Genomic DNA, 72089 nt, shown 5'->3' with positions numbered 1-72089 from the left:
CGGTTCCTGCTGCTTCAATACTTCTGATGTGAAGATAAGTTGATGTATAGGGATGTGATTCCCTAGACAATGGGAATAGTGCTCCCGGGAGTTATTCAGCTGGTAACCTTGGCCTTGGAAAGGGATTTTTGAAATTATAATTCTTCCTGGTTGTGCTGTTCAGGGTAATCTGTGGAACAGAGATGTGCTGTCTCCTGAAACTCTCACACGCGCAGCAGTTCTTTCCTGTATCACATCGACTCCCTGCTGTTGCCACGCCCCCCAGGCCTGGCTTCACCTCCACTCCGCATGCTCCCTGCTTTTCTGAAAAAATTGCTGCAGTCTGATGGCTGGGAAGCTCTCAGGCCAGGACTCACACACCCCTCCCCAGTGAATTCTGCTCCTTTCTGCCCAGGGACCCAGCCCATGCCTTAATCCCTTCCAGCCTTGGTTTATTCCTATGAAGTGGGGATGATAATTCTCACTGGCCCATCGTGAGGAGGTGTCAAAGAAAGAACGGCAATTGTGAAGTATATTATTGTCTGGCATGTAGAAAATACACAAATAGATGTTAGCAAAACAAAAAACAAACAAACAAACAAACAAACAAACAAACAATAACTTCAGATTTCTCTAGCATGTTTCTGCATCTTCACCTTCTGGTCTCAGAAGGAGGAGGGCACATATTCTTTTCCTGAGGCTATCATGGTTCCATTTGTATTCATTCCTGCCTTAGAACGATGAAGAGGGACTACAGGTTCCTGAAGGTGGAAGTCCAGAGTGGGGAAAGACTCCAGCAGTGAACAGTGCCGTGAGCCCAGTCCTGCCTCTCTCCTGTGCCCTTGCCGACAGCAACTCCAGGTTAAGGTGGGGCCCCTCAGGATCTCAGGATACCTGGTGCTTCATTTTTCACATTCAAGCAGAGAAGGAGAGTTGCTTCCAGAACTTTTCTCAGAAGAGCAAAGCAGCATCTTTTTCAAAAGCCCAAAGACAGTCCCTCTCATACCTTACTGGTCTCAAGTAGATGAGATGCCTTCCCAAGAGGAGTTAGTTGATAAGCTCATTGCATACAAGGCTTGGGGTACCCTGCAGCACTGTTCAATCGCACAGTTTCAGGACGCATGTTTCCTAAAGATTTCTCTCCTGGAACTGTGTTCTATGCCATTCACAAAAAGGCGGTGGGAATAGTACTCCCTGGAGTTACTCAGCTTGTGACAGTGGACTTGGAAAGAGGCATTTGAAATTCAAAGTATTTCCCACAAGGGCACTAGATGTTGGATAGTTCATTGCAAAGTCCACACCAGGTGTTTCTGAGTCCATTGCTTCCTCCTTCCAACTCCCCATTGTTTGTATATCCTTTTCCTTGAAGGGATAAATTGGAAGTCTGTATTTGCAGATACTAGCTACTATATATAAAACAGATAAACAGCAAGGTCCTCTGTGTATCTCAGGGAACTATATTCAGTATGTTGTAATAAACTACAGTGGAAAAGAATCTGAAAAAGAATATATATATAGTTATACATAAATGTATATATATATATTTATGTATAACTGAATCACTATGCTGTACACCAGAGACTAACACAACATTGTAAATCAACTATACTTCAATTTAAAATATTAAGTTAATATTTAAAAATCAACGCTTCCCCAAACCTCCTACTCCACCAGGCTATCTTAGCTTCCATATCACAGTTATTGAAAGCACAGTCTATATTCACAGCCCCAGCTCAGAAATCTTACTTCTACCTCAACCACTCTACTGAATCCATGCTCTCAGAATCATTTCTCTGTAAACTAATCCAAACATCAGGCTAGTTCCAACTACTCCGATCACCACATCGTCCTCCTTGAAACTCTCTCTTCCTTTTTATCCATTTATTGGATCAATATTTATCATGCACCTGCCACATGGTGAACACTGGGGGAGATGCTGAGAATGCAAGCACTGAAAGAATTCAGCCCTTGCCCTCAAGGAGGCTGCAGAGGCAGTGGGAAGACAGCCAGTGAAACAACAGGTGAGAGCCACAGTGGAGGGAACTTCTAAATCTACTAGGAATAAGAGAAGCTTCCAAGACAAAGGCGATTCTTGGACTATTTTTAAAAAGTAAGGAGTCTGTTGATTGGAAAGTGTCAAAGGCACAGGGAACACCATGGTGCAATCAAGAAAGTGCAGGTGGCTTGGTAGGGTGGATGGATGAAAGAGATGTGGGGGGAGGGTGGTGAGGGAGATAGAGTTGTTCAAGAAGATAGAAGCCAGGTCGGTTAAGGATTTGGACAGTGTGACATGGATTGTGGGTAGCTGCTGAAGAATTCTGAGCCATTTAATGGCAAGATCAATTTTATATTTTAAAAAGGCCATTCCAGTGGAGGATGCAATAGGCAGGCAGGTGCCCAGAAGCTGGTGGACCACTAAGGAAGGTGCTAAAGAATTTGGATAAAGATGATAATGTTTCTGAACTACAACTATGGTGGTGGGCGTAAAGAAGGTAGAATAAATTCAGAAGATATTTACAAAATAACCTACTGTACGGCACAGGGAGCTATTCAGTTTCTTGTAATAACATATAACAGAAAAGAATCTGAAAAGAAAATACACATGTGCATATATGGATAATTGAATCACTTTGCTATACACTGAAACTAACATTGTTAGATCAACTACACCTCCATAAAATTTTTTAAAAGAACACTAAAAAAAAGACATTAAGGAAACAAAAATATGCAGCATTTAGTTGGGATAGGAAGGAAGTACCAGTAAAAAATGGTGAAACCCAGTGGGGGGAGAAGTTCATTAATGTCAAATATAGCAGAGTTCAGTCAAGAAAAGAACATAGAATATCCTTGGTTTTTTCCTTATTTCTGTAACCAGGTCTCACTCATGCTTGGGCTCTTAGCCCTGCCACTCAGCAGAGGTGTTTCCCAGTGACAAAGCCGGAGCAGATCTCCCATGTTCTCCCCTTTATGACACCATCTAATCTCATAACTTCAACAATCACAATGATGTCATAAACTCCAAATCTGGGTCTGACTTGTTTCTCAGATTCCAATGTCAACTTTCAGTTGCTTCCTTGGCGTCTTTCCTTGGATGTCCATCTATGCATTATAGCTAAACTGAATCATCCTCTTCTCTCCAAACTTATTCCTTCTCCAGTCTCCTAATTTGTTGATGCAACTGCTAGCTTTTTAGCAAGACGATTTGCTGTCCCCTTTGCGTCCTTATTTGTTCATTCATTCACCCATCAAGTATTATCGAGCATCTAAAATGTCTCTTGAACTCTTCTAAGTGCTGCAGATACAGTAATGACCTAAACAAAGTTCCATAGAGAGCTTCATTCTAGTAAGGGAATACATATCGTATTAAAGTGTGATGATTTAAAATAAGACAGGATTAAGAGCATATGAGGGACAGAGTGCTTGCTTTCGACCTTCAGTCGGTTGGTAAGAACTTTTACTTTAATGTCTCTAGCATTTATTCTCATCCCTTTTTCCAACACTGACCAAGTTCTGCCTTCAATGTCCCTTATTAGACAAATGGCAATAGTGTCTCAGTTTAATCCAATTCATTTGAAAAAATATGTAGTGAGCCCTTATCCCATGCTGGACACCAGACTTGATACAGATCCCGAAATAATTTAGCAATTTAGAAACAGTGATGAACACCCAAGCCACTTGGATTCAAAAACTGATCAATTCCACATGGAAATTATACCTAACTAGCCAGGGAAATTCACAGGGTGGGTGGATCACTTCTGAAGGGGACTCAGTTGAATTAGTGGTATTCGAAATGCCACTTGAAGGGTAGATTGGACTTTTGTTGGATCTGGGGTAGCAGTTGGGGAGGAAAATGTACTCCAGGTGGAAGACACTAGGTGAATAAAGGAAGGAATATGGAAAAGCACAAACGTCCAGATAATAGTGGGTGAGGCCATTTGCTGGGAGCTTGGTACTAGCAGAGGGAGCTGAGGCTAGGGAAATAGACTAGAACCATTCTGTGAAGTCTTAAAGGCTGGTCTGATAAATTTATATTTAAACCATTAGACAGTGAAAATCCATCATTTTTTCTCTTATTTTTGTTACATATATAAGCTTTTTATTTGTTAACTTGTTTATTTATAAAACACTTGTAGAATTACTACCCACTACTATCCAAGAGCGTATTGGTAATTTAGTAAAAAAATTTACTATACAAGGCCCATGTGTTGAAACAATATTCTTACGGTATTAAAGCTAAGTGAACTCTGGTAGATGGTGCCATGAATTGTATGTACATCTGAAAAAGTATGTTTCTGAGCTTTGAAATATTTGGGGTCTCCCATTATTTTGAAATTGGATAAAGACTGCAATGGGCTAGCTTATAAACTTCTATTTCTGCTAACTTTGGAGACTAAAAGAAAAGAAAATTTCTCCCCTATAGACTTTATTAAAATTCTATGAGTTGGCAGAGGCTATGAAACATAAGAAATTTGAAGAATAAATTTTAGTAGACTATCTCCAGACTTTCATAAATGTCTTAATGAAAATATCTTAAATATGGTTTCTGCCAAAAATGTTAGTAATTATCCATTTCTAGAATGAGAGATCAGTTTCCAAAGAGGTGCTAATTTGTCTTTCTAAACAAAAGGCTGAATTGTTTCAAAGTTTTGCATCACCTTATACAAGAGAATTCCCATTTAGAGAATTTTTTTCAAAAGTAAATAAACCAGGTGAAGTGTCCAAATATAGAACAATATGTGTTATATTGATGACTTCTGGCAACCAGCTTTCTGGTTTAGCTTCTGAATTGTTCTATACATGGACAATCTCTTCCAAGAACCAAGTTGGTAATGAGTATAGTACTACCATTCTCCTATATGAGTAGATTTGAAACCCATTATGATTTCAAAATTGGCCAACTTCACCAAGGAAACATGAAGAAAGGTTTCCATAGTTCCAGAGAATCAATAGTGCCCTCTAAAGGAAATCCATGTGAGGCACATTCAATATCCACGTTTAATTCAGCAGTTATCTGCCAAAATGTTACTCCCTTGTAAATCAAAAAATGGACTTAAAATTATAAAAAGAATGCCCTCCTTGTAAGACTTCTAGGTAGCTGCCCACACCGATTCTGGACTGTCGGAGCAGAAAGACTATCCTTCAGCTCTGGTTGCTTCTGCTCACTGTGAACTATTATCACCATCCTTCTGGAAAGTTCTCAGGCAGGGAAAAGGTGATAGTTTATGAGTTGAGAGCTGGACATCCTGGACTCTGAGGGATGGGAAAGTCAGAAGGGAATCCAGGTATGTGTCTGGGGAAGTGTGTGGGATTGAGTTCTGAGGAAGCCTTGTCAGCTTTTTGCTCTGGGAACTTGGAAAATCCGTGCATCTGGAAGACAGTCAAATCAGCTGAATTAGAAGAGGACAGGCACTTCTGTAGAGCACAGGGGACTATATTCAATATCTCGTGGTGACCTATAATGGAAAAGCGTATAAAAACAAATGTATATATGTATATGGATGACTGAAACAGGATGCTGTACACCATAAATTGACACAACATGGTAAACTGACTATAATTCAATTCAAAACTAAAAAAAAAGAGGACAGGCAATGTGGTCTAGAGGAAACACACAGAAATTGAGTGAAATAAGTGATATGAAACATTGGTGGATTTTTATCTGTCCATCTAATTTTGTGGTTCATTCTTACATTTTTTTCCTGTATCCTTCTTACATGATACACAGAGAATTCTTCACAAATTACTTGATAATGTTACAAGAAATATTGGGGAAATTTTTATATTGTGATTAACGATTAGCAGCAGGATAAGCCTTGGAGATTAATATCTTCCTGAGAGGCATAAAAAGTCAGTAAGTACAGATGTTAATCCCAGATGTAAATTGCTGCAGCAGGTTATTATTGTCATAATGCGATGTTTGCAATGGAGTTCAAAATCCTTCATTTCTTATGTTACCAAACTACACATACAGAGCATTGTGTAGGTTTTTAAAACTTTTCCTTCAGAGTTCAGGTCCAGTTGTGTCAGACATTAAAGGTCATGGTTTGGCTGGCACTCAGCACCCAGAGCAGGTGAACCAGGAACCTGGCACATCCAAATGTACTATTTCGCCTTGAGCCTCACACTGGCCTTGTGGGGTTGACAGGTCAACTATTAACAGCAGGGCTGGAAAGAAATCGCATGAGTAGGATTATGTGGAAAAATTAATTTTTCAATATCCTTTTTTCTACTTATTGATTAGAATATTAAAACACTTTGAAGACAGATGAGGTAAAATAGAAATGGAAATTAAAAATCTGGTAAGGCAATCCATCAGCCACAGCAAGCTGTCCCCCACCTTTTGGAGCAACCCAGATGAACTATGTAGCCAAGTTGTTGGCTCACCCACTACAGCGGTCCTGCCAAAGCCATGCCTCCTACAGCCTTACTGGAGGATGACAATGAAGCCACTGAGGTTGAGGCCACTGTCTGAACCATCCCTGTACACCCAACCTTCTTGTGCAATGAAACCCTTGGCCTAAAATACTGGTTCTCAAACTAGGCTCAGTGGGACCCCAGGATAGGTTCCAAGAGGCACCCCAGGCACCTGGGGAGCCCTGGAAGGAAACCCAGGATTCCAGGAAGCACCCCTGGGACTCTGGGCACCCATTCCCCATGTTTCCCAGCCCACATCCCACCCCCAGTTTTTCAGATGTAATTTTTGTTGTTCCCTGTGTGATTTTTGTCCTCAAAATAAAAATCTGAGAATCCTTTAAAAAAAAAAAGCTGAAAGAATTTCAATACTGCAATGAAGCACATTTCAGCAGAGCTGGCTGCAGCACCACTTTAATTAGACATGACCCATTCGTCTGAAGAAATCTGAGAATTACAGCAAATAGAGTCATTTTTAGCAGATCCCTCCAACTAGGACCAAAGCTAAAAGGTGCATCATCAGAGTGGCAGCTGTATAGGAGCTGCTGGAGGCAGCTGGCTCACTGATAGCATCACACGGACTCACAGGCCTCCTGGGATGCATCGTGAACTTCACGGGCGAGAGTTAAAAGGGGTTTTAAATGTTCATTTAGGTTCCCCTTCAAATGGCTCTTGGATAAGACAGACCCTGGAAACTATTGATTCCTTTAAATGTCCAGGCAGGAGGTTACACAAAAACCCTTCTCCTATGACTTATTCTTTTTAGCTAAGAGGCTATTTTAAAGTAGATGCCAAAGATGTACTTGTAAGGGTTTATCACCACCCCGGCATGGCAAGTGGCTGGCGGGGCAGGGATCGCGGTGTTCCTGGGTCTGACTGCCCGTCTCGTTGTGGCGTGGGACGTGGGCAGCCTTCTCCCAGCAATTTCAGAATTCTCTTCTAAAATCAAGACTGTGCCTCGGGGGAAACAAAGAATGGCTCTTGATGGAGTTTCTGCTCATGGGGCCTTCTGGATGGGTGAGCAAGAAAGTTTCTGGCCTGGGAACAGAGAAGCAGCCTGAGGACAACTGAAGCTGAGTCAGAAGCTGTGTGATTGCAGTGCCTTGGCCACTGAACAGAAACTTTTCTTTCTGTCTTATGCACTAAACTCTGTCTCAGGTTGGAGCCTATGACCTTGAGGAAGGGCCTGTTAATTCCTGCTGACTCCATAACCACTGTGTCTGCTCACTGTCACAAACCAGTCCCACCTGGTCCTGTTGATTACAATTATCATGCTCTCTCTGTAGTCACCACACTTAGACATGAACACACAGCATGGACAGCAGCTCTATGAAGTAGGAGGACATGGATGACGGTTCCCACCTGGCTGCCAGGAAACCAAGGGAGGAATGAAATTATTGAGCCTGGGGACACACTTCTAGCTGACAGCCCTTGGCTCCCACCCTGTAAGCAATGCTCTTTGCTTCCCAGCATGTACCCACTCTTGTTCCACTCCCGTGTCACGTGTCCAGGAGACCATCTGACAAAATAACACCAGTGGGAGGAGATCAAAAGTCATGCCCCTTGGTCTCTCCTCTCTAAGATCTTTCTGGAGACAATACCTTAAAATGTTCACTGTCTTGGTTAGAATTTTAGGCTGGGAAGGACAGCATTTTCTCATGGCTCTTAGGGGTGGTGAAAAGCAGTGAGTAAATGTGCACCTCTTAAAGTCTCATATAAGACTTCAGGGACACACCACAGATCTTTTGGCTGTTCAAGAACACTGGCCCCGATCATAGGCTTTTGCTCTGTTGGGTCGGGGGGACCAGGTGACAGGGAGTGGGCCCTACATCATTTGGACAAAGGACTGTGATCTGTGCATGGAAACCTTCTGCCAGATGACTGTCGTTGTTCACTTATAGAGTTATTCGGGATGTTTCTCATGAACAAAGGGGCAATTATTCTCACAAATTTTATTTCTACTTTACTGGCTTTGAGCACTACTTTGGTGATCAGAACAGCAGGAAGAGTTTGGGGGAACTGTTTGGAAGTGCAGTGAGACGGAATAAGGAAAGAAAAGCCGGCAGGAGTCAGTGGGAGCCTTGGTTCAGAATATTCATGGCAAACAGAATTGCTTTCTAAGTCTTCTGATAAAGAGGAGGAAAATAAATCCTGAGGACTATTTCTGAAGTCTTCTCCATTTACAGGGTCCGTCCCTGGAGGCTTTTAGCCTCCATTAGACTAGATCATCCCAATAGTCCAAGATTCTCTCAACCAGGAAACCATCATTTCTCTGAGCTCCAAAGACCGGAAAGCAAAAAATGATGTTCCCTGGATTTGTGCATACCTAGGGTTCTGCAGGCAGTGGGGTGAAGGATATCTTCTTTCAGTTTGGGTTTTTTTCCTGCTGGCAACCACGACTGTGGAGACCACTGTACACCATCTCCAGCTGCTGGAGAGGCAGCAGGAACTAGACTCTGGGCTCCAGCATCCAGCAATTGTGGTGACCTGGCTTTCCGATACTGGCTTTGAATTCCCTGAACTTCAGCAGTGAGCATGCATGCCTGGAGTCAGGCAGCCCCCTGACTGTGGTGGAGGATGTGGTGCCCTGGGTGACGAGTCAGGTAGAGTTCTGGGAGTCAGTGACAGAGCCCAAGCTAGAGGTGGCTCCTCCAGTTCTTCTATTCTCATAAGCATCTCATTCCCGGTATTAAATCCTTTCTGTTCAAAATATCTAGACTGGTTTCTGATTCGTTCTAAACTGTCTGATACACAGAGTACCAGGAAAAAGAGGAGAGACCTTTGGTACACATGGCCCGTTGACATTTTTATTTCAGTAATAAAGAAAATTGAGGCCAACAAAGAATTTACCAAGGGGAGGAAATTTGAATTAGAATAATTGTTCTTTTCTGTAATACTAAATAGCAAGACAATTGGAGTGGTGTCAGATTGAGGAAATGAGGTGTGCTCCACTTAAAGATTCATGATGTGTAATTGCATAGTCTGGGCTCAGAAGCTTGCAACAAAGAGACATGCTTAATTTTATTTACCCTTGTATTTCCCAGACTCAGTCAGAATGACAACCATTATTTGGAAAATGCTAATTTACTTCAATTTGGGGTAAAAAATATATATAATCTTAGTAGCTATTCTTAAAGTAACTTAGGACTTTATGGTCACTTACTAAGGAAATACTGGAGACACACAAAAAAATCAAAATTTAAAAAGCAAAGACAGGACATAGAAGAAAAGTCAGCAAACAGGAAAATCAATAAAATAGTTAACATCTAAATAATTGTTAATATGGCTATGAAACTCAAAATGCATAGTAAGCATAAGTCTTGAACGAAAGATAAATGAAAATGATGATAATAACAATATAATGTAAAATCTTATAATATTTCAACAAAAAACTAAAAAAATGGGAAAGGAAGAATGAAGAAAGAATGCTCATTTTTATTTTCTACACTGAGGGGGTCAACAGATTTGGATTCATTCTTGATGCTGATAGGAAAATTTAGGAAATAAGTAAATACATACTTACATAAATACAGATATACATACACATGTATGTATTTAATGCTACAGTAACATAAAATTATTGAGGTTAATAGCTTTCAAATTAATAGAAAAAGAAAGAAAATCTGAGAAAAAACATCCAGAAATCCTAATGTTAGATGACAAATGTAAAATAAAACCCAATAGTGACAACTCTAAGTGTAAGAAGCAAAAACACACTGGCTTTGAAAGAAATCCAGCTATATGCTCTTTATAAGCAACCTCTCAAAAACAAAATCATAGAATAAATCAAGGGTTAAAAAAAGGTATCACAAGAAATGCAAACCAAAAGGAAGCAGGAAGCCTTGATACCTACTTGATATAAAACTCAAACTTAAAAAAAATCAATTGGGGAAAAAAGGAGATTTTAATGTTGTTAAAAATTACAGTGCAGGGGAAGGGTATAGCCCAGTGGTTGAATGTGGGCTTAGCATGCACAAGGTCCTGGTACCTCCATTAAAATAAATAAATAAATCTAATTACTCCCCCCAAATTATAGTGATGACAAAAGGGAGAGATAGCATTTTCTCTGTCTCTGAAATAGGAATTCCCCTTACCTCCAAAGTGTTCAGGCCCAAGGATCCAGCAGTGCTTACCCGTTGGCTCTCTTAGGCCCCTTCCAAGGGATGACTTATCTGATCTGTGAAATCAGAAAAGGATCATTGTGTAGATGCTGGAGAGAATGTGGAGAAAAGAGAACCCCCCTACACCGTTGTTGGACTATAATTTGGGAAACAGCATAGACATTCCTTAAAAAACTAAAAATAGACTTATTCTATGATCCAGCAATCCCATTCCTGGGCATATATCTAGGGGGAATTCTAATTGGAAAAGTTACATACACCCCAATGTTCATAGCAGCACTATTGACAATGGAAGCAACCTAAATATCCATGGACAGATGACTAGATAAAGAAGTTGTGATATATTTATACAATGGAATACTACTCAGCCACAAAAAAGAATGAAATAATGCCATTTGCAGCAACATAGATGGAGCTGGAGATCGTCATTCTCAGTGAAGAAAGCCAGACAGAAAAAGAAAAATACCATATGATATCACATATATGTGGTATATTAAAGATACAAATGAACTTATTTATAAAACAGAGACAGACCCACACACGTAGAAAACAAAATAAACTTATAGTTACCAGGGGAGAAAGGGGTTGGGAAGGGATAAATTGGGAGTTCAGGATCTGCAAATACTAACTACTATATGTAAAAGAGATAAGCAACAAGGTCCTACTGTAGAGCACAGGGAACTATATTCAATATTCTGTAATAGGCTATAATGGAAAAGAATATGAAAAGGAATATATATATAAATATATAATTATAAATATAATTGTAAGACATATATGATTTATAATATATAAACATATTATATATGTATAAATGAATCACTATGCTGTACACCAGAAAAAATAAACACACATTAAAAAAAAGAAAAAAAATCATTGTGCACTCATGGACTTCTCTCTTGGCACAATTTCTTAGAGCCACCTACCTAAAAAAAGAATGAGCTCCATGTGGAAATCTCCCCGGAATGTACACTGATACTGTTGGCATGCAGCTTTGGGGAAATTCAGTCCCTCCCTGCTGAAGCCTCTAGAGTGAACAGTGAAATAGTTTGGTTGCTCTGGAGACACGGCTTCATGATCTACTCCCTGGCCTGCTCTTCCAACCTCACTGTTGCCCTGACCCCCAGTAGACAGAAATCTTGGGGCTACTGCCTTTTCCCATCCTGGCTACTCCATCTATGACTAAATAAATTCAGGGAATAGTAGAAAGACTATTTTGCCTAGAAATCCAAGCTAAATCCTCCAAATCAGTTGAGTATACAACAAAGCTAATATTTCATCCCAATCTGATTTCTGAGTATCTTTCCCAATTCATTTATAGGCTAGAAAGGAGAGATCTCTGGGTAATTATACCCTCCAAACCTGCAAAATGGGGGCCATTAATGAAAATACATTAAAGCAATATAAGAAGAAATGGACAAAACTACATTCTAGAACGGATACTTAAATACTCTTTCAATCCTTAACTAAACAAAAGGACAAAGAATAGAACAGGAGATAGAGAATTTGAACAAATGGTAAGAATATAATTGAGAAGATACGTTGAAATTTATGCTCTACAAACAGAGAAGATACACATTCTTTCCATGTATTCATAGAAAAATTTACAAAATTTGGTTATGTACTAAGCCCCGAATAGAAACTCAATAAAATCTAAAAAGTGACAATTCTATCTGCTATATTCTGACTGTAAAATTAAAACTGAAGATGAACAATACAAACAACAATACAAACAATACAATATTCATTAATCCTAACCTTATCAAAGAGACAATTCAAATCAGAGTTTCAAAAAGTTAAAATAAACGATATCATATGCCTCTTGTGTACCTCACATCCATCCTTCTTGGTTTCACCTCTGATTTCCTCTCTATCTGTGGCAAATATTTCTACACACGTTTTAACCTGTTTTGGGAAGACAGCAGTGAACCTCAACAGTAGGTCACACTCAGTTGACGGATGCTCAACCAGGACCTACGAGGAAGTTAAGGCTTTTAACCAACAGGGATGGGAGTCAGTGGAGAAATACCTCTTCCCATTGTCCTTTAGGGAGACAATTCTAAGATACATTCAGTACAGTCCTCAGAATGTCCTATGGGACCAATGGCCATTCTCACATAATGATCATCAAATCAATAAGGCATACGTGTGTTAAATGTCCTTCCTTCCCCTGTTCCACTCTCCCTGGTCTCTCCCTTCTGCTCCTGGATGACTTCCCAATAAACTACTTGTACACAAGCTCTTGTCTCAGGCTCTTTTCCCTTTCCTGGGAATACCGGGTAGGTCAAGCATGGCCCTGGAAAGCTCGCCCACAGGGTGGTGTCTGGAACTCAATTCACCAGTCAGATGGCAGGAAGAACCCCACGGTGGTGGAATGAACTTCTGGTAACTGGGAACATTACCAAGAAAGGCTTGCTGCCTGTGAGAGCTGAGTATATTTAACTACAGAATTGAGACTAAAATCAATGCAGAATAGGGCATCAGAAGAGAGTGCAAACGTTTTATGTCCTGCTGTTCTAGAAATTATAAAACTTATAAAACATGCGGACAGAGGGGGAAAAGAATTAGGAACTATCGTAAGAATGTTAATTTCTTCATCTGTAATAGTTTAGAGTTAAAATATTTCATTTAAAGCTGATGACCCAAGAAATAGAAATATAATATAACAATACAAAAAAAAGATAATACTATAAGCCAAAATTTGTTGTTGGGAAAAAAGGGGACAGGAGAAAGAAACATGCTAATTTTTAACACTGCTGGATAGTAAATCAGTAGATATTGTACAAAGTAGTAGAAGACTAAGTTAGGGTATTAGGCTGTAGGGAAAAAAAAACCCACAAACCTTTCTTATTACCAAAAAAAAAAAAAAATGCACACACAGAGGCATATGCAAGCACAAAGAAAACAAACCAAATAATGAAAGACATTTAAAAAACTGCTAAAACAGAGTACATAAAATAATACAACGGAATAAAGATCAAGTTTATCTGAGTATCAATACATGTAAATTTACTTAATTTATATATTGAAAGAAAGGTTTTCAGACTAGATCACAAAATAATACCCAACTCTGTGCTTTGTACAAGAGACATATCTAAAACAAAACGATCTAGAAAGTTTCAGAATGAATACTAAGCAAACACTTCCCAAAATAAAAATAGGGTCAGGATATTAATATCACAAAACGTGGAATTCATACCCAAAAGCAGTAAACAAAAAAAGGGCTTTCTTAAAACTAACAGACACAATTCACAGTGAGTGTATAATTGGAATCATTCATGCACCAAATAATGCTCTTGCAAACTCTATAAAGCAAGAATTACAGAACCTATAAGGAAAAATGGAAACACATTCTACTTATATAATTCACCACATTATTAGACCTAAAGAGACAATCATATAATCCTATCTATTGTCACAAAAAAGCAATTGGAAAATAACTGAACAATCATTCTTGATTACAAATACTCAAGTAAAATGGGAAAATATGACTATTTGCCCAGCGTGATAAAACAAATCTATTTCAGCCCAAAAGTCAGCATCGTGCTTAAAGGGAAAACAATAGAAGCATTCCTACCAAAAATTATGTACAAAACAAGAATGACCACTGTCACAATTATTACATGAAACTGCGCAGGAGGAAGGGGCCAATGCAATCATCCAAGAGAAAGAAATTAGAGACGTGGAATGAAAACAAAGAGCTAAAACTACCGTTATCAAAATGACCACAAACATGGAAAACTCAAAAAGTAGCTTTTACATATACAAATAGTAACCAGATAAAATATATGATGAAAGTAAGGTTGCTTTTTTTTGTTTTTGTTGTTGTCGTTGTTGTTTTTAAGTGAATTAATTTGAGTTATTTCTTTCTTTTTTAAAATATATTTTTTACTGAAGTATAGTCAGTAGGTTGCTCTTTATAATAGTGACAGAACGATTTAAAACTTAGGAATGAACTTAAGAAATGTGTAAAACCTATAGAAAAATAATAATAACAAAACTTTAAAACATTCTGAAAGGTACAGAAAAGTTGAACAGATGGAAACATATACTATATTCTTAGACAAGTCAGCCAAATATCATAAAAGCATCAATGAATAGACAGACAACCAAAGGAATAGAATAGAAATTCCAGAAATACACCCAAATACATAAAATAATGCAGTATACGATGAAGGTGGAATTTCAAATCATAGTCCAAAGATGAACTTTAAACAAATAGTGTCAAGACAATTGGATAGCCATTTGGGAGAAAAAAATTCAGCTGAAAACATATCTCACAATTTTTATAAGCATCAATTCTATAGAAAATGAAATTCATTCTCTTACTGTTCTGGAGATGAGAAACCTGAAATTGAGGTGCTGGCAGGGCCACATTCCCTCTGAAGGCCCCAGGGAGGAACTGCTCCACACCATCCTCCTAGTTCTACTGGTTGCCAACAATCCTTGGTGCTCCTTGGCTTGGAGATATCAATTCAGTACCCGCCCCCGCCCTCATGTGGTGTTCTCTAGATTAGTGTTTGATTGGATAACCAGATCTACAGCCAGCCAAGTTGACACATAAAACTAACCATCACAATCACCAAGAAATGTATTCAGTGAAAACTTTATCAAGGTGCACAGTAGTGTATAAAATATGCCACATTTTATCCACAAAGAGTAAAAACTTAGATAGCTTGCAATTGCATAAAATTTGGAAGGATTCTCATAGTTATATGTGTACATGTGTATGTAACTGGTTAGATCAGGGACGACGAGAGGAACATGATTTACTGTCTACCTTTTCATATCATCTTAATTTTTGAACCATGGAATGTATTACCTAGGCAAAATGTTTAATTTAAAAAAAGAAGATGCAACAGTGAGATCTGTGGTACTGGTGTAAGATCATTAGAACCAGATATAAAGTCCAAAAATAGACACGAAAAACATACACACCTATTTTTTTCTACTTGTATTATCTATTTCCTCAATGAACTCGTTTCTTTTGCAGCACTAGAAAAACAATGAGATGTTCTTAATCCCTCCTAGAAAGTTTACCAGAGGGAAATGATTATGGATCAAAGCCTTCTGAGAATCAGAGATTCATCTTCTTAGGGAAACTGACATGATTCTCTCTTTGATATTATTGAGATTTCTATTTACACCATTTACACACTTTGTAATCTTGTGCAGACCCGTGGCTACAAATTGCATACATGCGTGATTCAATCCCACATCAATAGCTCTGGTGTAGATCTTCCCTTTTTGCTGGACCTATCCACGTGGACATCCCACGACCAATCCAACATGATTAACCTGCAGCTTTCCATCTCCTCCTTCCTCCTATATCTTTTCTTTCCCTCATTCCCATTTCAACCCATGTCACTGTCATCTCCTCAGTGACTCTGGGCCTCCTCTCTCCCCGCTTCCCATATCTAGTTGATTACCAAATGCTGTCAATTCTCTGTCAATACTCTACAATTCATCTCTAGTGTATTCCCATTGACTCTCTCCCTTTCATTGTTTTTAGTTTTTCCAGTTTTACTGAGATATAACTGACAAACATCACTGTGTAAGTTTAAGGGGTACACCATAATGGTTTGACTTACATATATTGTGAAATGATGACCACAGTAAGTTTAGTTAACATCCACCATCTCAAATAGATTCAATGAAAAGAAAAAGCAAGAAAAGCAAAAGCAAAAAAAAAAAAAAATTTTCCTTGTGATGAGAACCGTTAGGATTTAGTCTTCTAACAACTTTCACATGTATCATACAGCAGTGTTAACTATAGTCAGCCTGTTGTACATTGCATCCCTCATATAACTGAAAGTTTGTGTTTTCAACTACCTTCCTCCCATGCCCTGCCCCTGCCTTCTTTGATAACCACATATCTGATCTTTTTCTATGAGTTTGTTTGTTTTTAGATTCCACATATAAGTGAAATACAGTATTTATCTTCCTCTGTCTGAATTACTTCACTTAATTGCACTTAGGATAATGCCCTTGAGGTCTATTCACATTGTTGCAAAATGGCAGGATTTCCTTGTTTTTTATAGCTGAGTCGTATATACTCACAACTTCTTTATCCATTCAACCATCAATCAGTGGACATCTAGGCTGTTTCCATGTCTTGGCTATTGCAAATAATGCTGCTATGAACCTAAGGGTGCAGGTAACTTTTTGAGTCAGTGTTCTCATTGCCTTGGGATATAGTCCCAGAAGTGGAATTGCCAGGTCATATGGTAGTTCCATTTTTAATTTTTTGAGGCTCTTCCCTACTGTTCTCTATCGTGGCTGTATCATTTTACAATCCCATCAACAGTGCACAGGGTCTATCTTTTCTGTCTTCACCAGCATTTCTCACCTCTTGTCTTTTTGATGCCAACCATTCTGACAGTTGTGAGGTGACATCTCACTGTGGTTTTGATTTATGTTTCCCTGATGACTAGTGATGCTGAGCATCTTCATGTACCTGTCGGCCTCATTGGAAAAATGTCTATTCAGGTCTCCTCATTTTTAAACTGTATTATTTGAATTTTGCTATTGAGTTCTTTATATATTTTAGATATTAACTTCTTATCAGATATATAGCTTGCAATTTTTTTTCCCCCTTCTATAGGTTGTCTTTTCACTCTGTTGATCCATTGAGAAATCCACCCATAGTCTTATGGGCTTTCCCTTGTATGTAACTTTTCTCTTTTCTCTTGCTGCTTTTACAATTCTTTGTCTTTGACTTTGGACAGCTTAACTATAATGTGTCTCAGTGTAACCTGTTGGGATTCACTCTATTTGGGATCCTCTGGGCCTCTTGGATGTAGAGGTCTATTTCTCATCACAAACTTGGGAAGTTTTCAACCATTATTGCTTTAAATACACCTTTTTTTCCTTTATCTTTCTCTTCTTCTGGAATTCCCATAGTTTGAATATTGCATCTTTTCATTTTGTCCCATAAGTCCCATAGGCTTTCTTCACTCTTTTTCCTGCTTTTTTCTTTAGGCTTCTCTGACTGGATAATTTCAAATGTCCTACTTCCAAGTTGCTGAGTCCTTCTTCTGCAGGGTCAAGTCTGATTTCAAAGCTCTCTATTGAATTCTTCAGTTCAGTTATTGTATCGTTCAGCTCTGGAATTTCTATTTATTTGTTTTTTATGGTTTCTATTTCTTTGATGAACTTCTTGTCTTCTTCATGTATTGGTTTCCTAATTTTTTTTAGTTGTCTGTGTGTTCTTATAGTTCACTAAACTTCTTTAAGATTAAAGGCTGAATTCTTTGGCCTGGCAGTTTATAGATACCCATTTCTTTAGGGTCAGTTATTAGAGCTTTATTAATTTCCTTCTGTGGTGTCAGTTACCCAACTTTTTTGTGACTCTTGATTCCTTGCACTGGGATCTGTGCGTCTGAGTAACTGGTGTCCTCATCCAGACTTTGCAGATTTGCTTTGGCAGAGACAGCTCTTTGCCAGTCAGCTCAGTTTGAGTTTCTGGATGTGAGTGCTAGTCAAGTCTTTGCGCACGTAGGGCCTGTTTTTAGGGTCTATTTTTGGCTGAAACAACTATTTGAGTTCTGAGGTTGGGAGTGGTGGGATGGGGTGTGCCACTGGCTGGATAGGACTGCTGGCATGGTTCCCTGCCCAAGTGAGGCTGTAGGATGGCCTCTCTGTTGCCGGGATTATCCTGAGCAGTAGGTGGGGCTACAAATTAGCTTCCCTGCCCTGGTTGGGTAGCAGGAAGGGGCGCAGAGCCTGGATGGCTCATTGTTTAGGGACCCAAAGGAGGCAAGAGTGTGCACGGAATATCCTGGTCGGGTGAGGCCATCGGTTTTGCTCTGCAGACAGGGAAAGCCCGGGCTGTGCTCTCTGTTCAGGTGTCACTGGACGCGGGGCTATTGGTGGGCTACACAGCTCCCCATGTGCTCTGATACGGTTTCCTCGTCCGGCAGGCTGAAGGCTGTCATCAGCAATATGTAGGGCTGTGAGTTAGTTTCCCTGCCTGGAAGCAGCGAGAGAAGCTGCTTCAAGGCCACAGGCTCTTTGGTTTGGTCTTGACTCAAGCCTAGCCTACCTGTGCTCCATGCTCCCTGGCTAGCAAGGCCATTGGTGTTGCTCTGGGGACTGTCAGTTCTGTCCGCGCACCTCTCAACTCAAGAGCTGCTGGCTTGTGCAGTTTCTAGGTGCACAGATGATGCTTGGGAGCCATAATCCACAGCAGGTGAGGCTATGACTCAGTCCTTCTGCTGAACATGCACAGACCAGGCTCCAGGGGTGGCAGATCTCTTCAACTGAAGACTTAAATTAGGCAGACTTACACGCCACCGAGTTCCCTTGTCAGACTGCACCACCAAATTGGTCTGCAGATAAGAAAAGCTGCGGCTTGGGTTTACTCTTTGGGCTCTGCAGGTAGGAGTTCAGTTTGTCACATTCCCAGTGCTGGTTGTTGGAAGCCCCTCCCCACTTTCTCCATCACAGAGTCCCAGTGGTTGAGCCTGTGGATGCCCCTGGGATCCCTATGGGGTGAAACAGAGTAGGGGTTCCCACAGAGTGACCCACAGTGTTGGGGGTCCTGGCTGTCACCCCTGGGCTCTCTTTTGCCACCGGAGGAGCTGGAGGCGTGGTGCTGCACTGGCCTGGGGAAGGAGCAGTGCGCTCAGCGTGTAGCTGTTCCTCTACCCTTTAGTGCAGTCTGCCTCGGTCTGTGTGGTGCAGGAGGTGTTTCAGCCTCACTCCTGTGTTCTAAGATTCTCTCAGTGGTGCCTTATTCATGCATATTTGTTCTTCTTGGAAAGGGGAGCCAAGTCAGGAACGACCTATGTCACCACCTTGGTGATGTCATTCTTTCATTATTTCTTATCTGCAATTCCTGTACAGTTTAATCTGTTTTCCACATTAGTATGGAAGCTACTACTCCAAAATGAAACAGTCATCTAAAAATCCTCTTTTGACTTCTAGTAAATTGCATTTTATGTACTAGAAGCCCATAAACTCTTGTTAAATGAACGAGTAAGTGGACAACTGGATGACGGGCAGGGAGTAGATTTAGGCAAAGTTATTTTCAGATTTATTAGCCACAGAATAGTTGTTAGAAGAAATGCCAAACAGTTAAAGCCCTTTGCTAGAACTTAACCTCTGAGATAACTGTCCAAAATCACATCTAACTATTACAGATGAAGTTGTTTTTCTCTGTAAGTTTCTTGATTTTATTTTACTAAATCAACCAGAGACCATGATGGCAGCTTTTATGAAATTCTGAAATTGAAAAGGCCAATAAACAATCATCATAATAACTACAATAGGATTTCTGCAGTGCTATAGACACAATGGAGATGTATTTCCTAGGGGTAATTTAAAATTCAGAATTCTCTCAGCTCTAAATCCATGTATGTTGTGCAACACAAAGGAATGCACTCCCTAAAAAAAAAGTGACTAATTCTCATCCACTAAATTATCATTCAAAACACATTCTTTGTGAGTGTACCTAAACACTTTTCTGTAAAGCTAAAAGCCTCTGGAGAAATATAGTGCTCATCTTGCTATAAATTTAAATGTAATCCTGACCTGTATTTTTATGAATTAATAAAAATGTTACTTGGGCAATCTGGGTTTTGCAGTTAATCAAGAGAATTGTACCTTTAAGAGAGTATCCTAGCAACTTCTCAGCAGCTAAGGAAAGACCCAGCTGACAATATACACTGATTTAATTACGCTGCCAGTCTCCATCAAACTTTGCAGTTTAATCAAAAAGATGCTTAAAAACAGAAACAGAAATTAAGCCACAGTTGAAACTGAGAACCACTGGTGAAGGGGCATAAGGGAAGAATTTCTTAACTAAAAAGAGAACTTTTTACTCTGGAAGGTGTTTATCAATAAGCAAAGTTAGCAATGAAATTGGTAAACTTATTTATGGCTGCAGGAGGGGTGTCAGAACCAAAATCTTAATTACTCTAAGAAATTGCTAGTCCCAGGATCAAAATTATGTTGGCATAATCATAGCTTTATAGACATATTCAAACTTGAAACTCCACTACATTTTCAATAGACTATCTAAATGTTCACTTTCTAGTGGTGATGCATTTTAAGGGAACGAAGCTCTGGAGAAACATGTTTCTCTTGAGCATACATGTGGAAATGTTGCTGATTTCACCACCACTACATCCTTTCACCACCAGTCCCCACACACCATGACCACCACCGCTAGTCTACTTTGCCTGTGGCCCCATCTTTATCTGCTTATATCTATAGCTGTTTATAACAGATCACACAGAAACAGATCTTTCCTAGATGAGGCAGAGAGTTTTCTCAGGTGATAGATGAATAAATCAAGAAAACCAGAGAAAGACAGGTGGAGACTTTGTATAGCAAACAAAATCCAAACTCATGAAAACATAACCTACTTTGTCTATAAATAAAAACTTCCTTTGATGTATACAGGCATTCTTGTTTATACACATCTGTCTTCACTGATGCTAAGGAGTGGACACGTGAGAAATCTGAATACTTAGTTTGAAGTTTTCTTTTATTTAACATATCCCCTTTATATAGGCTAATTTCCTTTAGATAATTTTAACACTTCTTAAACCTCTTGCACAGAAACGACTTACCTGGACCATTAAGTACACACACACAAACACACATCACAAACTTTGAGAATGCTAAACTTTTCAATTTAAGAAACTTGTTGCTATAACAAAATGCATGTTCACAAAGAACGTCAAATGTAAACCTCACTGATTAGTTTTTCTTCAGGAAATACTGGAGGACGTTTTGAAGGTTTTTCTGGAAGCTTGGGGGTTATAGGCTATGGTGAAGTATTGACATATGAACTATCCCATCTTTTCGGTGCTGGTTGTTCCAAGAGCATTTGTCTTTCCTGACTAGTTCAAATCTTCTGATATATTAACCGCAGAGAACTAACAGTTAGACCATATCTGGTTCTAGCATAAAAAAGACAGCAGTTCATTTCTAGTCTAGACAGTGTGCAGAGGGGGCAAAGGTGAGTCCATGTCCTGCACCCACACACTGTAACCCCAAGCCCTAAGTGCTAGATTTGCATTTGCAAAATCCGGCAGGTAGCCTTTTCTGTCGGTCTAGGAATGTTACCCGCCACCATCTACTACTGTTGCCTTAGAGCAGTGGTTCTCAGACTTGAGCTGCACCGGGATCCCCTAGAGGGCTTCTTTGAATACAGACTGTCCCATCGCTGGAGTTTCTGATTCAGGAGGTCCGGAGTGGCGCCCGAGAGTGGCATTTCTAACAAGTTCCCAGGGGACACTGGTGCAGCTCTTGGGGGAGGGGACGACATACACATTTTGAGAACTACTGCCTCAAGTAGAAAACAAATGTGTCTATTTAAATGATGCTCAATCTGAGGAAAACTGTGGTTATTGTTCAGGGACATGCCATTACTTCCTGTGCAGGACCAAGAAGCACGTATTTATTATAAAGCTAGACTTCAGAGGTATGTGTTCTGTTGATTCCGGATCCTAATGGTACTAATGTTTGGAGTGATAACATTAACAGCTTTTCCTGGCCTCTGTTCTTTGGTTCTGCTGAGTCTATTTCTCTAGTGAAAACATTTTAGATAAAGAACAGATTTGTACTGAATACTTCAAGAAGCTTCTCTGTAAGTGCTTAGGAGAGTAAATATTACAGGTATCATTGAAATTAGAAGCAAATATTGAAGCAAAACTTAAGATCTGGAGGGAAGTTCTTATAGAAGAAAAAAAAGACTTCACTAAACCTTTATTCCCAGGTGTACCCGGAAGTTTTCAGTATCCATGATTGCCGATGTAAGGTAATTCTTGGGTTCTTTTCATCAGGATAAAAACAAAAAACCCTGAAATCTATGATGTCCTGTTATGTACAGGTTGTGAGAAGCCTGCCTAGCCAAGATCAATATCAACTAGGACAGGAATTTTGGAATTTGATATTCAGGTCAGTTAAAGAGGGAGGAAAGGCAGCTGCTTCTGGCCGCGCTATTCAGGGCGACCCTGGCTCTATGACAGGGAGGTGTCACCCTGAATTTCAATGCCCTGTCTTCAGACCACAGTATGGGCTCCTAATTTCCATCTATTCCTCCTCCATGGAAACAGCCAGTGAAGCAAAACTATGTGTGTAAAACTGCTTCTCCCACAGGCTGCTAGCTCACAGAAGCAGCGAAGTACTTTCTGTGGAAGACAGTCACCTCTGCGTGGGTCTGTAGAGACAAGAGCCATTTCAAAGATGGCAGATTATAGGGTGAAATAACACTTGGTTTTTTACATTCCATGTTAACAAGCATCTGTTGTTTAAAGAAAAGTAAGTCTGAGGTGTTGATACAGAAATAAAATAGTGACTAGTAATTCTCTCCCTCTGCTGACATGCCGCAGGGTTTTACCTCCTTCTCTCGAGAACACATTATCTCGTTTAATCCTCACAATGACCTTGTCAGCTATGACCTGTCCTATTTCGCATCTGAGGAAACTTAAGAAAGTTAAATTATTTGACCAAAGTTGTAATTAGTAAGTGGTAACCTCCAGCCAAACTCCCAACCCCAAAGCCGGTGTTCTTTCTACCCTACCCCTGGCTACTCATTTCTAATTTTCATTTTGTGCTGGACTGAGACAGAGTATCTTCATTTACATACATGTATATATTTCACAAAGGTAGCGTTTAGTATGGGAACATAGGTATCTGGATCGCTAAGCCGTTTCTAGGAACCCTCAAGTATAGTTTAAATGTCTGGTGTACTCGTCTCAGTGCTGAAACTCTCACCTTTCATAATAAAATGAATTTCACGGCACAACCCCGTGCTGGACTCCTGTCTTATCACAGAAATAGCTTGTTCCTGGGAATAAGTATGTTGAGTAACTAATGCTTATTCCATTAAGAGCCTTTCAATGTTTTTTTCCTTAAGAGTCATTAATTTTTTAAAAATTAGGAAATACAGTAAATATGCTTGTTTGGTATGTCCAGAATGTCTGCATCAGGGAAAAATGCCTCCCAGAGTCCACAGAAATACCAATCATTCCACAAAGAGAGCAGGGTAGGAGCAGGGAGTCCGTCCTTCCCCTGCATCGAACATAAACTAGCCAAGCAGACTTTTGCCAGAACGACAGGAAAAATGTTCTCTTTTTAAGGTGGGCGCCTGCTGAAGGGATACTGTGGTTTGAGGCTGCCAATTACAATATTATTAGCAAATGTAGAATTTATCTGGAAATGAAACCCAGCAAAGAGGTAGACAGAGGCAGCATTACTATTTAAGCTCCAGGTCAAACCACAGTTTCTTGAGCTTTCCAGATTCCAGCCAGAATGAATTTCCTTGTTTTGCTTAAGCTAGTCTTAGTTGGGGTCTGTCACTTCCCACTTAAAGAGAAGTAATGCAAAACTCTTTTATTTCTTTGGACTTCTTAGATTACGCCTATTGACGGCAGTCTATTACCTGTGTAATCTATCACTTCCATGTTACAAGCTATTCGTCTCAGCTGTGAAATGAGAGCAATAATAAGCATCTTCTTTAGAAAAAACTTTGAGAATTAAGCCACAGACATAAAAACACCAGCCGCCATGCACAGAATTCAACAATACCATTCTTGCCCCCTTTTCTCTGGTTACCTTTCCAAAACATCAACAGCAATTTGAGCATCAAACAGTTCTGAGTGTTTTTCATGTATCAACTCATTTAATGTATGCAAACACCTGAGGTCATCATTAGCCCCATCTTGGAGGAAGGGTGGTGCGGAGAGGCTTTGTAACTTATCCGTGGATACACAGACTTCAGAGAAAGCTGGGATACAGATTGCCATATTATGCAAAGTCCTGTGTTTGCAGGATTTCATTTTCTTTTTGCCGTGAGGCTAACTCTCACCTCCCCTTATGTCACTAATCCTGTCGTCAGAAAACCTTTCCAAAATTTAGCTACTCTTCTGTAGACTAGGAAACAAGCTCATCAATCATACTGCACTGTTAGTGCTGAATAAAGTAAGGAAAGTTCTAAGTGCAGACCTAAGGGCACAACAGATTTAGTACAGATGTTTTATGATAGTGAATTTGGAGGTTTAGAAGCTCTTTTTGCTTGTATCTTACTCAAAGGACAGTGTCGATGTATTATATATACATACCTATGCTTTATTTTTTCAATTATTCCCTAAAAGAAACTCATAAACAGCTGGGATAACAGCAGCTGATGTTTACTGAGTGCTTATAGGTACCAGGTGCCCTGCCACGCATTAACCAGAGTATTTAATTTACTCCCCATAGCCATCTTAAGATGTGTTATAAACGACCAGTAACAGCTGAGGAACTCAAGGACACCCAGGGAGGGGTAGGGGGCAGGGATGGAACTGGGTGGGATGGAGCCCCTGTGAGGGCAGGGGCAAGGTCTTACTCTCCTGGAACCTAACACAGTGCAGGGAACCCCCAGGAAGCGTTCGGATAGTTAATGAATACATGCCATGCTCTTTACTTTAAACAGGACACTTTCAAGTGATATAAAAGGGGACTTTAATGTGAAAGAGTCATTTATTGTGTAGAAAGGAAAAAGCTTTAAAAGCAGATCCTTTTTTGAGAATTTCTAGTAACTTCTTTAATCCTAAAAAAATCTACCTTGTCACCGTAATACCAATGTCCCTTCCCCTTTGCATCAGGCAGACCTGAAGGCTCTACCCAACTAACACCCAGCCAGGGCTACTGGACGTTGAGGATGTCTGAGTCCGAGCTGGAGAGCAGGATCAGAAACACAGTGCGTCAGCCATGAAGTAAGTTTACTGTATGATCCAATTTCATCCTCTTTACCCCACCTTTTATATTATGAGCCATATATGCCGTTATGATAGTTATTAAGGGTGAAAAGATTAATTAAAACTATAATTATCTGATAAGACTAAGCATACTGTCTAACCTGATTTAGGGCAAATTCATCCACTTTAACTAAAAATACTGACCAGAAAAAAAAAAGGTGAATAATGAAATAAAAACCTTGCAGGTCCTATTTCCACTATATATTTCCTAAGTGACCTAAGGTATCATTTAAAGAAAGAGTCAGAGTGTGTTTTAAACTTTTATTAATAAGAGTTCTGAGTACAAATAAATTTAACTTTACATTAGGGAAAAAGTTAATCACTCTCTAAGGTTTGTTCAAAACTTGTTCTGCACATTTTAATCTCCAATTTTAATGCTTAACACTATAATGCTTCTAAGTCTATAACAATTTTAGGTTTAATTTCAATAATTCTGTCTTATTGCATCTGAGACTAGAAAACATCAGGTATAAAAAAGCAAGAGACTAATTAAAATGACCCGAATATAAAACTTTCCTGATACTTTTTAAAAACCCTTTAAAACAAAACCTAAAAATCAGAATACTTTTGGCAGAAAGATTAGCAATTATGAACAAAATTACCATTACATAATAGTATTTTATCAAGAACTGTATTACAGTAATGTGGTTTACATATATTAGAATGATTTACAACATACTAAATGCTTATTTATATCAGTTATAAAAATCTCTTTATTTAAAAAATTTAATATAGTTTAGCACTCTTGGGAGATTCAGTTCCCAATAAATAACAGGAACACAATTAAAAAATGCTAGGTGGTACATCTTTTAATTAGAGACCTAACCAGGTTAAGTCTTATGAAATAATTACGAAATTACATTCAATAATAAGCATTCATAAGGAAACAGTAACTCTAGCCCCCTCATCAGTACATATGCTTGACATCAGAAAACATACTAAGAGCAAATACATAGTAAATTCTTGAAACCAACGGGTCACTTCAGAATAAGTGCCAATCAACATTTGTTTATTCCTATTTCCACCACTCTTCATTTGAACCATGTTTTTTCTCTTTGGTTGGTGGTGTATTACTGCTTCTTGAAGACCAATCACGCCCAACATAATCCAAGGTCATCAACTCCTTTGCAGATGAAGTGAGCAAAAAACAGCAAAATACCAAACACTTTTCAACCAAAAACCATCCACCCTACTCAGCAAGGCAGGCGCCTCATCTTTTAAAACACCTTCAACCAAGGCTGCTTTACAATTAGTCCTGTAAGTCCAAGGGTATTACACTACCATTGTCTCTTTGGTTTGAGAGGAAGTTCAAATACTAAAAGTACATTTTTTAAATTTCCAAGTTACATTACTCTGGAAACATAACTGAGTTGAAAATCATGCTATACTAGGACGGAATTTCTTCAATTCCACGTATTTGGTATGAAATCTCACATCCAGTCTCTGACATAACAAAAGTGTAGGAGAACAGGAAGGGGAATTACTGATCACACTGCTTGCAAGCCTCAGGGAGCCAGGACAGGGAGCTGTCCGTGCAAACAAGCGTCTTCTGAATTCAGCCTCATGTGTTAGCACAGCTGTGGGTAAGTGATTTAACGAGACTTGTAATTGGGAAATGAGTAGCATTTAACTGTGGTTACATCCAGAGGAATGGGAAATGCCCGTGTTGTCACGGTTTCTACTTAGGAGTAGCTGAGCCTCGCCATGTAAGAAAGGGACTCCCATCCCTATTCACAGAGGACAGGGCTCCTGGCAACACTGGTTCTCCACCTCTTGGGAGCTACACTTCCCAACAGAGCTTCTCACTTTTCATTGCCATTCAACAATCAGTGGGAGGATTGTATTTAGCTCAGTGAGGACAGGACCAAAAATAAATACATAAATAAACAGGGATACAAGTAGAAAATGAGTATGTACTCCAATGGAATAAAACTCCCCATAGAGCTGTTTTAGAGGTAAAACCTATTTGTAAATAAAAAGTCAAACCAAGTGAGATATATCTCTATTTCTGGTTTCATTCAAAAGAGCATCCTTCATTTTTGGCAAACTAGCTATGAACTGTGATATGATACTTCTTTTTATTTCCATTGTATTTATATATTAAAAATTATTCCTTAATAAGGACTTTACACTATTGAAACTTTAAATGTTTATAATAAATTCTGGATTAAATATTTCCGTATTTACAATTGGAAAAAACGTACACTCTGGTCAGTCATCTCAGTAGCACTTCTTCAATTTCATCTTCTACAGAATCAACTGCTTTTACTGCTGGTTTACTGTTTGCATGTTTTAATCGGTGTCTGTTTGAATTAAAATTCCTTCCTTCGCTGAGGAAAAATTCATCTTCATCATCATGTTCTCTAACCCCGCTGCTTTTATCCCCAGGGAGAAAATTTAGAGGGTCAAAGTCTTCTTTGCTGGCAGCCAGAGAATTTGGGTCACTGCTTTTAGAGGAAATGGTGGTACTGCCACTGGTACCAAATAGTTGTTCCATCAGATTAGCTTTTTTCTCTTTCCTTGTGATCAAATCTACACTGTCTTTACTAAATTTCTCTATATTGTTTTTTTGGAAATCAAAAAGGCCACTCTTCTGGCTAGATGGATTTGACTTCCCTGATGTTTTTGCAAACGAAGGCACATAGCTCCCAAATGCAAGCTCATTTGGAGAGACTGGGCTTTTGAGAGGAGATAGATTTTGACCATCTCCTTTGGTAGTTAAAAGACTGATGTCTTGCAAATGATGCCCATTAAATAATCTTTCTGGGGAGTCAGAAAACGTGTATGTTTTGTGGCTTCTCTCTGGGGAGTGCAGTTTTGACTCCCAATCAGGAAGCAATGGGAGAGAAAGACATTTTACATTCTGAGAATCTTGGAGTTCTTTGCTGATTTCATTCAGTTTAGCAAGTAGCATTTCTCTCTTCAGCCTTTCTTCTTCCTCTTCTTCCAATTTATCAATATCTTGAATTTGGTATGTTTCCATTTGGTATCTTCCAGTTTCCAATGCTGGCTTTTCTTCTCTCTCTAGCAAAGATGTCTTTTTTTCCTTTTGCTTTTTAACAAGTTCTCTTTCCCACTCTGTATGAAACCAAATGTTTAAAATGTGATTTTACAGTAGTCAATATTTTTAAGTAAGAAAACTCTCATCTTTTATAAAACAAATCTTTATCTAATTTGTGTGTGATCAGTACAGTGAGGGTAGACACCATAAGTTTCATTTTTATACTTGATATTCTGGGTTTCAAAAAGAATAAACTTAATATATATTTAAGATTCAGATTTATAGAAACAGTTTTGTTCTTCAATTTAGGGGCGAGGAAGAAGGTTCCCTGCCTATTTTTTAAACCTAACATAGTGTTGTACACTGAATGGAGGGTGGTGGGGTGGATGAAACAAGACTTTTACTTTAAACCGAGAAATAAATTGAACCTCTGGATGTCACACCCTGAGAAGGCACAACACCACTTATGCAGTGTTCTGACAGAAGATGCATTAACCTGAATCTAAGTAAAACTTGAGATAAAACCCAAATGAGAAATATTCTATTTTTTAAAATGGGGCTGTATTTATCAAAAATGTTAACTGCACAAAACATTTTTAAAAGGCTGAGAAACTGTTCTAGATTAAAGGAGATAAGAGATAAGAGAACGAAGTGCAATTCACGATCGCATTCCAGAGGGAAGAAAATGCTCTCAAGAACAGTACTGTGTCAACTGACAAAACTGTAGTAATCATGGTGGATTAGAGAAATGTGTTGTAGCAAAGTTAAATTTCCTGAAGTTGAAAACTATACTGGAATGATGAGAGAGTATCTTTATCTATTTTGGAGAAATACGTAAGAAAGCATTTTAAGACATGGGCACGAGGCACACAACTTACTTTTAAGTGGTTCTTTGACTATTATTGCCACTTTGCTATAATTTTGAAAGGATTTCTAAATGAAAAAATTAAAAATATTAACATATGTGAGAATACTATGCATTTGGTAACTTTAGTAAATGGCATTCATTCTTACTGATATCAAAGATCATTCCACACAGACTCCAGGAAAAAAAAATCAGTCAAAAACGACAAAGAGAAGTGACAGTGTTCTGTTACTTGTTTCTTTTCCTGGTGCTTAGACAGAACTGAACATAATACCTAATTTTCTACTCTACAGTTTAAAATGTGCAAGCATCTCCCTTTGTGCATGAGCCAACGGTGATATAAATATGGCTTCTATTTCAACTGCTTTAAATACACACACACAAATATACATACACTAATTGAAGCACCAATTAAGTCATGATTTTATGTTCCATTAACTTGAAGGAAAAGAAGTATTTCTCGATAAGCAGCTAATATATAACTAATAAAATATATGCAAAGGATTAGAGTCTGTGATCCTTCTCGCTTATACATTTAACACATTTTATCCAAATGGAAATGAATTTATTCCTGAACTTCATTTCCAGTATCTAAAACTATGTGAGTTGGTTCACTAAACTTTCACACTAATGCTTGAATATGTTAAAGATTTATTTTATATATCAAAACCAAAGAAAAATTAAAGAAACATATTCAAGGCCTTACAACAGATTATTTTAATGCTTGGGCTAGTCTACAGACTAGAGTCTCAAGGTCAAGCCAATAAACAGGGTTGCCTTTCAGAGTTGTCTCTTCATCAGGTTTTGATTAATTCACAAAGAATTTTTTCCCCTTTTCATCTGAATTCTACTTCATCTGAATTTTCTGAAGGTAACTTGTCTTTATCCCTTAACCTCAAATAGCAGCTGACTGACAGTCTTCATTCTTTTTCTTTCCTTAGTAATTTCTTTCCTATGTTGTGACTCTTGATAGACAGCCCCCCACCACTGTGATCAACCTTTTCTTGTTCTGTATAACCAACTCACTGTTGAGCTGGAAGAGGAGATATTAACCCCTTCTTTCTCAAGGGATGCATGCTGACTCATCACTTGTTTAAACAAACTCTTACCATCCTCCAGCTTCTCAACCTCTTGTTTCACAGCATAGCGTCCTTGACCTTTAACAAATTTGTCTTCTCTTTCCACAATTGGGTTTAGAATCCCTGCTTCTTCATGATCTTCTCTCTCTTGAGATTCCAGATACTATTACACATTAAAAAAAAAATTCAAGTTCACATGCAGAAAAATGGGGAAAAGCAATTTTAATACCATAGATTTATCTCCCTTAAGCAAAATACCAAGTTGGAAATTAAAGCAAATTTTCAATTACGAAAGCGGCAAGCCACAAGTTAATACCTTTTGAAAGATTTTCGAAAGTACACAGGATTATTTCTTACCTTAGTTAAAAAATTTAAAGAGGCATTTGGAAGACATGTCAGAACTAATATAATGGAAGCAAAGCCAATACCCTACATAAACTTCTGAAGAGACAAGTATCAGAAGTATCCTTGGCTTTGTATATTCACAACAAAACCTGACTAACTCAGTTAACCAGAAAAGGCTATTAACAACTGTTAAAGGCCAAGTGATATGCTTTTGAACTGTAACAGTGGCAGTAACGACTACAGTGAATCTTTCAAGTTTATACTAGCCCAAAGCCTCTAACTAATAAATCTTATAATATTTAAGTTAAATAAAAATGTAAACTTGTTTACAATGTAAACAATTCCTTGTTCCTTATGGCCCCTTCACGTGTGTGTGTGTAATTTTTCTTAATAAAAGTAAAATTTATTATTAGTGGACTTGTACAGAACTATCCCCTAGTATCCATTTTCCCCCTCCTTTTAGTTACAGAGTCCCTGGAGTTTTAGCAGAGCACAGGGCTGCTCCACTGGAGACCACATTTGCTAGACTCCCTTGAAGCTAGACAGCACCAATGGGATGTGAGTGGAAATACAGATGCAACTTCTGATCATTTATAAAAACAAAAGCTCTTTGCCCTCCACTTCCTCACCCCTCCTTCCCACAGGTGTGGGAAGCCAATTCGAACCATACAGAGGAGGTTACACTCAAAGGTGGAAGAACAATAGAGAATGAGTACCATGGAACAAAGAAGTCTACCTACCCTGCACTACCCAGTGACCTTCAGTTTGTTACAAGAGAAAGAAACCTGAATCTTGCTTGAGCCACTGTATTCTGGGTCTCCTTCCAATAGCAACAGCCTGTACTTTAACTAACACAGCTCACCTTTGCTGAGGCCCCTTAAAGCAACAGGATTAGTCTTAACAGCTTTATAAACTTTGTGATTAGTTATTACCACAACTCTGACAGGTAACCCACCCCTGTTTTATATTAGGAAACTGAGGCTCCAAGAAGTCACACAAGTCACTAAAGTGTTTGAACCGTAATTTAATTAAAAAGCAGTGCTAACTCCAAGGCTATATACTCTCACTATATCAGGTTGCTGCTCCTCCTGCTGAATCTTATAATATAAAGACCATTTTTTTTAATCTTTCTAAAATTAAGATTTACTTTGCTATTCTACACTTTACCTTTTCAGAAAGATAAATTAATATGATCCAGTCTCAACAATATATAAATATAAGGAGAAACACACTTATAAGATACAGCTAACTTATCTAAACTGTAAAAAAAAAGAAAGCTAGAGTACACAGAGGAACCAATTCAGTCCACCCTTCTGTTTTATACCACACACAGGAAGAGAGCTCAAGGTCACTGGGAAACTTACAAGGCACAGAAATACAGGATTATGTAAAATATGCAGGATCCCTCATATATTGTTTTCTTTGGAGTTTCAACTGTAAACACTAAAGATAAAACTCTCTTAGAGGAAAGATCCTTCCAGTACTCAATGTGAGAACCTTTAAGTGAAGGTCCAACACAGACTGCCTGAATTCCACCTTAATTTGAATGATAGAAAGTCTGATTCCACTGCAGCTGCTTTGTTCAACATTCAGCTAACTTGTAAAATTCTCTTATACAGGAGGCCCCCCAAATTAAATGTAGTCAAATTCTAACACATCATTTGAAAGCTACTATAATTTGCTACTAAATATAAAAGCAAGAAGGACTTTTAGAGACTATCAGGTAAGAGACATAAAAGGTAAGAATCTTAGAAATTTTTCTTTTCCTCCTACAACCTGGAAGGTACAATCGACCTTTCTGAAGCATCTGAAGGATGCAGTGTTAACTAAGAATCAATCCAAAGGAGTTTAATAAAATATACAGATGTTGTCTCTCTCTTTAAAAGACCAGCTGCTTATTTATACAGCTACAGTACTAGCTTCATTGCTGAAATTTTTAAGTGTTTGATATTGTGTATTTAGGAGTGACTTCAAACCTAGAGTTTAGTACCTATATTGCTAGACTCACCAAAGAAGGACGTTCAGGTTCTTCCCATTTGTTTTCATAACACATAACTGTTTGTGGGGTTATAGGATATTTCTCCAGCTCGAAGTCTTCACTGGTTTGTACTCCTTTTGTACACTGGTTTGTAAAATCACTCTGGCATGCAGCTACCATAAAAATTATAAAAGAGTTTTTCTAATTGTATTGAACAGTTCTAAGATCTATGGAATTCAACTGTTCACCCTCTAAATGAGATAATGCATGTTTCTCAGCTCTATGACTACTCACTATTACTAATTTTATTTCTAGGATTTACTGGTAATTTTGTAATTTGAGGATAATTCTGAGGGATAAATCCTATTAAACTTCTACCAAGTTTATGTTTTTAACTTTTGCAATTCAGAGAAGAAGAAAATTATATACTTTTTTTTTAAAGTAAAGATATGCAAAAAAAAACCCAAAGTATTTTTGAGTGAAATGAAATGGCAGTTGATACTTGCTTTAAAATACTCTAGAAAAAAAGTAGAAAAAAAGATAAAATAAAATTAGTAAAATGTATAATCCTTAAAGTTGACACATAAAGTTTTATTATACTATAATCTCTAGTTTAGGGTATGCTTATATTTTTTCATAAACGTTTAAAAGTAAATTATAATAAGAAAAATGTTTTAATTATGTAAAACACAATGTTAATGACCTCAGGGGAAAAAACTCAGAAAGGTGGAAGGATTTCTGCAAAGTACCTATGAGGAAATTTAAATTTATTTCAGTAAAGTTCTTTGCCCTCATCTTTCTTCCACTTCAAAATTAATTTATTTTGTTTTTATTAACTACAATATTTTTTCAATAATAATAGCTACTATACCATTTTTTCTTGATGTAAGTTCTTTTTCTTTCTTTGGAGAAGACTTTGGCAGACGATTAGAATATATATTTTTTATGTCCAGTTCTCTCTCCTTTTCCTGAAAACAAATCCAATACAATTAAGAATGTAGAGTCTCAGTTTGAAATAAAATAAAAATCCTCACCTCGTCAACTGGTACTTTGCTCACCAAACTGGAATATATCTAGTTTAGCTTCCCTTTGTAACTACCAGCTATAGAAAGGAATGTCCCTAGGACATTTAGGTTACGGTAGAGCAATAATTCTCCCTAAAAAGTCCAATAGGACCTGGCAGTCAAGAAAATTAGGACAAATAAAGCAAAATTCATTTTCCACCCACTCCTACCTGGCAGAGGTAGTACTGTCTTCAACTGACTTCTAGGCTTAGCCACAGAGACAGGAATTTAGTTAGCATCTCTCAAATGTGGGTTCCGAATTAATGAGGAGTTAAAAATTAGACCATTTTTGGAGTTCAAAATTTGTAGATACTGACAGGCATATGTAGAACAGATAAACAAGATTATACTGTATAGCACAGGGAGATATATACAAGATCTTGTGGTAGCTCACAGCAAAAAAAACGTGACAATGAATATACGTATGTTCATGTATAACCGAAAAATTGTGCTCTACACTGGTAATTGACACAACATTATAAAATGACTATAACTCAATAAAAAAAATTAGACCATTTTTAAAAACACAAGTGTTCTTGAGCATTTTGGGCTATGGCTTTCTCTGAGAATTTGATTAACAAAATGAAAATTCTATGCAAGATTCTATTATAACTTTTTCCCATTACATCATTCCTATTAGTGTCTCATTTTTGGTAATAGTGATTATATTAACAAATATTTTCCTTGTAAGTGCCAAAGAAAAAAATATTAGAATTTTATAAATGATAGTGTACCAAAGTCCCAACTATAAATGATAATAGTGTTTTAACATATTGAGTTTTCATTGACTATATATTATAGGGAGAAATGATGCAACTTAAAGTGCTTACCTTTAATTTGTCATACAGTCGTTGTACCTCCTTTTGAAGAATTTTATTTTCATCATGAGCCTCATATGCCCTTTTCCTTTCAGCAAGTAACTGTCGTTGGAAACTGTTAGTACTTAGCTCAAGGTTTCTCGATAGTTCCTATGATATGTGTACAAAGACACAAAAAATAGTACTTGAAAAAAAAATTCAACAATAAAACACCACACTCAGTGTCAAAATGACATTTTTCGTGGTACTGAATAAAACACACAAATCAGGTTGGGCACAGTGTTTGTAAACATCAACTGGAATATAGCTTTACCAACAATTTAGGGAGATACTTAGCGTATTATTCCTTTGTTTTCCACAATGATTTGTAGACAAATTCTTAAGCATTAAATTCTGGGGTCCTACGTGGAGAGAACAAGCCCCCTTGGCTGGCTGGAGGACCACTGGGACTGACAGAAAGGCTACAGAAGCCTGGACACTGCTTGTGAGGAGCATGTGCTCACTGGTCTGCCCCCAAGGCAGGGTGGAGAGAGGTCTGTTCTAGTAGCTACTGGGATTCTGGAGACCACATCACTCGGTGCCTCAGCTCAAGCTGAGCAAATGCTCCGGCCCCATTCACTCCATGCCACTGTGCGGTAATGGATCTGGGATGACCAGAACCAGGGAAAAGACTTGCCCTTGGGACACAGAGGCAACCCAGTGCCAGGGCAGAGCCCAGGCAGGTCTGCAGCAGCTTGTGTTAGTGCTTATTCAAGCAGTATCCAGAAGGAGGCTAGATTTTTCACAGCAGCCACTCTACTACATCTCAGTCCCCACCCCTACCCAATAAACAGAGAAACCACACATGTCCCACCTCCTCTGTGCAGCACACTGGAGCTGGGGACAGTGATCAGCTGTGAGGGAAAATGGGGTCTTGTTCCTGAGGCAGAGCAGGGAGAAGTCTGATTTAGTGGCAGTTCTGCTTTCTGCGACCACCTCACTGCATGCTCCAGCCATAGCCAAACGAATACTCTGGCCCTACTCCATCTGAGCCACATGTGGCACAGGATCTGAGATGCCCACAACCAGGGAAAAGACTTGACCATGGGCAGCATTGGAAAGGAGACACAGATGCCTACACAACAGTGCACTGGACCTCTGTACGTGAACAGGCCCCAGTTGTTTCAGCATCTTCCTCCTCTGGGGCAATAGGAAAGAGAAAACACTCTTAAAGGGTAACAGAGACAGCTCAAGCCTGACACTCAGGGCTTCTGCTTCAGCAGCTTGGGATCAGAACACCCTGACAGAGCAGTGAGAGCCACTGAACAAGAGGAAGTCCTGCCTCACACTAGGAGGGGGCGCTAGCCCCTCCATTGCCAGTCGCACCCCCTACCAAGGTAAGAACTGCCTGCACACCCTCAGGAATAATGTGACTGGTGTCCATATCAAATCCAGTCCTCCCCCAAAACACTGGGCACATGCAGTCCGCATAGGGATGCTCCCAAACAAGAACATCCCTTCAAGACCACAATAGGTAACTGTTTCACGTAGATTCGCAGAGGCAGAGAAAGTTAAGAAAAATAAATAGACAGAGGAACTACTTTCTACTGAAAGAGCAAGAGAAAACTCCTAGAATAAAGAAATAATGAAACAGAAACAACAGATAAGTAATTCAAAACGCTGGTAATAAAAAGGTTAACTGAATTAGGTAAAAGAATTCATCTAAACGCTAAACATTACAACAAGCAACTGAAAAAAAAAAAAGTAAAATGTTGGTTACTGGGGAAAAGGGCTGGGGGGATAAGATTGATGGTGTTTTAGGGTACAAACTTGTAACGAGTAGTAAATAAGCCATAGAGATCTAATACACAGCATAGTAAATGTAGACAAATAATACTGTACTATAATTATGTACTACTGATAAACATCACTAAAATGACGGTCATACTATGATATTTAAATGAATCAAAATAACACAAAGTACATCTTAAATTTATACAGTGATACATATCAAATTTATCCTATTAAAAAAGTTTTTCTTTTAAAATAACTTAAGTTGTCAAGATACTATTTCTAACTTCTGGATAAAAACAATGTCTTTTATAATTAAAACATTTTATTATAAGTGTAATAAGTGTTTATTTTAAAGTATTATAAATTAACAAAGAAGAATAGAACATTTTTTAAAATGTCCCATCACTCTGTGATAATCACTGCCAACACTTTGGTGTATATAATTTGAGGATTTTATACATTTTTTTTCAGTAAATAAATATCATAAATGGATTTTTATGTCAATAAATACACTAATACCATAAAATTTTTTAATAAAATGATATTCTACTTTGTAGATAATCATAGTTTATTTAACCACATTCTGCTGCTCAACATTAGGGTGCTTCCAATTTTTCCTATGGTGAACATCCTATTATAAATAAATTTAAGCTTATTTATCATTATCATTATAACCCTAGAAATGAAGCTTCTGGGTTGACAGACATTTGTACAATTTCAAGCCTTTTAAAAAGCATCAGCAAAATGCCCTCTGGAGAGACTGTAACTATTTACATTCTCTTCAACAGTCTAGTAGCCTTATTTTACTACATTCTTGCAACAACTGGATAGTATAATTTTTTAATCTATTGGACTAGCAAAAAAGGATATTATTATTTTAATTCGTATTTCTTGGATTATTACTGAAGTTAATTTTTATGATATTGGCCATCCATATTCTTTATAAACTGCTTTAATACGGTGTAATAGGAATTTAAAAGATAATGACAAAATACGGGAACAGTAATATTAAAAAACAAAAAGGCTAAGAATTTTCCAGAATTGAAGATATAAAAAGAGAGAGAGTGCTGGAAAAACCATCATGCTAAAGACTGGATCAGAAAAGAATCATCAATGGATGTTAAATTTTGATGAGGAATAAGACATTTACATTCCAAGTTATAAATGAGATGCAAGAAAAAACAATGAGCAAAGAAACTAATGGGAAACCTCATAAGAATGGTTAAAAAATTGATGGGTTTCAAAATAAGGTAATTAAAACAGACAACAATAATATGGAAGATGACATGAGAAGAGACTGGAGAAAGTGTTCTACTTTCCTGATTGAATTTGAAAAAAATATAGATATTAATTGCTTTAGACTTCCTTATTTCAAGTACATATATCTGAAAAATTTAAAGATAAACTCTAAAAGAATAGAACGTGCCATTTTAAAATCAGTGGAAAAATAGAATAAAGGGTTAGAGGCAGAAAGAAAAAAAAGCAGGGAGAAAAGATAATAATTTTGTTTCTAAAGATAACCCACATAGATCTAAATACCTCAGTAATTCCAACAAATGTAAATAAGTGACTTTATTGAATGAGATATTCTTATGTTGAACTCTTTTAGAAAATAAATTTAGTCAACTACTGTATAAGCACAGAGATAAAACATTAACACAAAGAGATAAAAGTAAAAGAAAAATATATTAGGCAAAAAAAAAAAAATTACCAAAAAAAAAAAAAAAAAGCAGTGTAGACTAAATAGGCTTTAAGACAAAAAGCATTATTAGGGTGGGACAGGAATTTTTACTTACTGATTAAAAAAAACACCAGAAAGGTAAAACAACCCTGAATATATTTAAAGTTCAATCCTGAACCTATAAATAACACAGCTTCCAAACATGCTACATTATTTGGCAAACTTTATCAAGAAAAAGAAGAGGTACATATTAACTACATTAGAAATAAAAGTGGGGCATATAACTACAGAAATGACAGAAATTTAAAAATCATAAATACTATGTAAAACCTATGCTAACAGATACAAAATCTAAGGTAAAGTGAACAATTTTCCAGAAAAATATAAATTACTAAAAGTAACTGGAAATACAAGATCTGAATCAACCTATAAATGAAGTGAATAAGTAGGAAAAAATTTAAAAAACAAAAACAAGCTCACAAATAAGCACTAGCTCCAGGTCTCAGAAGTGATAACACTAAATCTTAAGAAAGAGTTATCCCTTATCATTTACAATCTGTAAAAGAAAACAGAAAGAAGGAAAGACTCTCCAAGTCATTCCTTGTGAGAACTTTTATAATCTTGTTGCCAAAACTGGGTAAGGACAGCTTGAAAAAACTAAATTATGGGCCTTTCTTATAAATGTGTATTGTTGCAAAAATCCCAGACAAATATTAGCAAAAGGTATTTAGCAATGTACAAAAATTACATCACAACTAAGTAGTACTTTTCTCAAAAAAGCAAAGCAGAATAGTAGCTTAATAATAAAAAATATATAAATGTAATTTTCCATATTAATTAAATGAAAAAAAAAACTTGACCACTTCAATAAAAGCAAAAAAAGGGCACTTGATCTTTTGATAAAATTTCATACTATCCATGATTTAAAATAAAAATCCTGACAAGCTAGTAACAGAAGGAAATTTCTTCATCTGTAATATATATTATATACACACAGAGAAAAGATCCAGGAGGATATATACTAAGGTGCTAAAACTGGTGATATCTGGGTGTAAGAATTTTAAAACTTATTTTTCACAAGTTTTTAAAAATGTACAGGTGCTACTTATATAAAATAAAAAGACAATTTCTAAAAATGTGTTTAAATGTAAAAAATCAATAAGAAGAAGGTACATTTATCAACTTCAGAACAGTTACTTCTGAGGAGGGAGAGTTGAGAAATGTTCTAGAGAAAGTGTACAAAGGAACTTTATTTAAAGTTAACACCTTAGTTTTTAAAATATGACCTAAAGCAAAATTAGCAAAACGTCAAGGAGGTAGATGAATATGTTAAACATTATTTTCTTTTCTGTATGTTCAAAATATTTCATAAGAAAAAAGTAAAAGTGCTTTAAGAAATTAAAGATATTGAATAGAAAAAGAAAAAATATAAATAGTGGTTATCTTCAGCTGGAAGGACTATGGATGTTTGCTCATTTCACTGTAAATCTAAAAAATGTCTTTAACAAACATTTTAATAATACAAAAAATACATACTAACAAACATTTTAATAATACAAAAAATACATACTTAACTGATTTTTTCCAAAAGGAAACAGTACATAATTCTAACTCTTAAAAGAGAAGTAAAGGTTTACATAATTTAATTTTTGCATGCAAACCCAAAGGATAACTGAACTTAAACTTTCACTTATTTTTTATAAAGCAAAATATACTTAAATAACACTACTGCATTTACTAAAACAAGTCTATAAATGTCAATTGTTTTATTCATTGTTTTATTCATTCATTCATACAGTGTTACTGTAACACAATTCTGAAGACTCAAACCCTTGTATAAACAAGGACCCTAGTTCACCTTATTGGAACAGTTTTTACAATCCTAATAGGTTGTTATTTGGCCTCGGTACAAATACCTGTGGTGGCAGAAAAGCACAATAATTCAAAGGGTACTGATTTCATTATCATCGGACAATTCCAACTATTAGGAAGCTCTTCTTTATGAAGTAGTGGAATTCAGCTTACCAGAAATATCCAGTAGGTTTGTATTGCTTTCGGGAACATCCAAAAGCATGTCTATTTCTCCTCTTCCACATGACAGCTCTTTAATACTGAAATAAGTTACATTTTCCCTTAATCTCAATCTTATCCACAGTCCCATGCTTCTGTCACTGTTTATTATATGTCATTTTTTAGACCCTCTGATTTTCCTGCTTGCTCTCTACATGTCAGTTTGTTACCTAAAATTGGGTATCTGTTATCAGATGTGATCTGGCCAGTAAATTTAGTTATTATTACCTCTGAAAATCTGGGCACCAGCATGCTTGGTTGACAGTTTTTGCCCTTCTGTTATCTTTTAAAACAGCTATATGATTATATAGGTTCATCAACTAAAACCTTGTACTTTAAAAAATCTGAATAACTTTCAAGCCAGGTCTCCTCTTTGTGATACCCATAAAATAAATGGAAAAAAATTGAGGACTTAACAGTAAACATGATTAAATTTTGTCTTGCTTGTTTTCCACAGATTTTGAGCCTAGGGAGATCAATTTAATCTTAATCTTCTCATCCATCAAATTAGCTGTTCCTCCTATTTGTGAACCTGTCATGAATGCCAATTTATTTCACTGATATATCCATCCATTCATTCCTTTAAGAAACACTAATTCTAGCCAGACAGCATGTCAAATGTTGCATATACAAAAATCAAGTAAGACCTATTCTTATCCTTAAGAAGTCCACTCAAATTTACCGATAAACATGCTGAAAGGGACAGGGTCTAATATGGCACCTCAGAGCCCCCACCTAGAAATGTTCTCTACAAGCTGACAGCCATTTATTTACTTGCACTCTCTGGGTTCAGTTACTGATCCAACTGTAAAGCTTTCTATCATTATTTTTAGCTAGCCCACATTTCTCCAATAAATCACAACATGAAAGATTAACTGTATCTACTATATATCAAGACATACTATATCTACTAGAATCCAGTATGTAAATATAGTATACCTATAGAATATAGATGAATATAGTATATACTATAGAAGAGGGTACAGCACATAGTTTAGAATATAGATGTATATAGTATATGTATAGAGTAGAATACAGTAAATGAAGTATATTTTGATGTATGAATCTGACAACCTTATGGGGAAAAAGATGAGGATACCTCTAAGTGAGAAATATTTTCCAAAACATACTCAAAAATTTGGTAGAGAAGAAAACACAGGCAAAACATTCTCCGACATAAATCTTAGCAGTGTTCTCCTAGGGCAATCTATCAAGGCAATAGAAATAAAAGAAAAAATAAGCAAATGGGAGCTAATTAAACTTAAAAGCTTTCACATGGCAAAGGAAGCTATAAATAAAACAAAAAAACAACCTATGGAAAGGGAGAAAATATTTGCAAATGATGCAGCTGACAAGGACTTAATTTCCAGAACATATAAACAGCTCATACAACTCACTAATAAAAAAATAAATCCAATCAAAAAATGTGCAGAAGACCTAAACAAACATTTCTCCAATGAAGACAGATGAAAAAAATGTTCAGTGTTGCTAATTATCAGAGAAATGCAAATCAAAACTCACCAATCACCACACAGAATAGTTCAAGTTCAGCCTTTGTCTGGGTACCTATGAAGAACTGCTAAAATCTGAGAGATCAATGGACCAAATCAGTAATTGTGAACTTGAAAAAAAATAGAACCCTTAAAGTCCACTGAGCTCAATTTGAAAACGAATCACTAAACCATTTATATAGTCCTTTCAAACTGTAGAATACTAACATGCTGTGATGTGTTTATTTTTAAATAGTGTACTTTTCCTTCAGTGCATTTTTTAAATCCATATATTAGGTGCCTGATAAATATCAGGCACTAAGCCAGACTCATTATGAATTTTATCACCCATGGCTTATCACCACCTGCAAGGTTTTACAGACTAAAAATGTAAGTGGGCTTTGAGTTCAGATAATTTAAGTGGTAAAGACATCATAAAGCTAGCCCAGTATAGAATGAGAATTTGAACTTTGTTTATATAATGTGTGTGTATAAAATTCTAAGTTTCATTAGGAATTTAACAGCTTAAGAGGTAGCATAATTAAAATACAAGCTAAATAATTTTATGTGACCTTTAATTCTACAGCAATAATTTCTGAAAACTAAGTTGGCAAATCTGAACAATGTTTCCATATTACAGACACTCACATAAAAATGCATATGTTTTAAAATCTTCTTAAATGACATTAATCACAAGGAAGGCTAATTTAATCCTTAAAAAATAGAATAATTTACTTTATTACTCCAATAAAAACTATTATCCAGCAGTATTCTTTAGGTCCTTATAGTAACAAATAGCAAAAATGATTTTTAAATGACTTACTGATCCAGAGGATTCAACTTGCAGGAATTTTTCCATTAGTTTACTTATATATATGTATACAAAGACTTATGTTCACTGCCATGTATACTTATACTCCCCCAAATAAGAAACTAATATATACATTAATAAGGGACGAGATCAACATATTATATGTCTACACAAGGGAATAATAGATAACCTTTAAAAAGAGATGAGAGAATGACATCACCAAGGTGGTGACATAGGTCGTTCCTGACTTGGCTCCCCTTTCCAAGAAGAACAAATATGCATGAATAAGGCACCACTGAGAGAATCTTAGAACACAGGAGTGAGGCTGAAACACCTCCTGCACCACACAGACCGAGGCAGACTGCACTAAAGGGTAGAGGAACAGCTACACGCTGAGCGCACTGCTCCTTCCCCAGGCCAGTGCAGCACCACGCCTCCAGCTCCTCCGGTGGCAAAAGAGAGCCCAGGGGTGACAGCCAGGACCCCCAACACTGTGGGTCACTCTGTGGGAACCCCTACTCTGTTTCACCCCATAGGGATCCCAGGGGCATCCACAGGCTCAACCACTGGGAATCTGGTTGTGACAGAGAAGGGGGGAGGGGCTTCCAACAACTCAATTCTCAACTCTGAATCAACTAGTAAGTGTAAGGGAAGACAATGCTGAGTCAATTCTTTTGAAGATGATTTACAGTGGAGGACAGTATTATTTTTTATCGGCAAGAAACAAATACCTACTGGAGGGCAGCTCTAGGGCCAAGGGAATTTGAATACCAATTTTTTACAATAAAAACTATCAAAAGAAAAAGCAGTCTATTCACACTTCCTTTTATAGCTCTGTGATACTCAGGCTACTCAATCATTCCCCCAAATCTTCAGACATTTCTAAAAAGGGAGAGAAAGCCTAGTTAATAGTTTCATTATATTTTTCTGACAAGGTAATTCACTCTGTGCCGAATTTAATGTTAAAATAGAGTTGCATTAAAAAAAATAATTTTATTCTATTTTTTCCCTTGGTCGAGGTACTGGGGATTGAACCCAGGACCTCGTGCATGCTAAGCACACATTCTACCACTGAGCCATCCCTCCCCACCAAGAGTCGCATTTTTTAATGTATTAAAAGTACTCCAGTCTACTGGAGTACTTTTAGTAATTATGTACATGCTATTACATTTATGATCTTTTCATAAAACTTAGTTGGTAATTTCCCATTTAGTGATTAAGGATTCTTATGATAGTTAACAACCTCAAGATACTTGTTTTATGACAGACAGTTGGTCATATCTATGACTAATCTGCAACCTCATCCTTAGATCAGGAATGCAACCCCAACTGTAAGTCTTTCTTATCGGGGGGTGGGGTGCAGAATTGGTTCCTTTATCTTCAGTCTCTATCGGAGGCCAGTCCCAGGCAATGGTGCAGTTTGGAAGTCATTAATAGAAATTGCAAATTGGAGGAACTGCTAATGAAGCTGCTAATAAAAAACCATTTATATTAAATCAGTGATTCTTGAAGAGTGGTGCAGGGACTCCTAAAGGTCCCTTGGACACTTCTGGGAGTCTGCAAGGTCAGAACAATTTTATAATATGATATTCTTTGCTATTTTCATTCATTGTCATGAGCATATGGTAGAGTTTTCCAACAGCTATATAGCATGTGATATTACATGAAACATGTCAACAGTTGGAAACTGCCTGATGCAATGAATGAACATTTTCCCTATGACTAATGCATGATATTACAAAATCATTCATGGGTAAAGCATTCACTCAAAGGAGAAGAAAGACCAATGGATTTTAATGTGACAGAACACAAAAAGTTCCTCGATATTGTTTCTGATTCCACATTGCAACATACCTTTGAGAACACCACTTACTAAGTTTTGATGTAGTATCAAAGAATATCCAGTTATCTTAAAAGGCTTTTAAATATTCCTCCATTTTCTAACTCGTACAGATAACCGTGTGAGGCTGAATATTCTTTATATTTATCAACTATAACAACATATTGCAACAGATTGAATGTAGAAGCAGCTATAAGGACCCAGCTGTCCTCTATTAAGCCTCACATTGAAGAAATTTACAAATACATAAAATGATGCCACTTGTCTCAATTAATTTTGTGTTTAGAAAATAGATATTTTTCATTAAAAGATTTTATGATAACATGTAGCGAGTTGTTTACTATTAATTTTAAATAAATTCAGAAATATTTTAAATGTTCTCAATTTTAATTTCTAATATGGTAAATATCAATAGATAGTATAAAAGGGTCCTGAGACCAAAACTTTGAGAATCACTGCATTATATAACAAAAAATGTTGTTCTGCTGTAAATGTTAACACAATTGTAACAGTCTCTTTGCAGTTTTTTTTCCCAGTTGGTTGCAGTTTTATTTAAATATTAATATTAAATATATTTAAATGGGGATGCTACTTTGAAAGGCCCTATTCAATAAACTTATTGAAATAAAAGCCAAAATGAAGGTATAAAGCCAACCCTAAATGAAGAAAAATACATAGTCTAATTTAGCTGTCTGCCCCTTCATACAGAACTCAACAAGTTTAATCCTGTCAGGTAATTCTTCACCCCCATATATGGCCCAAGATGAAGCAGACCACATCGCACAAGGCTAGGGAAACACAACTTCCCCAAGTGACTGTCCCCATTCATACTTTTGGTTGTTTGTCCCCCTAACCATGTAGCCACTTCTCGACCACTGTACTCTTAAATGACTGAGGTTGTGCATTCTGTCAGTTCCATCAGCTAACAAAATAAGCCTGTACCCAACTTACAGAGGGTGCAGAGGGAAGTTTTTCACAGCTCAGCTATTTAGAGGTCACCTTGAAGAATGTTTTCTTTTCCCTCTCCTAAGAAGAAAATGTAACTCACAAGGGGAATAAGAATTGTGGCCCCAAATCCTTCCTGGAATGAGACAATCTATAAACAAACAAAGCTGCTTTTCACAAGTTCCAGCTTAAAGACAGATTCTTAAAACAAAAAGCTACACCAAACAAACAAACCAGAAAAACAAAAACAAAAACAAAACACCATACAGATAGCCACCCTGAGGAAAGAACAGCACGGAACTTAAGACAGCACTTCTAGGATTTTACCGCAATTTCAAGGGCTACTTGGGACTTTCTTAGGTTTTAGTTAATTTGCAAAATGAAACACCTCAACTGGGCTCCTACATTCCTCCCTTACCCAATGAGTGGTACTGACTACAACCTTGAAGAAAAAAGATAAACTTAGTCTTGAATGAAGTAAAATTTGAAAAAAACTGAATGAGGCATGAAAAAAAAAGCTAAATTTCACACTGAATTTAGAAACTCGATAGTAAATATTTCAAATTCTGGACTGATTACTGAGATTATGAAAGATATAATTATACACAATGGGCCAAAACTTTGGGAAGGTTTCGGAAAGGTAAGCTAAGAAGTAGAGAATAATTACCCTCAGGTGGGCTGCGAGGCTCCTCCCTTCAGAAGAGAGCTAGCATGGTGTGACAGCTGACGTGGGATCGATTTGAGAGTAGGTTCGTAATAACACGTCATATGTTGATTCTAATATAATTTCAATCACAACAGAAATGAAATTTAGACCTCCCAACCAAACTTTGAGGCTTAGAGCTAATAAACTCAACATTCCTAAAACTTGAGAGTAAACTTCTAAAACCAAGCCATTCCTTTGCATGCAATAAAACATTCATAAACCCTTATAAAAATAATTACTGCAATAAAAATAAGCTTTGAAATTTGAAAAAAAAAGTTCAAAAGTAATTTTCTCATCCAGAAAGAACTCAGACTACTTACAATTGCTCCACAGAAAATGAAATATTTAGGTAAAACTCTAACAAAACCTGTATAGATCTGTATTCTGAAAATTACAAAATAATGATGAAAGAAACCAAAAGAGATGACCTAAGTAAATGGAGAAATAAAATGTAATCAAGAATAGGAAGATTCAACATAATAAAGATGTCAGTTCTCTACAAACTGATCCATGTTTTTACTGCAATGCCTGTCAAAATCTCAGGAAGGCGCTGGCAGACAGAGACAAGCTCTTTATAAAGTTTATGTAGAAGGGCAGAGGACCGAAAGTAGCTAAAATTTTAAAAACAAAGCATAACATGAGAGAAATCATTCTACCATAATCACATATGTAAGGTTTACTATGTAGCCTATAATGAAGAGAGTGTGGTATTGGCAGAGGGACAGACACATAACATCAGTAGAACAGACTAAAGAATCCAGAAATAGACCCACAAAAATATGCCCAGCTGGTTTTTGACAAAGGTGCCAAATTGAATGGGAGAAGAATAACCTTTTCAACAAATGGCACTAGAGCAACTGAGCACTACAAGGGGGAAAAACAGAGAAATGAACCTCGACTTAAACCTCACAACTTACATAAAAATTAACTCAAAATGAATCATGGACTTAAAAGTAAAACATAAAACCATAGAACTTGTGGATAAAAATATAGCAGAAAATCTTTGGGGCTACAAGCAAAGGGTGACAGGAATAGGCAAAGAATTCTTAGACTTGAGACCAAAAAGCACAATCTATAAAACAAAAATTTGATAAACTGGACCATATCAAAATTTAAAAGCTTCCCTCTGAAAGACCCTATGAAGCGGATGAAAAGACAAGCTACAGAATGGGAGAAAAACATTTGCAAACCACATATCTGGCAAAGAACCTGTATCCAGTATATCTAAAGAACTATCAAAAATCAATTGTAAAAGCACAAACAACTCAGTTAGACATATAGGCCAAAAACATGAACAAAATGAATAGGATATTCTGTGGCAAAAAAAGCATATAAAAAGATGTTCAATGTCATTAGCCATTAGGAATAATGTAACTTAAAACCAGGAGATAGCACTATACACTTAATGGCTAAAAATTTAAAAAGCAGTAATATCAGATGCTGGCAAGGATGTGGAGAAAGTGGATCACTTATACATTGCTGGTAAAAATGTAAAATGGTACTGCTAGTCTACAAGAGAATGGCGGTTTCTTACAAAGCCAAACATGCATTTATCATATAATCAATCCACCGAGTGCACTTTCATGTGTATTATCCCAGAGAAATGAAAATTTATGTTCACACAAAAACATGAATGGTCATGGCAGCTTTATTAGTTAATACCTCAAAACTGGAAACAATGCAAGTGTCCTTCAACGGGATATACTGTAACACTCTGTTGTATAGTCATACCGTGGAGTACTACTTGGGAACAAAAAAGGAACAAACTATTGATATATGCAACAATTTAGATGGAGCTCAAGGAAAAATTGATATCTGCCAATCTCAAAAGGTTAAATACTGTATGGTTCCATTTATATTACATTCTTAAAATGACAAAATTATAGAAATGGTGAACAGATTAGTGAATGCTGTTGGTCAGAGAGCCAGGGAAGGTAGGAAGATAGCTGTGCCTAGAAAAGTTGGTAGCACAAGAGATTCCTGTGATGGACCTGTTCTGCATCTTGACTACAGTGATGATCACATGAATCTCCACATGTGATAAAATTGCATAGAACTAAATACACACACACACACACGTCCATGTAAAACTGGTGAAATCTGAATACGGTTGATGGGTTGTTTCAATGTATCATTACCAATTTCCTGTTGTAACATTATATCCTAGTTACAAAGTATGTACTACTGGGGAAACTAGATGAAGGGTATATGAGATCTCTCTATATAATTTTCTTCCAACTGTGTGTAAATCTACAATTAACTCAAAATAAAGGTTTTTTTTTTTTAATTTCTTAAATACAATAAGGAAAAAAAGTAAGAATTGAAGACACTATACAGTTAACAAGTATTTCAAAGACTTATCATTACGGATGACTGAATTTCATGCTTTTAAGTGGGCAGCCACATAATTTTCCCCTCTTCCTTCTTTCTCCTCCCTCTTGTACCAGACTTCATAACTGGCTCTAAGAGAGAACTGCAGCATATGTGTGTGTATGTGTGTGTGAATGTACCGCAATTCCATGTTCTCTCTAGTTTTATACAAACATGCACAGAGGTGTGTGGGGTTTTTTTAACCATCCTTATTAATTAGCATTCTGTGCTCTTGGTTCCTAACTCTAAAATCTAAAATTAAAAATGTGGCACATTTTATACTTTCCTTTAAAAATAATTACAATGTCAGCTATTTGTTTATGACAATAGTTGCTCCCATCCCCTACCCCTACCCCACTACATAGGTAAGTGCCCCCTAAAAAAACGTTTTCCTATGTTTGCTCTGCACTTTGAGTCGATCACTGGGAGCCTACATAATAAGATACCCTCTGTGCATTGAAACAAGTTAACGATTGCTAATTTTTGAGACTAAGTTAGGCACTTTTTCTAGACACTGATATACATACACTCTATTTAATAAGCCACTGCCCTTAGGCATGGCACTGGTATATGGAGCATAGGATATTATACATTAAGAAGTACTATAACATACCAGGTACTAAAAACATCTAATTAATACATTGCAGAAAGCTAATTTATTTACAGTTCTGACCTTCTTTTGCTTAGAGAACTCTCACAGCAGGCATTATTTGCATACTTTTCCCCTACCTTGGCTTTCCAAACTAGTTTGTCAATTCTAAGTAATTTTAAGTCCTGACTCAGGGCTTTTATTTGATAGAAATATATATAGAGAGAATGTCAAATGTTAATGGATGTTTAATTCCGTAGATTAGCCATCTGGGAGAAATACATTATTTGATTTGAGATCTACATCTCAAGTAGCATCTAAGTTCTCTGTGTAACAGTCATGGGGTAGTACTCTTTTCCTCTCTTATTTCAAGAAAAACATATTTTTAAAAGATCTGCTGTATTCTCAGACTATTAATTCAACATTATTCTACCCACCTCTAATACCAGTTTTTATTTGGGGGAGTAGAGGCACACCCTGCCCCCAAAGATACCTTTCACAAATGTTCAAAGAAATAAAAACAGAAAGTATCGTTCATGTGGCATTTCTTATACAGTAGCCTCAAAATGTCAGTTTTATACACTATAGCTATTATAGTATTATTTTCAATTTTAGAAAAACAATCATATAATCAAATAGTATATTTCCGCCAAATGGCTAAGATTCACGGAATTAAAATTCCATTAACATGTGGCCCATTAATATATACCATCTTTTACATCTTGTTCTTAGAGATACAATCTTAAATTTTTCCTAATCTTTACTCAGAAAGATAATACTACAAAATTAGTTTTCATTTCCAAGCAATAAGAGATGCAATAAGCACTCTTAAAAGAGCACATTAAATGCCTAACGAAAAACAATACAATACAGCACAATTAGAAGCTGTAGAAATTTTACCTTAATTCTTCTTTCAGTGTCATCTAATTTTAACTCTGCTGAAATGAGTTTCTTTGCTAAATCATCCCGTTCAGGTAGGTGTCTGGCTTCAGAGATCTTTTTCAGTTTCTGTAAGGAAAATTTTGTCCTTAATAGTTCACCTTCTGTATCTTTCACCTTTTTCTCAGTTGCCCGTTCTTTCTCTTGAGATTTTCTTAAGCGTTCTTTGAGTGCTGTAATCTCATTGTTATGACGAGCAATAAGTTGTGAGATTTCATTTTCCGTATCTTCAAACTTATTCAGGGCTTTCTCCTGTCTGTACTGAAGCCTTTTCAAAGCCTTGTTTTCTTTTAGCAGCTCAGCTAACTTGACCTGGAGTTCAGTCACTTCGTTCTGCAATTCACTGATTTTTAGCAGTCTTGAAGAAAGAATCCGTTTTGTAACAAGATCGGTATCTTTCCGAAGTGGCTCCCTACTGAGGCTCTGGGAGCGAAACGCCACTCGGACTCCCTTTCTGTTTGGTGGACCCTTAGGGCTTGGTTTCCTAAGGGCTAAAAAAGAAAACAGTAATAATGTAAAGTGAAAGCTGTACAAGATGTAGTATTATTCATTCACCCTAACACAAGCGGATCCATAACACTTTTTAGTTATTTTGTTTCCTTAAAAAGTTACTTTATAACATTTCATTGAATGTCAGGTTTTATTTTAAAAAGCTCTTAATGTGATGTTTTTATTAAGAAAGTTTTGAAATCTTATGAAAGTTCAAGAATGTATTCTGATCCATCAAAATAATATTCCAAATTGCTTACAGGGAATTATTTTACCATTGTTTTAAAAGACGGCAGTATCAGGTTTTACCTTTTTTAACTTTATAAATAAGATAGCAAGCCAGAATTCAAATACAGGCGTGATCAGCACTAGCATGATGCCTAAAAACATTGGACAAAACATTGTGATATTCAAGTTGTTTGTGCCATGATATTTGGGATCATTACTTGAGACGTGGAAATACATGTTTTCTTAAACCAGTTAGAAATCTTTATTTGGGGAAAATGGATGACAATATGACAGCAAGAAGATTTGGGACTCAGATTTACCACCTGATAAATCCTTGGGCAATTCAGCTGAACCTTTCCAGGTCTATTTCCCTTATCTATCAAATGAGGATAACACTTCATTTGTTGTGAGGATTAAATGAAGTATGCACCTAAGACAGAAAATTCTCCACAGATATTCTCTGTCAGTAATAAGAACTTAATCCCATTTACCAGTGACTGAAAATGGAAAACACTTTTCCAGTACAGATGTGATGCTAAATGCTTCCTCAGAGGCTTTCTTTTATGTGATGTTCAAATCAAGAACATCTGACATAATTTAGAATAAACAAAAAACTACATCCTAAAAAAATACAAGCACATGAAATCTTTAAAGTGTATATATTAAATCACAACATTTCATAAAAATTTGGAATGTTATTATTTTTTACTGAAAGTTCATTACACTTAGGCCTCATATATACGAGCACCTGCCCTTTAAAAGAGGCATCTGGAAGTCTGCCACAGACTCTATTGAGAATAACCAATTCTAATCTCCAAGGTGACTGCATTTTTTCAAGAAGGAAATACATTCCATAGGGGAAAAAAAAAAACAAAGAAAAACTAGAAAATCCAACCTTTCCCTACCCATCTCATCAGCAGCCATGGATACCCTGATTTCATTATGTAAACAAGTGAAGGATAACCAGAAATATCAATTTAACATTATAAAGTTTCATTAAAGAGATGAAAATTTTATAGAAGTTATTTTGAATGTGTACTGATTTGGGATTCCAGCTCTATAATGCTTGAATACATGAAAGGAAGTGGTAATAGAAAGACATGAGGGAAAGCCTACTTGCAACTTTGAAATTACACTATCTAATATAGTAGTCACTAGCCACATGTAGCTACTGATAAATTTGAAATATGGGTAGTCCAAACTGAGATATGCTATAACTATGAAATACATACTGGATTTCAAACACTTACTTCAAAAAAAAATGCAGAATATGCCATACACTATGTTTTATATTAACTTTATTTGGAAATTATAATGCTTTGAATATGTTGGGTTAAATAAAACATATTATTAAAATTAATTCACCTGTTTCTTTTTAAATGTGGCAATATAAAATTATATGTGTGGCTTGCATATGTGACTTGCATTTTATTTCCATTAGAGAGCACTGCTCCAATTTTAAACTAGAGCATCCATCATTTCAACATTCTTTCTTTCCCAACATACTGAGTTAACAGAGTTTTGGTATCTATTTGCAATTATAGAATATGTACTCAGCTCTTAGAGTGACAGAAACTTTATATAAAAATGACTGTATATAAAGATGAATGTTAATCATTCCAAATCTTGGCTTTTTATGCATAAAATTGCTCAGCAAACAAAATTTCATGTTAATAGAAACTTAATTTAAAAAGTTAAAGCCTATGACACAACATTGTAAGATAACTATAACTCAATAAAAAATGTTAAAAATAATAATAATAATAATAAATAAATAAAGTAAGCATTAAAAAAAATTAAAGCCTAGATAGTATATGGATCAGGATAAAAACTTTTCACTAATATTTTCAACTTCAGCTTTCCACTAATATTTTATTTCAACTATTTAGCCAGACAGAACAGGCTTCCACAACTAACTTCTGATATCCTAAAAATCTGAACATTTATTTTTAGTATATTCTATTAGTATGTCTACAAAGTACACCTAACCAGAACTCAAACATATTTCTCAGCTTTCGTCTACCTTTTTCATTTTCATTTTCAAAACTATCAAAATGAACTATAGGCCCAGCAGGAGTGAGAAGATGACTGACTGTTGTGTGTATCATTCTTCATCTCCCTCTTAAGTCACCACCAAAAAGAGTGTGGCCAAATACTGCCTTTTTTCTTCCTTCAGGTGTTAAAATTACAGTATGACTCATTTAAAAAAACATGTAGCAAAGATAAACTATGCATCTACCGAAAACCCAGTATGTTTATATTACCGGTAAAACAAAAAATAGAGTAAGTATGTAACCTGTAACATACAAACTTGCATAACCTAAATTATTAAATTTTATTACACATATAACTTCTAATAGAGCACTAATTTTATTTTTAAAATAATAAAATATGCTGAAAATTTAAAAGAAGGCAGAATATGTTATCAAACATGAAATTCCACAAATTGAAGTGCTCAAAATGTTTTTAAAATCACATGTGTTCTTTACTTAGTTTAGTCTACGCTAATGATCACAACTTAAGCCAAAGGAAATTAACTTAGTGTTTAAGGAAAGTTATCGATTTGGTCCTGTTGCTTGATCTAAGATGGACAAATTACCACAAATTTCAATGAAAAAGACAATACAAAGCAGAAAACAGTACAAGTGAGGTTGCAGACAGGAAATGAAATTTTCCTGGGTGATGCTAGAACTATTTCTCATCCTTTTCTCAATTATCTTCTTAAATAAGATAAGACGTTAAGAAGTTCTGACTACTTAATTAGGTAGCCTCCTAAACTGTTTCTGGGTAAGGAATGAAAAATTAAAGTATTCCTACCAATAATTCCCTAGGTATGTAAATGATTTATTGGGAATAAACAGTCATTTTCTAAGGTTCAACCCTAAGGTCCATTTATTCTTAATTATACAGCAAAAGTTTAATATCAGATCATGTGCTCAAACACAAAATCAAAACAAGAAGACTGCACCGAAACAGATTTAGAGGAAGAGATGAAGAAATCTGCATCATCATACTTGCAAAAAAAGAAGGAAAAAGAAAAAGCACCAAATTGTTAAAAGTATCAACATCCCTGGGAAGCTAGATCAGGGGTCCATGAAAGGGCTGCTTTCAAAAAGAATATACCTTCTTTGCGGATTTTTTAAAAAAGCAAATATTTTGCTTTTCAGAGTTAAAAAAAATCATAAAAGCAAATTTAATTATACCTCTGCTTAAATCTTTTCAATAGCTAATGATTCCCCCACAGAAACAGCCAATATATTAACATGGGATTCCAGGTGTTTCATGACCTTTTCAGCTCCCAGTTTTACCACTCCCTGCCTTGCAATCTAAACTCTAATCATTCTAAGCTACTGCTGTTACAGCTGTGCTGCATAATTAGTACATACATGTAAACTTAAAAAAAAGTGCAGCATACTGTATATATGTATTTACATGCAATATAATGTGTATGCACAGTCAAACTGTAATAATAATTCTACCTAATAAAACTGAAAAAGGAAAAAAAAAAAAAACACCTCACTTACCTTAGCTTACTTTTCTATGATGGACTTGCAGTCCTTACAAATTTTGTTACTCAGTACATCAGGGTTTTCATGACCAGGGATTTATTAAGATGAAGAAGAGATTTCTAAAACATTACCTAGTCAAATACATATTAATACCTAGTTCCAGATTAGTAACATCTTAATAAGAAAAAGTTATTTTGTTTCCATTATAACAGAGTTTTAATAGAAAACAGATAGGTGGTCCCAAGTCCCCAATTCCATTTCTAGGTTTAATTTGAATGTTTGTAGTAAGCATTGCATTACCTAGGGGAAGCAATTTTACTCAATCTATAAAAATTCCCCTTAGCCACTTTATATGAATGCCTTTCATTTTTGAAAATGAAGACAAAGAAAGATATAGATGTTTCATGATTTTTTTTTTTGCCTTTACAGTACCTCAGAAATCTCAAGACAGTCATTTACTTAGAAACAACAGAAGACAAAATGAGAAGCCTTGATTATGGTTCTTTCTTCTGTATATAGTATGACTCTGAATGTCACAAAGGATAACGCACAGTACCATAAGCATCATTTATATACATTTATAGAAATATATCCCATTTAAAATGTAAATCAGCCCATTTCCATGCACATATCTATATATATTAATAGAAGAGTTTCATTCATACAAGTTTTCCTTAAGCACTCAAAGTGAATATTCCAGGCCTACTAGACTCTTAAAAAATGCTTACCTTGATGATGCCCTTGGTTGTCTGAAATTTGTTTTTCAGCACTTTTTTCATTAATACTCCTTGGTGAGGAGGGATGGACCAGAGATGATCGGCCAGAAGACTGTGGTGTAGTTCCAAAGTCAGATGAACAATAAGAGTAATAGTGCTTGCCTGCCTTACTTTCTTGATCAGTATCTGGACTTCTTTCTCTTTCCCCCATGGCTTTGAAAAACAATCTCTATTCACATAATTTTACAGATTCTTTTCTTCAGAAAAATCCATGACAAGCCTGAAGAGCACTTTGTAGAATCTTCAGATCCTCGTGATAATATTCATATCTGTGCAATCTGCTTTCTCTATATATCTGCAGTCCACAATTCACATTGGTGACCAGAAGATACACTTTTTCCCCTACAATTAGGGAAAAGGGAGTGAAACTCATCATATTTCATGAAATAGATTTCTACAGTTAGTTACAATGAAAACACTAACAGCAAAATAATATACTGCTTACAAGTGAAAAAGAGGCTATAAGTTCTATAATTTCATTTGTATTTTCACACAGTGATTTACAGTATTTGGAGAAATGACAGACTGTCATAGTCTAGACAGAGAACATATAAAGTACCTGAATAAATGTTAACTGAATTTGACTCCCTTGAATCTTAAGATTTGTAATAAACACAAATGCTGATTTTTAACAAGTGAATAGTGATCAAATTACCAGGTGCTTTTACTTTGAGGGGGTAAGGTGGTAGTAAAGGACAAGCCTGCTCGCAAGAACAAAGGAAAATATCTAAGACTGACTACATAAAAATGTAAAGCTAAAGGATGTAAAAAAATTAATCAAATTAAAGCACTTGATGAAAAATATCTCCAACAGGACAGAACAATAGTTACCATCCTTTACAATAAACAAATACCTCATACCACCCCATAAGAAAAATACAAGGTGAAAGTTAAGTGGGCAAATACATGTTAAGACCCATAGCAGGCAATACAAACAACAGCACATAAAAATCTTCAGCCTCAGATACCATTTTTCAACCTAACAAATTATCAAAAATTTATCAAAATAACAATACTTCCAGCATGGCTATCAAGAAAAGATTGGGAAAAAAGTCAGCAAAATATATTAAAACTTTAATTATGTTTTTAACCTATGATCCAATAATTCCTTTCTTGAATACCAAGAAAATAACCCTAAAAACAGGGGAAAAGTTATGCACGAGTGTTAATTTTTTTAAATTATTTATTTACTTATTGAAGGAGGGAGGTAATTAGGTTTATTTATTTATTCATTCATTCATTTAGATGGAGGTACTGGGGTCTGAACCCGGGACCTCGCGCATGCTGGGCCTGCACTCAACTACTGAGCTATACCCTCCACCCTACAAATGTTTAATGCAGTACACCTTTTTTTTTTTTTTTAAAGGAAGCAATCTAAATGTCTAGCCACTGTAAAATAATTAAGAAATTAAGAAAAGTATTATAAAAATCAATGCAGCATAATATCATGCAGCTGTTAGAAATGTTTACAGAAAGTTTGTGTTATCAAGGAAAATGTTCATACTATTATGGTAAGGAAAAAATTCAAACTGGTATATACAATGTGATCTCAACTACACATAGTCATTGAAAAAATACTGAAAGTACTGAGTACGATTTTTAACTGAACTCAGGAACTGATAAAAACTGTAAAGCAAGGTATACATATGCACCAAAATAGCGTCTGCTGGGCAACATGAATTTTAGACAATTTTATCTGTCTCTTAATATATTTTTATTTTCTAATAAAATGAACTTGGATTAACTTTATAATCAGAATAATTGTTTTTTAATATTTAGAAGAAACAAAAAGCCCACTGATGAAATTCGTGTTCAAAACATATTGGTTCTAGTAATAAATGGAAAAAGACATGAGGAAGGCAACACTGCTACTATTCACTGCAGCACTATTGTAGTGGTAAACGACTAAAATCATCACAATGACCACTGATCGGGAACTGGCTACGTACACTGTAAACACCCACAATGAAGCACAGTACTATGAAACCATCAAAGGAATGAGGACTGTCTCTGTATGTCGTCTCTGCAGTCTGGAGAGATCTCCAGCATATATTAAGAAAAGGAAGGGGGGGGAAAAGCACGTAGACTATGCTACCATTATTCAAAGAAGGAGAGTTATAAAGGTACATACATAACTTTTAATATTTAAAAAAAATAGAAGAAAAAACTAAACACTTAATGAAAAAAAAAAAAGGGTTCTCTAGGGCAGGGCTGTCCAGTAAGTTTGAGCAAGAGGGAAATGTTCTAAAATCTGTTCACTATGATAGCCAGCCACATGCAGTTATGGGCTCCTGAAATGTGGCAAGTGTAAATGAGGAACTAATTTTTACGTTTGTTGAACTTTAATTAAGTTTTAAAAGCCATGTGTACTGTGGCTAGCTGGCTGGACAAGACTGCTGTCAAGGAAGGGAGGAAGCGGAGTTCAAGGACAGGGGTAGGAGGTAAACTTCTTCATCTATAATTTTTGTAAACGCAACTTTAGAAATCATAATTTTTAGAAATTAAATTTTTAAAAAGCATCTTACAAAGCAAAAGAAAATGAAACAAATCATTCTAACTATATACACAGTTGGTGACAACATCACACAGATTAACCAGTTCAAACGACTTTGAAACACAATCCCTAGTGAGATATATCCTACTGACAAAAAACGTACAAATTTTTTCTAAAAACTATTTTCAATAATCACATTGTTGGCACTGTTATTCTCACACTGGTACATGTGTACTGTAAGATAAAGCAAATGAATAATTGTGTTGGTGCAGTTAGGCATTAGAATTTTCAACATAGGAAGAAACAAATGTAAGCCAATATGAGTTGCAAAATTCTGGAGTCCAAAATGTGAATCTGGAGTATCAGTATGAATTTATGAAGAGTTTTACATTAAAAAAAAAAAACAAAAAACAAAAAACAAACCTACTTCCTAGCTCTGTCCATTGAGAATCCTAGAAACAAGGTAGCAACAAACATTCCTAGCACCCCAGATGTGGTATCATTTCCCTTTAAAAGTAACTAGAGCTCCTCAAAATGTCTTATTTCACACCTAAGGGAGGAAACATACAAGATGAACCTAAGACTCTAGAAATTTGGTCATTCTAGAAAGAAAGAAAGCTCTCAGACACTAAGTTGATTATATGGCATTAAGTAAGAATAATTTGTTTATATACATGTAGCAGAAGTAGCTCCCTGTGACCTATCCTAAGTCAGGGACGCCACCTAACTTTTTCTTGCAAAGAGTAAGAGTTCACAAAACATTACCAGCCAGTCATCTCCTATGCACCAACACACCAGATCTCTCGCTACCCTCTGCCCCAAATACATGCATGGTTTTTTTCTTTTTTAAAGAAAATGTCCACTGCCCCATTATCTGAGCTCTGTTCCCTGGAACAATTTTAGTGGCTTATACTTTTATGCTTGTACTATTTCTTGATTTAGCAATTTCAGATGATGAAAGATGAGGATTTAACTCATACTTCATTTTATTTATTTTTTGTTTTTTTAACATTTTTTATTGATTTATAATAATTCTACAATGTTGTGTCAAATTCCACTGTAGAGCCCAATTTTTCAATTATACATGAACATATATATATTCACTGTCACTTTTTTTCTCTGTGAGCTACCATAAGATCTTGTATATATTTCCCTGTGCTATACAGTATAATCTTGTCTATCTATTCTACATTTTGAAATCCCAGTCTATCCCTTCCCACCCCATACCTCATCTTAAATGGTTGCAACATACAACTACATGTTAGTTATGCAATTTTTTCCTTAGAATTCCTAATTGTCCTTTTTTCTTATTGGGTGGAAAAAACATTCCTCTCATCATATCACTGATAACTACCAGCTTCTTGGTCATTCTATTTATAGCCTGACATCCATTATTCTTCCTCTTAAAGACATTTTTCTTGGAGATCAGTGAGTTCCTATTCTAAATTAAACCAATTACCTTCTACCTGCTACACCAGCGACATTCTGGAATTACTTTTATTGTACTTTTGAGTTAATCCACCACTGAGTAGCCAGTGTCAGTGTCTTTATTGGTTTTCATTGTCATTTTACTGTTCTCTATCCTCAAGTAACTTCTTCAGAAAGGGTTATCTGAGGTAAAAGTTCTGAGTTTTTATATGACTGAGAATGTCCGTATTTGCTTTATACTGGATCATTTTCATAGTTTTCAAATTTGAAGTCATTCTCTCTCCCAGAACTTTGGAGACACTGCTTAAATGCTCAGAGCTGCTTATGAGATGTTATACTTAATCTTTTATTCAACATATATTTTTTAAGTTCTCACTATGTAACAGTAATGAAAAAAAGAACAAAAAAAATCCCTGTCTTATGGAGTTTACACTAATTATGTTCCTCTGATTCTCATTCCTTTATAGGTAATCTTTTTTTTAAACTCCCTAGGAGCTTTTAGGATTTTCCCTCTTGTTATACTGAAATGTCACAATGATGTACATAGGTGTGGTTCTTTTTTATTGTGTTGCCCTTTTCTCCCCCACATCGTTTTAATCTGGATACTCCTATCTTTTAGTTCTAGAAATGTTCTTGGACTACTTTTTTGATAATTGACTCTCCTTTTGCTCTTTTTGAAACTTCTATTGGTTAAATAATAGACCAATTCTCTTTGTCTTTTTGTTCTAATTTCCAAAGACATTTACTTAATTTATCTTCCAAACCATTAAGGTTTTTTTTTGAATTTGTGCAAACAACTTAATTTCCAAGAACTCTTCCTTGTTCTTATTTTTAGTGCAGGAGGTAATTAGGTTTTTATCTATTTATTTAAATGGAGGCACTGGGGATTGAACCCAGGACCCTGTGCATGCTAGGCACACATTCTACCACTGAGCTACTACCCTCCCCTTGTTCTTATTTTTAAAAAATAATTCTTCTGTTCTTAAATAATGAAGCAATACATATTCTTTTCTCCAAGAACACTAAATAGACATTTTATTTGTTTTAAGGTCTCTGCTGATCCAGAATCTCTGCTTCAGTTATAGTTTTTCTGTTTATGTTGGGATTTTTATTTATACACTGATGGTTTTATTTCTTTGAAGATAATTGTTAGTCATCTATTGATATTTAAGAAAGAAGAAGAAGAATGAATGGAAATGATGTACACGTGAGCAAGGCTTACTGACAGGCACATTTCGCTTTAGGATGAACAGCAGAGACTCGGCCATTATGCGTGGACCTCCCTGAAAGCTAGCGATGAGGAGGGATTATCTCCAAACACAAATGTCCACCATGGCAACTCTACTTCTCCTTCAGTGTTATCTTTGTTTTTATTTCCAGAAGAAGTTACCTTTGTAGTTTTTGATGGGAAAGGCAGGGAATACTACACTGGCTGTCACTGCGCATGAACTTGGGTTGGAAAGGAGGCACAACTATTTCGTATATAATTTTTCAATTATTCTTCCTTCCCATTTTCAATTTTCCTTTCTCTCTTTTTTAAATCCCAAGATTCTCTGAAACTCTGCTGCATACCTGAGAATGTTTCTTTACTGCAGTTCCCTCTTGAATATCTCCGGACATAGTTCTCTCTGTTTTAATCTGTTTCATCCACCATTTCTCTTTCCTACTTCAGAAATGTGTTGTAATCTCTCACCTACGGACAGTACTCTATCATCCCTTCAGGGTTATAGGTTTATTCCCTTTCTTTCTTTAATATGATTTTAATGTTGTCTCCAAAGGGAGAGGAGACAATACGTATGGTCAAATCTACAACTCTGACAGCAAATACAGGTCATTTTTAAGCCAATTATTTCTGAAAATTATCCCCAACATTTTAAGCCAATTTGATATAAGGAATCACTTTTCCCAAATTCATGAAACTACAATTCATACACCTATTCAGTCATCAAATATTACTGATGACACAGATGCCATTTTAGACAATGAGGAAACCAAGATGAGCACGAATACACTATGAGTTCTTTTAGGGCACAGTCTGGCTCTTCCATCAAAGCAAGATGATTAAGGAAAACAGTCAAAATAAATTATGTATGCATCCTTTATATATTCCCTAAAAATATAACATGCTAATTACATAAGAACACTTTAAGAGTGATAACAAATTCAAGAATGGCCTCAGTAACACTAGAGAACATTTTCTTACCTTTGCCAGACTTCTGACTATTTAGGATCTATTCTGAAGTAAGATGGGTATTCCTAACCTACATATTCCATATTGTGTTACGATTCTTCATGACAACAAACAAGCCTTCCTTAGAAAATGTAGCAACCCAAAGATCTGAGCTTTCCTAGAGAATGGAAATGTAGACACTTGGGAAAGTTTTCTTTTATAAAATTACCCCTTAGTCCTTGTAGAAACACCGTTGCCTGGCTGACAGTGCTGCCAGGCAAACAGGAAAACCAAAGTTAACAAGTTAAAGAAAAAAAGAAAACACACAAAATATCAGACCAAAAGATGAGAGGAAGAAATAAAAATGAGGTATGGCAACTATTAGAACAGTAACTAATAATTTTTTTTTTTACAAACTACAAACAAAAACAAATGAAGTACTATAGCTTAATAAGATTACGTAACAGCTTAACACTGGAAAAAAAAAAAACAAACCCTTGTGAATCACTCCTTTCTTCACATAGTTTAAAGAAATCAAGACCCAGAAAAACAAAAGTGACTTATCCAAGATCACAATTTATCTAAGGTCATAGGACTAAGTTAATAAAACTTGAAATGGACAAGTTTTCTGACTTAGTTGAGGGACCTATTCAATATTTCAGTGTCGACAATCAGATGGGAACTGCGTCATCTTGAATGCCACCTCCTTCTGCAACTATCCCATACTGCTGCGCTCACTCTGCTAAAACTGAAGAAGCAGCTCTGCTCCTCTTTAGAGCTAAGCCTTTCACTGTCTTCTTTCCCATACCTTCTCTCCATCTCAAGGACTGTGCCCTCCCTACAGGATCATTCCTATCAACATAGAGGCTCTAATAAAGCTGTTGCTTGACTCCATGTCCAATTGCATCTACAACCCAACTCCTCCACTCCAATTTTCCAATACACTTTTTGAAGAGTAGTCTATAATCTAGAACATTATCTCTACTTCCTTTCCAACAATGTTTTTCTCAGTCCACATTAGTCAGGTTTTCATCCCCACCACTGCCCTGAAACAGAATTGTCAAAATAGACAATGACATTCATCCTGGCAAAATCCAATAACTAATTTTCCACTCTATTTCATCCTTGACCTCACAGCAACATCTGACAAGACTAACCATTCCCTCCTTCCTACAACACCTTCTTTTCTTACTTAACTTCCATAGCCATCTGCTTTCCTGATTTTCTCACTGCCTTACTGGCTGTCTCTTCTCCATCTCCTCTGTGGAATCTGCCTCCTCTTCCTGATCTCTAATCTTGGAATACACAAGGCACCACATATTTGGTCTTCTCTTCTTTATCTACACTCTCTCCTTAGGCATCTCATCCAGGCTTCATTTACCCTGCCTTCCGGATTCATATATCCACCTTCCTATTTGACAACTCCACCTGGGTATCTAAATTTAATCATTTCAACCTTACATGTCCAAAACCAAAATCATGATCTGTCCCCTTTCTACTCCCACTCTTTCCTGTTTTTTTTATCTTTTAAATGGCACTTCCATCTACTAAATTATCCACGTTGCAAATATGCAGATTATCTAGGATCCCTTCTTAACCTCACATCCCACATCCAAACCATCTATAAAACCAGGTAGTTTTATCTCCAACATACATTCCAAATTTGATGATTTCTTACCATCCCCACTGCTAGTCCCCTGGTCCAAGCCACCATCTTTTCTCACTAGAACTTCTGCAATAGCCTAAGTGATATCCTTTCATTCTTGTTTCCCCAGTTAGAAAGAGCTATTTGACACAGAGATCAGACAGCATTACTCTCCTGCTTAATACCCTTCAATGGCTTCTTAGTCATCAGATTCCTTAACCAGACCTGCAAACTCCTAGCCCTTCTGCCTATCTCTCCATTCTCATGTCATGCCATGCTTCCCTTCACCTGCTTTTTCAGACACACTGGCCTTCTTTTGTGCCTCCTGCATGACAAACTTGTTGCCAACTCACAGACTTTGTACCTGCTGTACCTAGAGAAGGCCCTTCCCTTAGAACCTTACAAAGGTGGCTCCTTCTCTTCATCCTGTTCTCACCACAAATGTCACCATCTCATAGACTGCTCCCGTGGCAATTCTATTAAAGGGAGCCCAGTCACTCTATCTTACTACTCTGTTTTATTTTCTTCATAGACTTTGCTCCTATTGGGAATCACCTTACATTTACTATCTTCCTCTCCTATTAAACATAAGACCCATGAGAACAGAAATTGTATCTCTCTAGCTCACCACAGTAACCACAACACCATTCATTAATTTTTTTGTGAAATGAATGATTTTTCTACAATGCTATACCAAACAGAATATTAATAGTTTCCTTCTATAAAATGTGCCTTTCTGTTTTAAAGGAAATATTAAATCTTTCCTCTTTCAAATAATTGCATAAAACTTACTTAAATCTCTAAAATACCTAAGAAGGGAGAAAAATGAGCAAATCAAAGTTTTGCTCAGAGCTATTACCATCATAAAGTAGGAATATTCTTACTGGGTTAATTTTAAATAACAGAGAAGACCTAATAGGGCTTCAGACAAAATTAATTTTACCTGCAGTTACAACAATAATTTCTATTAGACTAACATAAACTGGTCACAATATTATTATGTGAATAAAATCATTTTTTTCTCTTAAAAGAAAAAAGTTATCTAGATCAACAGATAGAGCACTGAAGATTTATATTCCATGTATAGTTCTCCAGCTAATTTAATTCTTTGTGACAGAGAATGAATCACTTAACAGTTGTTCATCTGTTTCCCTTATTTGTACGGGAGTAACTAGATAAGAACAAAAAAGAAAACCTATCAGTCTTGTCCAAGTTCAATTTCTAAGAATTGCTTATCTTCTAAAAATGGCCAAGAGTTCTATTATGGCAATACTAGAAAGCTATCAAACCAGTACTTGTCATTTCCCAAAAATCGACTTTTATTTTAAAAGTCTCAAGTAGTACACATCACACATAATATGCCAGAAAGAAGTTCCATAAGCTCCTGCTGTACCAGAACTGCCTCCTTTATATCTAGTTTCAAATGAATCAGAAAGTAAATCTAAGCTATAGACTCCATGTATATAGAATATCATAATCATCATCTGATTCATGTGACTTTAAGAAAAGTTCTTAGTTTTAAGACAAAAAAAAGAACAACTGTATAAAACCGTAAAACTCAATGAACCATTAATTTCTTGTCATTTCCCTGTGTTCAGCTTCTCTGTATAAAACATTGTTACCTGGCTACCTCTGCTGCCAGCAAAAGAGCTCACACAACAGGCAACTAGATGAGTAAAATAAAAATAAACTAAGAGAGAATGATATAAATAAGATCTCTCTCCTCTATCCCCTCCCCAAATAATAACTGAAGATGAGGTAAAGGTAAAAACAATACTACTGCACTAAAACTGTGACTCCTATAAAGGAGGGGGAAAAAGTGATTAGAAACAAATAAAACCAAGTTAAGTGTTTCCACTCCTCTACTTCTACGTTCCAGGGTATTTCTAAGTGTTTCCTTATCCTACATTTATTTACACAACACCTCCTTTTGCTTAAAAATCAAGCTCGTTTAGATTTTAAGTATGGTTTCCTAGACTCTAGATCAGATCACAGTAAACGCTAGACTTAAAATTTAAGGTATAATCAACTCCTTTTAAATAACATGTTGAAACAATGGGTCAAATTAAGGTATCTTAACTACAGTATGTATTCCCAAACTTCAGTCAGATTAAAACATCACAGAATATCTATTCATTCATTCATAAGGCATTTACTGAACACCTACTAAGTGTCAGGCTTTGAACTTTGAATGGAGCTGGAGATACAAAAATGAGACACAACTTATGTCCTACCATTAAGAAACTCCCAGCCTAGAAAGGAAAGAGAATGCAAGAGTATTAAATACTAATGATAAAGGGAAGTAAAGGAGGCTGAGTAAACTGAAAACTAAGATGAGAGGACAAGAGGCAGTTTGGGCAGATTTCCAGAGATGAGAATACCTAAAATTGAGTCTTTAGGTAGCAGTGGAGGTTAGCATGATTTGGGTTGTGCACTTGTTTTGCTGGGGTGAGATGACAGATAAGGTTAACGGAAGAAGGCAGCTGGTGAGAGAAGATCCTTTTTCAGTAAGAAGAAACAATGTGAGCAAAAGTGAAAGGCATGAGATACACTGCAAATAGTTTACAATTGTGTCGTCCAATATAGTGACAACTGAGCACTGAAAGGTAGTTAGTCCGAACTGAGATATACTGTAAGTGTAAAATACACCTGGGATTTTGAAAACTTACTACATAAAGAAGAACATAAATTATCTCTTTAATAATCTTTTTAATATTCATTATGTGTTGAAATAGTATTTTGAATATATTGGGTTAAATAAAACATATTACTAAAATTAATTTCACCTGTGTGTATTTTCATACATGGCACCTGAAAAAAACGTTAAATTATTTACCTTGTTCACATTGTATTTCTATTGGACAATGCGGGTTTAGAATGACTGCACTGGCTAGGGGCAGTGATAAAGTAAAAATAAGTGAAGCAGGATTAAGTGGAAGAGATCATTACAGGAAGGATTTTTATGCCATACTAAGAAGTTGGTTGAAAATAAACAAAGCATCTTCAATAGATTTTAAATGAACAGATGTGACATTTACAAAAATCCATCTCTAACCCAAGAATTGGAGAGCAATAAGGCTGAAGGAAGAAGACCACCTGGTCTTGAAATCAGGTGACAAATGACAGCAGTTTGAATTAAGGTTCGGAAACTAGACATAGAAAGTGTAGAATGGATTCAGACATGTTTAGCGAGGAAAATAAACTGGACTTGGTGGCTGATGATATGTAGAGTATGAGATGAAAGAAGAACCTAAATAAATAACAAAGTTTTGGGCTTGAAAAATTGGGTGAATATGGTACCATTCAACAGGACAGGTTTGGGTGGGGAAATGTGATGAATTTGCTATCAGACACACTAAGTATAGGATGTGTATGTGAAATCTATGCAGAAATACCAAAAATCAGCTATATAAATTTGTAGCTAACTCAAGAGTTCCAGGATGGAGATAAAATATTGAGACTACATTAATAAAATACAGATGGTGGAAGCCAAGACTACCAAAAGCCTGAAGATGAACTCAGCCAAGAAAAGAATACAGAATGAAGAGAAGACGGAAGACTGAATTATGAGGAAACACAATAATTAAATGGTGGACAGAGGAGGAGAATTCCATTAAGGAGATGGAGAACGACAGGCAGGAGAAGAACCAGGAGAGAGATTAGCATCTTTATTGTAACAGACCTCTACTGTGTCTTACAGAATTACGGTTCCATAACTGTTTAACAAAAGATATGTGACTCTAACAAAAGAAGAAAAATCCCTTTTCCAAAAAAGTCACAATTACTTTTTGATATCTGACATGACACTGTCAACTTAACAGAATCAAAACAATTTCCTATTATGTTTTTGGATAAACGTACAACTCAACATGCAGCAAAATCCTAAAGTGAAATATTTAGAATAGTAGTATAAAATTCAAATGTAGAACTACACAACTGGAAAAAACAGATTAAAGTAACAACCAGGCTAAAGACAGAGAGAAAGAAAAGAGAAGTTATAGAATTTCCAAAATTGTCTCCTTTTTTCAGTTTTACTGTTTTCCAAAATGTATGTAGCTCCCTCAACAACAACAACAACAAATCATCTGAATGATGAGTCTTGATCCCAAAGAGATACCTAGTCCAGGTTCCCAATCTGAAGGTAAAGGAACGTCATACACAAGGATGTGCCAAGTGTGCGTTGGGAGAGAGAGGAGCCAAAACTTTCTTCAGACTTTCAGAGAAGGCTCCACGACTGAAAGATTAAGAAAATCACCAGTCAATGCAGCCCACTGCTCACACAAACCAAATGCCAGTAACAAATTCACTTTAACAAAACCATTCATTTTTTTCCTCATTTATGTAAGTATAGATGCAAACATCTCAATAAAATTAATACTCAGGACAGTATCTACTATTTCCATTCCGAAATGGACAGGGGGGGGGGTGTTGATGCTTGTACCTAGCCAGTAATTTGTTACTAATTGATGTCTGTAATTTGTCCAAGGCCACAAAGTGAATGAGAAGGGTTTAAGCTCAGGTGAGCTGGACCCATGCTCTTCACCACTGAGACGCTGTCCCTTGGTCCTGCCAACGTAAAACACCGAGTATCTGAGCAGCCACTCCAATCCATCTATGCCAAGAAGGCACATTTTTTTGTCAACTCTTTCTTCCTCTCATCCCATCTCTGAAGGATGTGTAAAAAATTTCATAGCCTGCACCAACCAATGCGCCTTTCCACTCTAATCACAGCCTTCATTTCCTATTATTTATAATCCCAGATCTACCCAAAGCCTCACGGCCTCCTTCCCCATCTTCAGTGCCTACAGGCCTCTAGGATTTTCTAACTCCTAACCCATTCTCTAGATCCTCCTGAAATGCGCTCCCTGCCTTCTCTTCCTGATCCCCAAAATCAGCCCTTCCCCAACTCTTTCTCTGCCTAACCTCCCAATCCCCTACCTTTCGGTAGACCTCCCCTCCCTCCCGGGGCCTCTCTCGACTTATTTTCCTAGGACTTTCTTCTCCCCGCGTCCCCAGATCCTCCACCATCCCTAATCCTTTAACAACTCCACTCGCTACTCCCCGTCCACGAACGCCACCTCGCCAGCTCCCCCACGCCCGAGTCACAGTCCCACCTCGCACACCTAACTCCCTGCTGCCTCCACGCCCACCCCAAAGCCCACCTCCAACCCGCTCCGGCCCCTCCTCAGGGCCGACGCGGCGCCCGCCTCCTTGCCTTCCTCCTCTCCGCGGTGCCTCGGCGTCCGGACGCCGAAGAGTGAGTGCCTGACTCCTGCGCGGGCTACGGGGGCTGCGGGGCGGGCGCTGAGGTGGCAGGGGTGCGGGAAGTTTGAATACTCGGCTAGGATAGGGGCGGAGACGACAGCTCCTGGGTGGCGGCGGCGCGGCGACCTCGGCTCCAGGGTAACGGAGGCGGAGGCCCAGACTGCACTGTGGAACGCCCGCAGCCAATGATATGCCCGCCCCGACCTCCCATTGGCCTCTGTCGCCAGAGGGCTCTTTCTATTGGTTTCAGTGGAACTGGAAGGCGGAACGATGAGTACGAGAGAAGGCGGCCATTGGTTGAGCGCTCTGGCTGTAGCTGCGAGCGAGAGCTCGGAAGCTCGGAGAAGAGCCCCCAGCCCTTCAGGCTCCGCGGAGCCAGGGGCGACCGCAGAGCATCCAGGGCTCTGGATGATGGGAAGAGACGGGCACAGACAGATGGGAAAGGGGGTTCATGAATTGTAGAAATAGAGACTGCGTAAATGAAAACGTTGAAAACTGTCTGGAATCCTCTAATCGCGTCTTTGTCTTAACACTGAAATTGCTGATTTTCAGGAAGATGTGGAGTTAGGCAGGATGCTCCTGTCTTGAGGTTCTGGCTTTCGTGAATGCCGAAAGCGCCCTGAGTTTGGCTTGAAACTGATTGTTAGGTTTTGGAACGGGTTTGAAGTGGAATGACATTTGAAACATTTGCACTTTTTTTTTTTTTTTTTTTGGAAAGGAAACGTCTGTGGCGCATGTCAGTAACCTATTGAGAGCTACTGTATGGCATATTTTCCCCCTGTAAAAAACATGGACAGTGTATTAAACGGCATTAATTATGAAAGACAGGGAAGGTAAAAAGAAAATCCTTTCTTCGATGAAGGTTCTTTTAAGCCTTTCTGAGCCGTCTGATTATCAAGATGGTTTAACACCGTACTCCGCTATTGTCGCCATTGTTAGTTTCTCTAGCACCTTCATTCCGCAGAGAATCTAATTCTTGAAACAAAGGCGTTCTAATCAATTTCGGCCCATGAATTATGGTAATTCCGTTTCTTGCTTGACCTTGTTTTCAATTTTGCACTGTTTCAAAACTTTCATTTTATCCTATCAATATATTTTACTTCAAGCTAAAGATTAACCCACCTAAACAACACCATAATTAAATGTAATTTTTCTGCATGAGCTATAATCAGTAGAAGATAGCAATCATCTTAGTGAAAAATTAAGATGAGTAATACCAAAAACTGCACTGAAATAACTTTAATTTGTTTAAATCAGCTAATACTCTTTGTTAAAATAGCTCACTGGTTATTATTTCGTTAAAATTAATACTAAGTAGATTAATAAACGCATGGGTGAATTACTTTTGAGGAGAGCTGCTATAAGCAGTCAAAAAATATGCTGTAATTAGCTAAAGAAAACAAAGCAAAACAAAAAACCGGTGTCTCTCCCCGAAGAGTCAGCTGGGGTTTGCTAGCACTCAAGGACAGCTGAGAATAAAGCAATATTTATTCAGCCCTCACAGTGTGAGAGGCAGTGTAATATAATTCTATCTTCATTCAGATTCTAGACAGGTATTGTTATTCAGCGTTCTACCTGAGGAAACAGATTCTGAGAGGTTAAAGGATATACCACTAGATACTAAGGTAGTAAGTGTTAGGGCCAAGATTCAAGGTAGGTGGGCTAAATTCCAGGTTTCAGATTTAATGCCTTTAATGTGTTTCATCTATAGGTTAGTAGCGCTGCTGGAAAGCAAGAATGTATTTAAAAGTTCAGGAGTCTCAAAAAGAATTGTCTTATTGTGTGTAACACATTTTCAAAATCTTTACAATGTGCAGTTTTATTCACTCTATCATATTCAGAATAACAGTGATTATCAATTTATTTGACCTTGAAAAAAGACCGAAAGAATTTATAAACCTACGAAAGTTAAAAAATCAGTTTATTGAACTAATTTTTTAAAATGTTATCCCAAATGAGATAATTTCAAATGTTTTTATGTGATTTTACATGGTTTTGATATAATCATATTGATGGGACTGGAATTTTCTAAGTCTATACCATTTGCCATTTCATTTCATTATATACTATGTAGAATTTTGTTTTTCAGAAATAAAAGGGAACACAGCCAACAAAACTACATTTTAAAATTTCTGCCAGTTGAAATTATAGTCAACAGGAACCAGGCTTCGTATTGTTTTTAAAGATTGTATTTATGAAAAAAATTATGCTAATAATCATTAAGGACTTTGGAGTTTTTTATTTTTAATATTCTTGGACTTATATTGATATTTCAATATCTCCAGATTTAACGGAATATTAATTTTTTGCAGGAGTTTTCCTTGTTTAATGCTGTGGCAATGATACAGATGATATTAATTAAAATCTTCCTAGAAATGCTTACCAATAGAACTATTCCCATTTTCCATATAGGGAAGTGAAAGAGTTTGAACAATTTGTTAGAAGTTTCATAAATTTAACAGGCAGAATAATAAGTAGAATTTCCAACTGTAGACAGTCCAAAAATTACAATAACTATAATTTAAAAGGGCTATACTAGAAATAATTACAACTTGGAAAGCACACCTACATATAATTATTCTTAGCTAAAGTTCAGTTGTCCATTTAATACCATTCTTAAACAAAAAACCAAAAAAACCCTGCCACAGTTTTATGTATTTTACCTAGGTATGTGATAAGTAATACAAAATTCAAAAATTCTAAAATGTATATTGCTAGAAATTTTAAAATTTATTAATAAAGTCCAGGTAAGTAGTAGATTGTTAGCAGATAAAATCAACTTTTAAATAATATCTAATACATCAGGTGTTTAAAGGAAATTGAATGGCTTAGGAAAACTTAAGTTGGGTGTGAAGAACAGCGGAATTGGAGACAAAGTGATCTGCTCTTATAAAAACAAATTTACTATAATTATTGTTGTTATTTGCCTTTGCAGTACAGAAAGCTGATATCCTTTGATTATTGCCTTTTTTTAGTGAAAGGATAAATCTTTTTTGAACACTTGATGAAATTTACAATTATTTTGTTAGTGGAGAAAGAAAACTGTTGAGATGTTTACTACTATTTTTCTTTCATAATTGGTGAATAAATCATTGATAGTTTCTCATTTCCATGGAGTTTATTTGAATGGGGGAGAGGGGGCTTTTGCTTTTGTTTTGCGTAAAAAGAACAAAACCAAAAGTTAGTTTAAGCTAGTTTTTAATACATGTTTTCAGTATTTTGTTACTCCACAATGACATCTTTAAGTAAATTGACCCACAGATCAAATGCTGTCTCCAAAGCAACAGGACTAGCATCAAAAGAAGCTGTAATTCTATTTGTATTCATGTTGTTAGATTTGAAAGGGAGAGTGTTAATACAATTTTCCTAGTAGATAATTGCCTGTTCTCAACTGAGAATAATCCATAGGTGATTCTGTTAAAATCAGTGACTGTATTTTTAATTCACAATAAATATGCTAGGTAAGGAAAAAAAAGTGTTTTTACTACTTTGGAGTTCCAGTATAATAAAACAGCCACCTACTTCTCCAAATGAAAACAAAAAAATGGCATAGTAGAGTCGCCATGGAAAATGTCTACATTAGAAACCTTCATTCATTCATTAAATACATATTAAGTACCTGGAGAATTCAGAGATGAAAAATGAAGTCCTTGTCTTCCAGCTGCCTGCTATCTAATGAACAAGAAAGGTAAGTTTCTCTGATTACAGGTCCTGTGGAGTAAGGGCAGTTATAAAGGTATGCCTATGGTGCTAAGGGGACTTGGAGAAGTGACTCTTAACTCAGCCTGGTGGCCCAGATATGCTTCCCAGGGGAAATCACTCTTGAATTAAAGCTTACGTTACATAAAGCTAACCAGAAGTGGGAAGATACACAAAGTAGAAACAAATCAGTATATACCGAGGCATTAGAGAGGCAGGGCAAATTCTTTAGTAAACCATGATGGGGAAAGGGGGAGCGTGCCCTGGAAGAGGGAGTGGTCCTCTGTCTCTCTCCAGCGTATGGCTGGAGAGGAAGCTAGATGTTCAAACACTTCTGTAGGCTTATATTTAATCCCAAAAGCCATAGGTAATGACTAATGAATTTTTGAACAGAGGACTGATACGATTTCATCTACACTTTAGAAAGATTATCCCACAGGGTTGCACCACGCAGGGTGAGACTATAAAAAGAAAGATTATCCCACAGGGTTGCACCACGCAGGGTGAGACTTTAAAACTTCAGAAAAGGGCTGATAACAAAGGCAAGAAATGAGGAAGGCCTGAATCAACTGACATCAATTGAGCATCTTCTATTCCTGGCCCTGAGCTTATAGTTTTACACATTCACTTTAACCCTTGCTACAAACCATTTTAATCCTTACTATGACTCTGATGTAGTATTATTTTTGCTATTTTCTTTGTTACAAGTGAAGTCTGGGACTAAAAGAGGCTAAGGACCTTGCCCAAGGTTAGAGTTA

General features: G+C 36.6%; 1 protein-coding gene across 3 annotated transcripts; it reads right to left on the bottom strand.

The window, feature by feature from the left end:
• Positions 1-25511: 25511 nt before the first annotated feature.
• On the bottom strand, positions 25512-67809 carry LCA5 (lebercilin LCA5). 3 transcript variants are annotated; one of them, XM_074368707.1, is made up of 9 exons: positions 67530-67809; positions 66485-66601; positions 54583-54972; positions 49590-50119; positions 34427-34564; positions 33404-33500; positions 32563-32705; positions 30240-30372; positions 25512-28342 (listed from the first exon to the last, which is right to left on the bottom strand). In XM_074368707.1, exons 3-9 carry the CDS (start codon positions 54779-54781, stop codon positions 27480-27482), a joined length of 2103 nt encoding a protein of 700 aa, XP_074224808.1. In that variant the 5' UTR covers positions 54782-54972; positions 66485-66601; positions 67530-67809; the 3' UTR covers positions 25512-27479. The 3 variants fall into 3 exon arrangements, with proteins under 3 accessions (XP_074224808.1, XP_010971144.2, XP_074224807.1); XM_010972842.3 differs by lacking the exon at positions 66485-66601; XM_074368706.1 differs by lacking the exon at positions 66485-66601 and having other exon boundaries at positions 67583-67809.
• Positions 67810-72089: the final 4280 nt, after the last annotated feature.

The sequence above is a fragment of the Camelus bactrianus genome, chromosome 8 (genome assembly GCF_048773025.1).
Source record: "Camelus bactrianus isolate YW-2024 breed Bactrian camel chromosome 8, ASM4877302v1, whole genome shotgun sequence".
Lineage (NCBI taxonomy): Eukaryota > Metazoa > Chordata > Mammalia > Artiodactyla > Camelidae > Camelus > Camelus bactrianus.
Note: the sequence above shows the minus strand (reverse complement) of the source record. Positions and strands in the feature narration are given on the sequence as shown.

Bases quoted from the DNA above. Each gene is read 5' to 3' on its own strand.
- LCA5 (XM_074368707.1), bottom strand. From the start codon at position 54,781: ATGGGGGAAAGAGAAAGAAGTCCAGATACTGATCAAGAAAGTAAGGCA. The intron at 50,120-54,582 runs GTAAGCATTTTT...TTTCTTTTTTAG, and splicing joins CAACCAAGGGCATCATCAAG to CCCTTAGGAAACCAAGCCCT. The intron at 33,501-34,426 runs GTAAGCACTTTA...ATTTGTTTTCAG, and splicing joins GACTGTATGACAAATTAAAG to GAAAAGGAGAGAGAACTGGA.